Here is a 72,089-nt window from a genome sequence, read left to right as displayed (position 1 = left end):
GTTGCTTATTTGGCGCAATTTAACAAATTAATTGTGGAAACAAAGTGGCCGGAAGAAAAAAGAGCTGCAATTTTTTATAGAGGCCTAAAAGATAAGTTCAAAGATGGTTTGGCCCAGATTCCAAAAAGACCCACGGAAGTTTCAGAGTTAATTGAATTAGTCTTACAGATTGATCAACGCCAGTCAGAGAGAAGAAATGAAAGAAGAAAAGATACTAGGCCATTACCACCTAGATTTGATAGAGCAAAACCGGAAGTTGTAAAATCTAGCGATTCAGGTTCAACAGAAGAACCAATGCAGATCGGAACTGTTAGAGGTCCATTAACTAAAGAAGAGCGTGAGAAGAGAAGGAGTGGAAAATTATGTATGTATTGTGGCAATGCAGGGCATTTTGTAAAAGAATGTCCGAAGCGACCCAAGACCAGCAATTGGGTAAAAGACAGGCCCCATCAGTAGAAGGAGTTGCTCTGGTGGGTGCTCAGGGAGGGACAACTCTGAGCATACAACTATTAATTTATACACTACAATCTTCAGCTCCCCATTTGATAATTTCCACTTCCATCAACTTTAGTAATCACAAAGTCATGGGAGTTTCAGTTATGATTGATTCCGGGGCTACAGGAAACTTCTGTGATTAATAATTTGCTAAACCTCTAGGATTTAAGTTCAAGAAGGAAAGACCTGAACCAGTTTGTGCTGTTGTTGGTACCAATCTCTCCTCTGGACCAATAGCATTTGATACTGAAGAAAATGATACGTGCTACGGAATTACCAGAGATTCCAGAAGAATACCTTGATCTTTCTTCAGTATTTGATGAACAAGAGGCCATGAAGTTACCTCCTCATAGGGAGTACGATTGTCGAATTGAACTTGAACCTGGTGCATTGCTTCCATGTAGTAGAATTTATGCATTGTCTGAAGCAGAGAATTATCACCTGAAGGAATATTTGGACCAATATCTAGACAATGGTTTCATCCGTCCTTCACAGTCACCCGTTTCATCTCCTTTATTTTTTACTCTAAAGAAAGACGGAAATTTGATAACTTGCATCGATTATCGTGCCCTAAATAAAGTTACAAAGAAAAATCGTTATCCTCTACCCTTGATTTCAGAATTATTAGATCAAGTCAAGGGAGATCGTGTTTTACGAAGTAAGATTTGAGAGGGGGACATAATTTGGTAAGAATGGCAAAAGGAGATGAATGAAAAACAACATTTCGCACTAGATTTGGCTTATTTGAATATCAAGTCATGCCTTTCGGTCTGTGCAATGCTCCTGCTGCTTTTCAGTACTTTGTGAATTATATTTTACGAGAATTTTTGGATCGATTGGCTGCCGTTTATATTGATATTCTCATCTTTTCAGCAAATATACAAGAGCATGTTCAACATGTGCATTCTATTTTGAAAAGGTTGTTGGAAAATCAACTCTATGTCAAATTGGAGAAGTGTGTCTTTTCATGTCAGTCAGGTGGAATTTTTGGGTTTTGTTTTATCTTCTCAAGGCATTGAAATGGATGAATCCAAGGTGAGAGCAGTAAAAGATTGGCCATCTCCTCAAAATGTAAAAGATATTCAGAAATTTTTAGGATTTGCTAATTTTTATCTGCGTTTTATCTGCAATTTTTCAGGTCAGTCCTATCACTCGTCTTTTGAAGAAGAATGAAAAGTTTTTGTGGAATGAAGAGTTTGAAAAAGCATTCCAGCAATTAAAAGATGCTTTTACTACAGCTCCAGTTCTTTTACATCCGAATTTGGAGGAACCATTTTATGTGGAAGCTGATGCTTCAAATCTGTCCATTGGAGGGGTACTACCTCAAAGACATAAGGAGACCGGTCAGTTACATCCAGTGGCTTATCAATCTCGTAAACGGACTCCTGCTGAAGTAAATTATTCAATTGCAGATAAGGAATTATTAGCAGCCAAAGATGCCTTCCAAGAATGGAGGCATTATTTATTGGGAGCAAAACATGTAGTGACTGTCTTCACTGATCATAGGAATTTGCAATTTCTAAAGTCTGCACGAACCCTTACTCCCAGACAATTAAGATGGTGGCTTTTCTTTGCTGACTATAATTTTGTTTTAACTTACAAGCCAAGAGCCACTAATGGAAAGGCGTATGCTTTATCCAGATTGAATTTTGAAGAAGAGAGAGAGATATCTAAGAAAGAAGAATTTATAATCCCAGAAGAAAAGATAATTGGGACCATCCAGTATTCAGAGTTGGAAGAAAAACTACACGAAAGTTTATCGGAAGAAGAATTGTTAAATTGGGTTAAGAGTGGACCCAACAGGGAGGTCAAGGGTGCAAAACCATTTTTTATGGGAAAACTTTATATACCAAATTCAGACTTATGTGAGGAAATTATTCAATTATGTCATGATCATCCTTTAGCAGGACACAAAGGAGAAAAGAAAACTTTGGATTTAATCAAGAGAGAATTTTGGTGGCCTGGCATGGAAACTCAGGTGAGACAGTACGTAACTACTCGTGAGCAGTGTATTAAAGGAAAAGTTATAAGACAGGCTCCTCAATGTTTACTTATGCCGTTACCTGTGGCCCCATATCCTTGGCATGCTATTTCCATGGATTTTATTGTAGATGTGCCATCTGGACAAGGTTATACCACTATCTGGGTAGTTGTAGATCATTTTTCTAAAATGAGTCATTTTATTCCATTAAAAACTATTCCTAAAGCTTCCCAGTTTACATTATTTGCTCAGCACATAGTCAAATTTCATGGAATTCCAAAGGTGGTGATTTCAGATCGAGATACACAATTTGTTTCTCGTTTTTAGAGATCATTTTTGAAGAGATTAGGAGTAGATGTTCGTCTGTCTACTAGTTTCCATCCAGAGACAGACGGACAAACAGAAAGAGTAAATGAAGATTTAGCACAGTATTTACGATTGTACCTCATGGATCAAGAAGGAGATTGGCCCATGTTGCTTTGGGCTGCTGAGTTTGCTTATAATAACACCATACATTCATCCACAGGTTTTTCACCATTCTTTTTAAATTCACGTAGACATCCAAATATGTTAGTGGGAAAGTCTGAAAATGAGGTTCCTGCAGTTGAAGAGATAATACAAGAGTTGCAACAAGCTTATCAAACAGCTAATACAAATTTAAAAAGAGCGAAGGTTTCCTATAAGAAATATGCTGACAAGAAAAGGAGAAAGAATACAATTTTTGAACCTGGAGATTTAGTTTGGATTTCAACACGAAAGTTAAAACTAAAGGGGAATAGGAAATTTCAACCTCGTTATGTGGGGCCTTATCCAGTAGAAAAGATGGTAAATCCAGTTAGTGTGAAGATTAGACTCCCAAGTAAGTTTAAAATACATTCAGTGTTTCATGTTTCTTTGCTCAAAAGAAATCCAGTAGGGTTGAGAACAGTTACGCCTCCAGCTCCAGTTCAGATACATTCAGAAGAAGAATTTGAAGTCAAGAGAATATTAGATTCAATACAAATCTGGGAAGGTGTTTTACTTAGTTGATTGGAAAGGATTTGGTCCAGAAGAAAGATCATGGCAACCTAGTTCCAATGTTCATCCCCCGATATTAATAAAAGAATTTCATAAGACCTATCCTAATAAACCAAAAGAAGGAGGAGGGGGATTGTTGGTGGGGGAGCTGTCAGGATTGGCCATAGTTCCAGGCGATTAGGTCATTGTACTATCTTTGGAGGATTGAGCAAGAAGTTACAGTTGTCTTGGAGACAACGTGTAGCTAAGAAATTCATTTAGTTTCATTTTTCACGGCAGCAAGTTTCTCGCGGAATTTCTTTTTTTTTTTTTTTTTTTTTGAAAACCTTTATTGTGCACGAAAAGAAAACAATTACGGGCCTACAACCAGCAGGCCGGCCACGGGGATTATAAGCACAGGTGCGAGCAACGCGGTTACACAGCGGCATCAGGCAAGATAGCAGCAATTAGTAACAGTTACACTTAATGGATTCATGCCGCCAAGGAGAAGAAGCATTGAAGGTTAAATTTCTAAAGTTTCGATTGAAATATAAATCAATAAAGAATAGAGTCAAGGAGAACTGAGTCCGGACAGTAGTTACATAACAGGAGCAGGCGGCATCAATAAGAACAACAGTAGGAAGAACACCCCGTCAATATGGCAGTACCATACAAAACAACAGTAAATGCAGTCCACAGTTACGCACCACCCTTAGTGCCACCCACTTCCTACAAACCCCTATTGCAGACCCAGAACTGAAACCAGAACAAGAAAGCGCAGAAAGTAGAGAAATAAGGCCCATAGAAACTAAAAAGAGAAAAACTAAATCTACCCCCCCACCCTACAACAATCCGGAGGCTACGGCCTACCCCCCCCCGGCAAAGTGCCTGTCGCCCAGTAAAGAACCCGAAATATAGAATAAGAAGAGAAGAGAAAGAAGGAAAGATAAGAAAAGAAAGATATTCACACTTGAAATATCGGGAGGAAGAAAAGAACCAGCCATTCTACCACTCCCAAAAGAGAAAAGGAAACGGAAACGGGGGGAGGAGCCCTAACACTAACAAGACTCCCGGTCCCCCAGCCACGTAAAGCCGCTTTCACCGAATGAAACAATAATATCGAGAAGTACACACAACCAAAAGGAGAATTGAATCAGATACATCGGGGACCCCGAGCCAGTACTGGAATGACCACCCCGTCCATAAGGGCAATAGCAGGATACGCACAGACCCACCCCACATGCAAAAGTACCAGGATAAACATCAGTGCAGAACAAACGTGGGGAGCTACAATCATTACATACGCCAGAGAGGCGGCACAGTTCGAGATCGTACCAGCTAGTCTAACAAAAGTGAACCCCTGGAGACCCCCATCGCTAATCAGGTCGCGAAGCGACCACTACACCATGACGCCCAGCAGAAACCCGCCCCAGTCGGAACAAAGGGACAAAATGGCCGCCTTAATAAGAACGCAAACAAAGGAGAGCAAGATGGATGCCACCCTAAACAAATAGCCCCCCAGCCACAATAAACCGCCACGACCAGCAGGCAGGAACCAGAGAGAGCGTGGCGGAGCCGATTGCCCGCAAATTATCAGGGTAGCCAGTATATGGTGCCGACCGTGCCGTTGACAAAGGACACAATATCACGAATGACGCCATGATTGTAAAGCAGAACCACCACTAACAATAATAGAAACAGATGGGGGAAAACTATCCACACCATACATAGGATCCATGCAGCCAGTACGTACAACATTTCAACCCTAATCCCCACCTGGCAAGATACAACCAGGAACCCGTCTAACTCCGTCCCGATCTCAGGAGCCCCCCCGATCCCAGCCCACGATGAATGCCGCCCCTCCCCTCAGTAAAATAACCCATGATAGAAAGCCGGAGGAGGGCCCAGTACAGTCATTCCCGGTCAATCCCGCCATGCAGTCCATCCCCACCTCGTGAAATAGAGAAACAATAACAGTCTCATTTACGGTATGAAACGGGGCGAAACATCCCGGTTCGCACAATCCAACGCGTAGTTATAAGTGTTCCAATCCGAGTCTCCGCCAGCCTGTCAGTCCCGGTCATGAAACAGAGGTTTTTCAGCCCTGGCCAGTACGTGACAGTCCCCCTAAGCACAGTGTCCGAGGAGGGCCCGATCCAAACAAAACCGGGAAGTAAAATGGCCACCGTCGATGAAGAAGTGGGAGGTAGGGACAAAATGGAGGTCCAAAGGCATCAGCCGGGCCACAGGTAAGCAGGAGAAGTACAGTCAAACTCACAAGCCGACATACAATCCGTCGCTGGGAAGGAGGCACTTGGGAGGCAGCAATCTCAAGGGGATACAGTTGCAGCGTGAATGGAGGTTGGGGAAACAGCAACATCTCCACAAACAAAGTCGCGGACTCCGTTGATGGTTGCAACAATGTATCCCCGGTAATACTGTCAGACCGCCATTCACAGGAGTCGTGGCATCGAAAAATAATCCTCACTTCCCCGTCAGTGCTCGGCACCCCGACATCCCCTTCCGCATCTGACAAAGTCGATCCAGCACAGCGCCGAGAGTCGGCCGATCGGACCCCCTCCGACCGCCGCGCTGCATCGTCGCCCACCTTGCCGGAGAGTGCTCGCCATTCCGCCCTGAGCTCAACTAGCGCATCAAAGATATCCCGGCAGGTCGACTTTGTCTGCAAGCACTGCTGCTCCTCAGCGCGAGACAATGTGTACAGCGCGGCTCCCAATCCGATGTCGGGCAGGGGGTTGCTGGTACGAGGCAAGAGTACAGTCGCCGCTGTAGAGAGGTCAGCCGCCATTTCCAATGCCTCGGGAGGTGCACAACAGGAGGGGGGCGATTTCAGTCTCAAAGGGTTCGGGTCCGGGCAAGTATGTCACACAGTTCCGGAGCGTAGCAAGGGATAGCACACTGTCGCCGCGATGCAAGTCGGGGCAATCCAGGGGCGACCCACTCACACTGGACAGCGCAGGTCAGCCTCAGCCAGGGGGACGATCGCAACAAAGGAACACTTCACCACCGTGTGCCGGTTGCACAGGTCGGGGCGCCCAGGTGCATCGAAAGGGATCCGTCCGACTCCCCCAGCGACGGTGCCACAAAAGAATGGATCCACGCCTCCAGGGCTCAACGGACCGGAGCCGGTCTGGAGGTCCACGGTGGCAGGGAGCGACACTGGTCTCAGAGCCTGGATACGGAGACCGCCGCCCTTCACGACGATATCTCCGGAAATCTGGCAGGTAGGGACCCCGGTGGAACACTGGGAGTTTCAGTGCGGTCTTAGCTACGTTCCGATGTGGTGCGAGGCCGGATTTGCGGGCAGGATATAGGTGCGGAACGCACAAGCTTGCGGAGCCGGGAATCGAGCGTCCGTTCAGGTCGCCATCTTGGCTCCTCCCCCTTCTCGCGGAATTTCAAGTTGGCGGCTGCTATTATGAACTGCGGGTTAACGCTCTAGTGTCTGAGTGCATCTAAGGATTTTTCATTTCGCGCGCAAGCGTTTAAAGCTCAGCGCACTTCAACCGTCTACCCACAGGATTCAGTTGGGCTCTGTAGATGCTCCCCGTATCTGTTGGTATTTTTTTAAAGTAATTCAACTTGCAGTATGAATTATTCAGCGCGGTCTTGGCGAATCGAAAAATCAGAAGTAGTGGATCGTCATGGGAAGTCAGGTACTGATTTGTTGGGCTATTGAGAGAGGTTTTTCCGTGAATCTCTCTGTGGTTCATTTCTTCAAAGATATTTTGATTAAAGAGACTTGATTGTAGCTATCAGATGACAGATTTATATTTGACAAGACTTGACAAGACTTAAAGAGCCTATTAAGAAATCTCCTAATTTAAAAGAGGAGATTCAACAAGATTAAAATTATTTCTTCAGTGCAAGGAATTCTACTGAGGAAATTAATAAATTAAATGGAATTCCATATTGAAGGCATAAGAAAAGACTCCTAACAGTCTGTAGACAGAAAAGAATAGAGACATTGAATTTAATTAACAACAGAAATACAAAGAGAAAGCTATATGCATGTAGGTGGAAATATATATATATTTAAACTTACCGACAAATTCAACGAAGATCTACAGGATCTCACGAACAGCAACAGAAAAAGATTAGAAAAAACAAAGACATTAATGGATAGTGAAACAACAACAAATACAGTTTTTACAAGAAAATATATTTAAAGAGAGAAGCTAAGGCTACAGCAAAGACAGGTAATAATTAGGAAGAATATTTAAGGAAATAGTTTTGAGAATAATTAGAGTAATAGTAGTAAGTGTGAATTATAAATTGTGTTTTGTTGTTACAGGTGTAGGAAATCCTTCCAGAGGGCATTTCACATAAAGACACCGCAGTGGCAGTCTCTCTTTTACTCCCATTCCCCTTTCCCTTTCTCTACTGTTAGTTGTATATTATTCGGCTGCAGTGGAGTAGAGGAGTTGGGAAAAAATCTTCTGAAAACTCAAAGAAGTTTGAAAGTTTTTCTGACCCTGTGGAAAAAAAGATCCAGGTACTCAACTTTGACAAGTGTATCCACAGCATGAGGTACCATAACTGTTAGGTCAGTATCAAGGACGAGCACCGCCGGTTGTCTGATAGAGACCACCATGGCTGCGGCAGCTCTTAGACAGCTCAGGGGAGCTCTGGCGATGTTATCCAAAAAAGCAGAAAATAAGCACAAGCCCTCTGCTTACCACCCAAGGCCTGTGTTAATACAGAGAGCGTGCAGCAAGCCGTCTCGTGTACATAAAGTATGAACTACTTCTGGTAATCAGGTGTACCAAGCACAGGAGCAGAGTAAAGCGCAACCTTTAATTGCTCAAAAGCTTGCTGGCATACAGGTGTCCAAGGTAGGGGTTAATGCACATCTTTAGTGGTTAATTGGAGTAGGGGTTTTGTTAGTAGGGAATAATTAGGGATACATGGATGGCAGTACGAAGTAATACAAATAAACGCATGCACATCACGTTGGGGTTTAGCCTACAACCCTCCTTCGACAGTAGGTGACCTAAATAGGTGACCTGTCGACAATATTGGAATTTAGTAAGGGACAGATGGAGCAATAATGTAACCGTTGCATGTTTGCAGCCGTCCTCAGTGTCAGAGGCCACTAAGAGGTCGTCGACGTACTGCAATAAGACATTGCCAATAATCCAATTGTTTTTTATTTTTTTTATTTAAAGACTTTAATATAGCGCTGGCTGGACTCGGAGGTATCAGGTATCAGAGCGCTTACATAAGAAATATCGTTTCATAAGAACAGTGATACATAGTTACATGATTTACTAGAGAAAAACATAGAATAGATAAAAACAGTGTTACATAAGTACATCCGTTAATAGTGCAAATTAGATAACATAGAAAACAAGTCATAAGAGGCATAGATGGTAGAGGGGGAAAAGTACAAGGGTTTGAAAACAGATCAAGTCTGGGAGACCGGACATGGAGAAGAGAACTTCAGGGGGTGCCAGAAAAGTCTGATTGAATGAGTCAAACAAACCGGAGAGGGTCCAGGGTTAACAACAACCAGTGCCGGACTTCTTCACTGAGACGGCTAGCAAATTAGAAGTGGAAGGGGTGAGACGGAGGGAGTGAAAGGGTGCTTCACAGGGCCAAACAAGAAGAGAGGGGGGTAGCAGACTCAGAGGGTGTCGACATAGGGCAATGGTCACTTCGGCAGCAGAGGTCACTGACCCGCAGCATGAATCAATCAGGGGAACTGTAAAAAAAAAGCATGATGGAGGATCTGGGACAAGGACCCCGATAGCTTCATAAACAAGATCGCGGGAATTTCGGGAAAACAAAAATCCGAACGAAAAGCCAAGATTGAAACCTACCCCAGAAGCAGGGCGGAATGGATGCCAGGCAACAGTGAATTCAGTGTTTCAGTTTTTTTCCGGTCCTGAAGGCAGTAGCGAGAACCAAGAGAACGCTCTTTCCCCGACTCGAGAAGTAACAAGCCTTTGCAATGCAATAGGTCTCGCATTTATGCAAGTTTAAGCTATTGGCATTGTAAATAACAATGCCTTTTATTTATGTTTTAAAAACAGAAACAGAAATAAAAGGCATTGTCATTTGCAATGTCAATAGCTCAAACTCACATAAATGCGAGACCTATTGCATTGCAAAAGCATTTTATTTGTGTAGTTCTTTCAGCATACCCTAAACATCGGCCTTGATAAGTCCTGAAGATCTCCACCTATCACATTCTCTTCCTATGTGTGTTCTGCTGCATAGCAAGCCCTCTTCACATAGGCCTGACCACCATATTTGGTAAGAAATTTATGAGACACACTGTAAAACAAACATTTTCTTTTCTGATGAATGGCCGGTCCTCCTGTGTGTGAATACGTGCCAATATTTGCCAACAAAATACAGACAAGACGAGAAGAGACAGGCTCAGTCAGTACTGGCCGCTGTCTGAACAACACCTTCTCAAAGGCGCATGCACAATTGTTTGCACTTATTTTCGGACAAGGCGTTTTGGAAATAGGTTAGGAACACAAGATGGGACCTGCATTTTTGTTGGTTATAGTCCGTTTAACCTATTGTTGTCCTGTGCCATATATGCAGATGCTGAAGATTTGAACATCAGTGTCTGAAAAGGAAGGCTGTGTTTTGTTTTCCCTTGGAGGAGGGGCGGTACAGGAGGAGATCAGATGCAACATGAGAGGTTTACAGTGCTGCTTCTGTGGTGGTGACCTCCACCATGACGTGCAGCATTCTGCCTTCAGAAAGCAAAAAGGATCAAGTTAGTGCGAGTGAAGAAATGGTGGAGGAGGGAAAGTGAGGAGGCTTACTGGTGCTGTGGTTATGAGTGACATGTAGGTGAAAAGGAAGAGACCTCCATCTTTTCAGTAGCACTTCATGTATCATGAAAAATAATCCTTCTATTTGTTGTCATTGGTCACACATGATTTGTGCGATTGCTTCAAGCAGCAGGTTTTAGGTAAAATCCCTTTCTTAAGCAGCAAAAAATTAAAAAGTATGATTCATGCAAATGCCATTTAACCACTTTATCTGGCTAAAAATATTTCCTTTGTTTGCTACTCTCTGCAAACAAGTCCCAAAAGCTCTGAGCTTAAAAGCGCAGCTCATCCTGGTAAACAAAATGATTGGCCTTGAGCCATGTTCAGAGGCAGCTGAGCGAAGTACCAAGGAAAGAGATACAAGCCTGAAAGTGCACTTGGTTACAAACGCAGCACTCTGTGTCACGAGTGCAGCGGGGGCATTGAGCGCGCGAAAGTAAAAGCCGAGATCGAGCGTGCGAATACTGAGATCCCAGAGAATAAATGCTGGTTACAAACGCAGCACTCTGTCACGAGTGTAGCATTGAGCGCACGAAAGTGAAAGCTGAGATCGAGCACGCGAATGCTGAGATCCCAGAGAATAAACGCTGGTTACAAACGCAGCACTCTGTCACGAGTGTAGCATTGAGCGCACAAAAGTGAAAGCTGAGATCGATCACGCGAATGCTGAGATCCCAGAGAAGAGACACCATGCGCGTGCACATCTCCTGTCCCCCTTCGGCAGAAAATCAAAGACAATAGATCTCGCCAAGGCGAGCAGCGCATGCACTGCGTCGCTAGGCGAGACCTAAAAAACAAGCTCAGGGCAATTAGATCACAGTGCCACGGAACTCCTTCAGCTGCACCCATGCTGGGGGAAACAACACTCGCTTGTCCCAGTCGCTAATCTGGAATGCGAAGCAGGGGGTCAGGCCATTGCGGTTAAACCAGGGAAAGGCAGGAGGTGGCCGGAGGGTAGATCCCCAGCCAATGCCTCCATAGCCACCCAGGCATCTCTATCAGGCATCGGCAGCTTGGACTTACATCCGTTATTGGCAGATCCTCAGTGCGTCATTGGCAGGTGGGGGCAGAAGGAAATGGTAAGACGAAGGGAAGAGCGCCCAATGTCCAGCTGGGTAGGTTGCGGCAGAGAAGGTGATCCGCAGCCAGTCTCCCGTATAGCTACCTAGGTAGCTCCACCGGGCATCGTTCACAACGCTAGGTCTCCACAGTCAGCAGCACACACACGGTTCCTCAGAGGTTGCAGAGGCAGGTCTCGAAGTTAAAACCTGGGAAATAGGAGAATCTGAGGACCACAGTCACTAGAAGCCCAAGTGAGAGAAAAAGGTCCATGAAGGGGGAAGATTCCAGGGGATTTGAGCCAAAAAAAGGCAATCCCTAGTCAGGGAGCTCCCGGTCGGAGCTCCTCACCTGTGGGCCATCTTGGAAATAAAAAGAATTGTCCTTTTAAGGCTTGACTTTAAATACTAGGACTTTCAGTATAGCCTTGAGGAGTACGACAGAATTGAAAGCTCCTGCCAGCTATGGAAAATCCAAACAGATATCTGGATGGATGGGAATGCAAAATAAAGCATTTTTTAGGTTTAACTTTGTTTTTATTGACATTCTGCAACAATGAAACATCATACATATCTAGTAATTCCTCCCCGGGCCTCATCGTCACCTCTCTTTTTTGGTTGTACATATCAACATTCGGAAGCTGTGCGGGGGTGCCATTTAACGTGGCCGCGCCCATGCTTAGGAAGTATTTCTTAAAGTATCTGCATGCTTTGGCTTAATACGAATTCTCAATTATACAGCAATGTCAAAAAGGAAAAAAAAGAAAAAAAATCCCCTTCCCACCCACAAACTGGTGTGCTTGGGCCTATCTTGTTTTTAAACACTATATCAGGCAAGAGCGAGAGTATAGATCATGATGCCGTAGATGGCTAATTTGGGGCTGTGAGACGAAGGAGGCGCAGATATTCCGGGCATGTGATTTCATTTATTTGAGTGGCCAACAGAGATACTATGGACTGCCAGACATCCTTGAAACCCTCAGTGGAATTAGTGAGGGAAGCCTGTATCCGTTCCATCCCTAACATGTGCCACAACCTGTGTAACCACCCCGTATATGTCGGACGTATCAGTGTCCCCCAATGCAATAAGATGTTTTGGATTGCTGCCCCCAGGACCAGTCCAATCTGTTTCCCACTCCTTGACCTTAGAGGGTAAGTCAATGGGTTAGCCAGTCCCAGCACTACATAGGCCGGAAACCGTGATATTTGTGTCTTGGATTGCTGATCTACATCATCTAGAATCGTAGTCTAATATCCTGTTAGTTCCCTGCACTCCCAAAGCAGATGTAGTAGTGCCCTCCTCCCCGCCAACAAGTCAGGCTATGGTCCGGGTTTCCTTTGTTAAGGCGTACCGGCGTCAAGTACCAATACGTGGCTATCGTGACTGCAGTTTCCCTGCTGGTAGTTTTACGTGCAGTGTGGTTGGCCCTGTAATTGTTGTCTTTCCCATTCTTTTCTGTAAGGTCCTGACCCAGTTCCTTCGCCCAACGTTTCTGGTTGGCCGTGGGCGTTGTAGGAGCCTGAGGTTGCAACATAACGTACAGTTCAGAGATCATTTTCTTGTCTGTAGTCTTCGTCATCAGCCATCTCTCATAGTTTGTCAATTTTCTATTCACTTTTGGTTGCACTTCCGTTTGGAGGAGCCAATGGCGCCTCTGGAGGCAATGAAACCTCTCTGTTTCAGGGAGGCCATAGTCTAGTCTGAGGTCAGGAAATTAGATAATACCCTCTGGGTCAAAGAAGTGCCTTGCCGCTTTACATTCAGTGCCCCTCCATGTCACGAACGCCCTCACATCTAGCCCAGGTGGAAAGTCTTTGTTGTCCAGTAAAGGGGTCATGGGAGAGGGGAAGACGACAATCCTCGTTTAGTGGCGACCCTATCCCACACCCTCAGTAGTGTGTGCGTTATGGGTGGGCCCCGGAGATTTGAAGGCCTATCTGCATTCTTCAGAAAAGTGACTTTCCATAGGGAGAGTTTCCCTAGCGCCCTATCCTGAAACAGGCATCTCTTTTCAGATTCTGGTCAATTCCCCTCTAAGAGGTATCTGAGTTGTGCCGCTCTAAAGTATTCCAGCACGTTCGGGATCCCCAAGCCGCCCTCCTCCGGCCGCAAAAAGCCTATTTCCCTTTGCATCCTTGGATGTGCCCCTGCCCATGCAAACTGCTGTATCACCTGTTGCAAAGTGCCTAGTGGGGGCCATATCCGTATTGTCTAGAATAGGTACAATGCTTTAGGAAGAATAGACATTTTAATTGCTGCTACCCGACCCAGAAGCGACAGCTGGTGATGTTTACAGTGCAGTAACTCCCTACTGATCTGTGTGGTTAACTTGGAGTAGTTCAGCATGACCGTTTGCGACACGGACATGGCCAGTTCAATTCCAAGATATGGAATAGACTTCATTGTCTGAATCCCTGCATATGAGTCTCTACCCATCTCTGATGATATCCCTCGCTGGCCTAAGGGGAGAATCATCGACTTCCCGACATTGACCCGGAATCCCGAGACCTGCCAAAGGATTCTAGTTCCTGCACGAATGCCGGAACCGATTGCTCTGGAGATGCAAGAGAATCGATGATATTGTCTGCATAGAGGCTTATTGAAAGTCTCTATCCGCCGAAGGGAATGCCCAGGATATCTGGGTTATCCTTTATCTTCTATGCCAGTGGCTCGATATATAGAGCGAAGAGGAGGGGTGACAATGTGCACCCCTGACGTGTCCCCCTTTGGATCTCGAAGGGTTTAGATAATATCCCATTTACTCTGATTGTCGCAGTGGGCACGCGATAACAGCTCGTCATCCAAGCCCTGAACCGGTCCCCAGGTCGAAGTGTACCAGGGTCCTGTCTAAAAAGTCCCAGTCCACCCGGTCAAATGCCTTCTCGGCGTCCACTGACAATAGAAGAGCGTCCATGGTGTTACTGTGGGCTTTGTCAACGAGATGTAGAATGCAATTCGTGTTATCACTACTCTGTCTATTGTGGATGAAGCCGGATTGGTAGGGTTCAATGATGCCTGGCATGAGAGGGCCCAACCTGGCCGCTAGCACCCCGGTGAACAGTTTCAAGTCTACATTAAGTAGCGACACCGGGCGATAGGAGCCCCAAAGGGTTTTGTCTTTCCCGGGTTTTGGCAGCACCACTATGGAAGCCGCTAGCATGTCAGGGGGGATCGTCCCATGTCCAGTAAAGGAATTAAAAAGTCGCGTCAGAAGTGGAGCTAAGATCTGGCAAAAGGATTTATAGAACCCTGCCGAGAAGCCATCAGGCCCCAGTGATTTCATAAGCTTGAGGCGTGAGATCGCCCCTATCACTTCCTTCACCCTTATCGGTGCCTCCAATGCTTCTGCCTGTACTGGAGCTAGTGCAGTCATGTTCGCGCCCTGTAGGTATGTGGCAATGCGGGAGCTTGAAGGGGTGTCCCTGTAGTAAAGATCAGAGTAGAATGCCGGGAAGACGTTAGCGATCTCTTTGTCCCCTTTTATTACTTCCCCTGTACTCTTCTTGAGGGACTGGACCTTCTTCTGATGGGTGTGGGCTCTAAGCTTGCTCGCCAACAGACGCCCCGTCTTAACACCCCCAATGTAGTAGGAATGCTTGAGTCTGAGTGCTGCATACTCAGCTCTGTCTAGATCGAGCCCCGCCATTTGGGCCCGTGCCGCTTTCAGCTGGCGCCAAACTCTAGGCGCCCCGGTCCTGCTATGTACCCTCTCTAGCTCCAGCACTTGCGCCATGATCTGTTCTATCGTGGTTTTGCGTTCTCTATTTTCAGCCGCGGATATGGCTATCAATTCTCCATGCACCACTGCTTTGAGGGCCCCCAATGAGGTGGTCAGGTGAATTTCAGGAGAATAGTTCAGTTCCAGATCGTCTGTTATGCATTTGTGAATCTGTTTGTTACCAAAAAAGTGTTTTTTAAATCAATCACAGAAAAGAATTTTGCTGAGGGAGGAATCATCGTTAACAATGTAGTGAGGTCAGGAACTACAGGATATTGAGGGACCACAATCTTGTTTATCCAGCGCAGATCAATAACAAAACGGTAAACATCAGGGTGAGCATCAGAGAGTGCCTTTTAAGGATGGGAAGAATAGGGCTATTGTAGACATTTGCTAATGTTTCCTCATCCACCCCTGTCCGTATTAAGTCCTTAATTATTTGCAGAAGGGCTTTCTCTCTTGCCTGTGGTATCTTATACTGGGGAATACGCAGTAATACAGCATTATCTTTAATCTTGATAGACTGGTGAGATCCCTAACAACCCCACATCTGTGTCCCCGGTAGCCCATAAAGTACGCAGCACATCGTTGAACTCGGCAGGGAGGGAAGTATCTTTAGTAAAACACTGTTTTGTACTAACCTTCGTCGGGCTAATTGTAATGTAAACACCATCTGGTGAACAGAATATGGTTGCATGTAGCTTCTTCAACAAATCTAGTCCCATCAAATTCGCCCCGCAATTTGTGGTCAACAAAAACGGGGAGTCAACCGTAAAAGGGCCATAGTCAAAGCAATGGGTTTGGAAATGGGGCTAACAACCGGCACGCCAGAGAAACTTACCAAACATTATTTTGGCCAGACAGAGCTGCCTCTAAGACCAGCAAACGAGAAACAGAGCTATTCATAGCACCCGTATCAATTAGGAATGTCTTAGGCGTGCCATGTATAGCCGCAGTGACATAAGGTTCACGCTGGTCTACAGGCACTGAAACTGGTCCCTCATCCTGTCCTTGGCAATCCTAGCTGTAGGACATTCCTGTCACCGCATTCATATCATAATCATCATAGTAATATTGTCCTCTTCGAGCATCATCGAAATAGTTTGTATTCTGGCGACCAAACGACGAATCCTTCTTCTGCGTCTCATCACGGCCACCTCCATCACGACCACGTCCTCTATAAGCCCGATCTCATGGAGCCCCAACTTATGTAACAGCCCCGGACACTTACTTCGCCAATGCCCATCCTTCCTACAATACGCACATTGGTTCAGTCCAACAGGTGTACCTGCTGTGCTATTCCTATTCAACCGAGGCAACTACTGGCCCAGACCGGAACCACCTCTCCCCCAGCCATTGTCCCTTGTCACCTGCTGCATCAACACTTTCGTCTTTAGGTCCTTAGTCTTTTTCTCCGGTTTCTTCTTCTCCTCATTTTCTCTATGCTCATAATACTGTGCCATACTCAATATTACTGATATGGGGGGGGGGGGGGGTAGTTCAAGTACTCTCTGAAGCCTGTCGCTGAATCGTGTTTTCAGGAAGCAGGTTCGTAACAAATCCATTAACAAAGAATCGGACACCACTCTCAACCGACAAATCTTGGCCACTAAAATCCAAGAATACACCTTCAAACCGAGCAAATAAATCTGACACACTTTCATCCTTCTTCTGATGACATGCCGTTAATTTATCCCAATCCACTCATCTCGGTGGGATAAGGGAGTGCATATAAGTAATAATATGCAAAGCTAATAATTCTGCGCTCGGCTTCTCGCCAGGATTCCGGTCCTTATGTCATGACCGTATCTCATTCCATGTGCCCCCTAACTCCACAGCATGGTCCTGCGTATGCACCTGTCGCCATATATCCACTGGTACCAATGATCCGAAAAACAGCTCAATATCAGCTAGTGTCAATACCGTGGAGGAAGAAGCCTTTGTCAATTCCTTATAGTACGCAGTTGGATTCTTCCTAGGGTCTGGCAACTGGCTCTTAAGGGATAGCACCTCACTCCTCTTCCAAGGAGTATAGACCCACTGTTCCTGAAAATGAGCCTCCACCCTTTGCTGAATCACAGCGTTCGCTGCATTACGCTGCTCTAGGATCTCAGGATGGCAAATGGGATGTACTTCCCTCATAGGGAACTGTGCACCTAAAGTTGGGGTCTTCTTATGCAATCTACTACAACAACCAATCAGAGTTGTGACATTTCTAAAACCTTCATTGGGAGCCAAATCAGTAACGTACACCCGATCCCGAATATCATATATGATCTGCGGTCCAACACCATTGAAACACTGGTCCCACAATCCTATTAGCATAGCTGACATGTGCTTAAGAGCATGCTGTGCACAAACGGCTCATAGTCTTTCATCACACTCAACAAATCTTCCACCCTGTAAATTGGGTTCCAGGCCCACTGTGCAGCCTGGTCAGCCACCATTCTTTTCTCCTCATTTCCAACGTCGGATCGCATCAATGCCCTCCCCATTTGCACTGCTGCCCAATTCCCCTCAACCTCCCCATGCACAGGTGTCCCAGGACTCAGCAGCACTGCAGTCAACACATTTGGAGGGAGCAGAACAGACGAAGAAGTGGATATCAGCGTTAATGATTGCAAGGAAGGGGTGAAAGAGGGGAGACAACGGGTGTAGGAACATCAGATCGAACAGGAGAGCTAGCGGCCCCCCACACCTGTAGCTGACACAGAGAGGAAGCAGGCGGGGCTGAAGCCGGAGCAGTCAAACCAGAGACAGGATGACCAACAGTAGCATGTGCAGGGTCTGGAGGCTGGGATCCCGGAACAATAGGGTACACCCTCTGTGGGGCATAAGGAGGCGGGGAGTCAGGTATCTAATGGCTCTTCCATGAAAACAGACCTTCTCGAGCAACATAACATTTACCACTCTGTAAACAGAATTTCTCTCTATCATAAGCCATGGCTGTCTGTGTCACTGTCTGCACCTTCACCTCCGGGCCTCCTTCTCTGCCCTTAATATAAGACACGTTCACCGTCCACACTGAACAGATATCATCCCACACAACCCAAAGCAAGACGGTCCGAAAACCGTACCAGTCAGTCCGCAGACTGCACCAGACAGTCTGAAGAGTGTACCAAGTCAAGAGGATAGGCTCTCGCCCCAGGCCTTTTTAAGAGCAGACCGAATTTCCAGGTGGCCTGGCAGAGCGCTTGCAAACACTCTGTACCTCAAGGGTCCGCAGACCCACCAAGTTCGAACAAACTAAAATTCAACATTTAAAAATGCCGCCATATCCATCACAAGACAAGATAAACTCACCTGGTGCACACAGGTCAAGTAAAGTAATTCGCCACTGCCGACTCTTCAGACCAAACAGTCAACTTCAAGGGTTTTGCCTTCTCAGGACCCCAGCCCGGGTGACCACTAGATGAGGAGCCACATGATCAGACAGGCGGGTAGCTGCGAGTGCAAAGCTCTATTGTGCAGGGTACCCTGATCCGCCCATCCGACCAGACGTAACCCTGTCCTCCTTACTCCCGATTACGGACGAGGATGGGACACCCGATGGAGGAGTCCCTGTTCGGGCACCAACTGAAGGTAGTGACCCGATTAGGGCCACCTGGGTTACTTACGACCACCTCATAGTCTAGTGACGAGTTGGTCAGACAGTAGAGAATACAAGCAATCATTTATTAGTAAAATACACTGCAGCTGAGCCCAATCTGTCCAACACCCGGAGATGGCTGTTGAGGGGACTGGCTCCCCAACACTTGGTAACGCATAATCATTCTTCCACAAACCCCAACCGCGCCCCCATTGGAAAGTTACGACCTGCGAGAAGGGTACACACTATCACTATCTCAAGGTTGCCCTGCTAGTGCTCGGCTCCTCCAAAGTGGGAGCAGAGCTACGAACAAAGACAGGCATGCATGGCAGAACAGTCTATACATTCGTAAGTCGAAATCCAACCTTGAACACGATAGCAAAAAATTGCTGAATACAGTCTTCTGCTGAGGCAAGCAAAACAGATAAATGGAGCTTAATTCAGTCGCAGTATAATATGGCTCTCGAAATACAAAATGGAGCCGTAAATGTTAACTTAAGCATGCACGTTTTAGGGACTGCTCAGTGCGTTACAGTAAATATGGCAGATACTACTAACTTAGCCTTATAATGCCTACCGTAACATAGCACAGAACAAGCTGAAAAGGCAAAGGTATTTTATCAAATCTAAGAACATAGGCCCTGCATCCCCTAGGGATCTCTAAGAGGTGTGAAGTACTGTTTTTAGGCAGCTCCATCATTTTAGAGCAGTGTAAATATTTGCCTGCCTTACAATGCTCTCTTAACTAGGGTGAAATGGAACTCTGCGGAATTCCAGAGTTTTATGCAACTCAGTGAAATTACTAGTAGTGCACTCTGCGAGCTCCGTCCACCCCTAATTGTCTCAGTATGTGTGTTTCATTTAAAGAGCTCCAACACCCATGTAAAGAAATAAGGACCCCTGAAGAAAAGATTGCGGTCCAAAGGGCAGGGAACAATAGAACAATGCAAAGAAAACGCCCTTGGCAACCAAAGAATATTATAAAATTACACAATAACGGCAATGTGTGAACAAATTATTTGTGGGATTCATGGTTATTTTTTTGTAGATAAATATTTGTTTTATTTATTATTATTATCACATAGGACAGAAAACATTATTACAAAATGTATCCCATATAGGGTTAAAGGCAATTAAATATTTTTATCAACAAAAGAGAAAAGAAGAATAAAACAACATATCACAGATAACAGATAAATTCGCAACAATCTCATAAAGCTGAAAAATCTACTTTACAACAAGAACAATAAACATACGAATAGATGCATGCAATCCATGACCATTCAAATGCAAACACATATCATATAATGCATATAAAAATATATATATACTAATTGAAATTGTGATATGTAATAACTCAATTATTTTTTTTCTTTCTAATAGTCGCAATTCATCTGTTGCATAGTGCATCAAAAACTGTATATCACTCTTCTATGGGCATTTTGGCGTGAACCCATATCTTCTTCAGGAAGAGCCACAGGTGAAGATGGTATAAGAAAAACCTGTAAATATACCACATATTCAGACATGGCCATACTCAGATATTATGATATATAATCACTGAAAAAATACTTGCTGAAAAGTAGATAATAAAGGTTATGGCTGTGAGGGAACATTATAGGGTAAAATAAAAAGCCTAAATAGGCCAAGCTCTAATAGGATATAGGTTTACGTTTGTACCCAAAGGGATAAATACTTTAAAAAAATTAGAATAACATAAATACAGATAGATCGTCATGCTGTAGCTATTGAGAAAAAAAATAATATTGTGTATAGTCCAAAAGAGGAGTGAAGAGATGAGAGATAGCTCATGTAAAGTTGACGCGAGAAGTAGATTTAATTTTGTAGAACCCTCTATGTCACCTCAGATGATCAAAAAATCAGCTAATTTACCCATACAACTCTGACTACAAGTAATTGTTATCTAATTAAATATAAAAAAAACAAATAGCAGAAGATGTGCAGTGAGTAAAATTTGTGAGAAATATATGAACATTTTGTAGGTCTTAGAGACCTGTAATGAACCATCATGGATTAGATATATAATATACTACCTCTATATCTATATGTCTGGTATACTAGGATGGAGTGTCGGACTTGAAATCATTTAAAGGATCCCGGAAGACTCACAAGGGAGTTCAGAAAAGTTCCTGATGATTATGCTAAAATCTAGACAGAAAGTAATGATTCATGTTAGAGTGGAGGCTCTAATGTTGAGAACACTGATAATTAATAGTCAAACGAACACTTGCTATGACACCCCAGCGTAAATAGGCACAGTGGGAAAGGAAAATGCTACCAAGAGGGCTTAATTTAAAAAAAGTCAAAGGTTAAAATAAGGGTAAAATGTAACTTAAAAGACAATGAATTTCGTCTTGTGTTGTATGCATAATGAATATGATGTGAAGCACATTTGCAATCGATAGTACCTCTCCTACTATTCAAGGTTCCTTCAAGATTTACGGCCAAACCACCATTTTGCTTTTATTTACCCTTTCACTCCCGCTTTCCTTCCGTAGCTCGAATCACGTCTATTATGGTTAAGACCAGAGTTGAACAAATGCCCGCATCTGCGCATCCTGAATATAAAGTTCAACAAAACACCTTCTAAAGAAAGCCTTGAGACAAACACAGTTGACAATCTTAACTTGTAACAAGCATTTACAATGCAACGGTCTCGCCTTTGCAAAAGTTAGAGATATTGGCATTGTAAATGACAACATTTTTATTTATGTGTTGATTTTGAAAACAGATAAATGGCATTGTCATTTACAATGCCAATAGCTTAATCTCTCGCAAATGCGAGACCTATTGCATTTGCACCCACACACACAGATAGCCACACACACACACACACACACACACACACAGAGCCACACACACACACAGAGCCACACACACAGAGCAACAGACACACACACAGAGCCACACACACACACTCAAAGTATTTGTTATTATAAAGTGCCTGCATTACATATGTTACAGCTGAGCTGTATCGCTATTAACTGTTTTTAGGTCGAGGGACCTATAAGCTGCGAAGCAGCTTCCGGTCCGGAGATCTTATGTTGTATAGTAGGGCAGTTTAGACCCGCCTCTCAGCTCCGTTCGCTTCCATTGGCTGGCTTCCTAAACGGAGGCCAGCCATTGGAAGAGAAGGGAGTCACTCCAAACAAGCCCCGTCTTTTTCGGATTCGGGGGCGTAAGTTTTGCTGTTCTTTAGCTCGTGATGTCGTCCATCACTCAGCAAAGCAAAACACGCCCCCAAATCCAAAAATTTCGTAAGCTTTGTGGCCGCCATTGTTGCCCAGCCGGCGCCGAGTACGGTGATGCTGCTGCTTTCCACCCACACTAGAGCCGCTTCCTCTGCTCTGACGCGGACACGGGCAGTCAGGTAAGTTTTCTTTTTTTTAAAAAAATGTATTTTTTAACCCCCCGTGCCAGTCCCGTCCCCCCGCGCCAGTCCCGTCCCCCCGCGCCAGTCCCGTCCCCCGTGCCAGTCCCGTCCCCCGTGCGAGTTGTAAGGAGAGAGGATCCACCGGCGGAGCCGCGTCCACGCAGACTGTGCAGGGGACTGGCACTGCCCCTGAAACACAAGGGTGTTGCCAGGCAGCGGAACCGCTCCTTTGGTGCCGCAATGAGGCTAATAGCCACGTGGCGCTTTCAGTCGCAATAAAACCTTTCCACGTGCGAGACACAATCCCACTGTGCACCGAAAGTAAATGCAATATGTGAGAGGGGCATGGGGTGCAGCTGAGAAATTAAGTAAAACCCCCAGTCCAACTGCGCCCTTGGGCTGGACAGTCTACGCCCCGGTCAGATGCCCCCAGTGTCATCATAAAACGAGTGCACCAGGGCAGGGGGGTAGGCAGCTGTTTCACCAGGCCGAAGGGGCAGTAGAGGACTTATGGGTAAAATAGAGCAGGCAGCTCCCTTCTGCCGCCCTCTACGTCCCCAACAAATGCCCATGTGCGAGAGATACGGTGGGGGGCTGGGGGGGGGCAGAGAGGGATGGGAGAGTGAGAGCGGGGCAGGGTAAACTGAAGGCTGTATTGATGCACCGAGGATGGTGGGTGCCTAGTTTTTTTAATTACAGAAAATCAAAGGTTTAATGCAGAGGAAGGAGTGTGTAGTGAGCTTAAGTGTGAGGAGCAGGCAGAGTGAAGGCTCGGAGGGTGCAGTGAGGGTCGGGAGGGACAGAGAGGGCTGAAGTGAGTGCGCCAGTGCAGAGGGGAGTGCTGGACGGTGAATGGGTTGCAGTGAGGGTTGTAGTGAGTTCTGGAGTGGAAGTCTGATTCTGTGAGGGATTTAGTGAGTGCTGGGGGTGAGGGTTGTAGTGAGTTCTGGAGTGGGAGTGTGTTCCAGTAAGGTATTAAGTGAGTGTTGGAGGGTGAGTGTTTTGCAGTGAGGGTTGTAGTGAGTTCTGGAGTGGAAGTCTGATTCTGTGAGGGATTTAGTGAGTGCTGGGGGCGAGGGTTGTAGTGAGTTCTGGAGTGGAAGTCTGATTCTGTGAGGGATTTAGTGAGTGCTGGGGCGAGGGTTGTAGTGAGTTCTGGAGTGGAAGGCTGATTCTGTGAGGGATTTAGTGAGTGCTGGGGGCGAGGGTTGTAGTGAGTTCTGGAGTGGAAGTAAGATTCTGTGAGGGATTTAGTGAGTGCTGGGGGCGAGGGTTGCAGTGAGTTCTGGAGTGGAAGTCTGATTCTGTGAGGGATTTAGCGAGTGCTGGGGGCGAGGGTTGTAGTGAGTTCTGGAGTGGAAGTCTGATTCTGTGAGGGATTTAGTGAGTGCTGGGGGCGAGGGTTGTAGTGAGTTCTGGAGTGGAAGTCTGATTCTGTGAGGGATTTAGTGAGTGCTGGGGGCGAGGGTTGTAGTGAGTTCTGGAGTGGAAGTCGGATTCTGTGAGGGTCTTTGTGAGTGCTGGGGGTGATGGTTGTAGTGAGTTCTGGAGTGGGAGTGTGTTCCAGTGAGGTATTTAGTGAGAGCTGGGGGTGAGGGTTGTAGTGAGTTCTGGAGTGGAATTCTGTGAGGGTTTTAGTGAGTGCTGGGGGTGATGGTTGTAGTGAGTGCAATAGGTCATGCATATGCGAGGGATTAAGCTATTGGCATTGTAAATGACAAAGCCATTTATTTAACGATTAAGCTATTGGCAATGTAAATGACAATGCTATTTATTTATGATATAAAAATAAAAATAAAAAACATTTTGTCATAAACAATGCCAATAGCTCTACCTTTAATAATGCCGAGACCATTGCATTGTAAATGCTTGTTTTTTAATGAGTTAGTGATATATAAACACGCCGCATGCTTGTGTCTTTGTGCGCCTTCGGCTGTTTGATGTCTATGATCTTGGAAGAAATGTCTTTTTTTACATTTCATTTATCACCTCCACCCTCTTTCGGAAAGGTCCTGCAGTAGTGCTGTTTGGCAGAGGGAGAGGGTGTTAAACATAACAATGTGATTTACAAAGTTTTGTTTACATGAGTTAACTCCTAATTACAAAGGGCTCTTTTTTACTTGGAAAACACGACAAAAAACAAATCTCTTCCTGGGGTCCTGGTGTGTGGTTCTTTCTTTTTTTCAGTTCATCTGGCATATGTTCTAGCCCATTATAACTTTGCACTATGTACTCGTCTCCTTTGTCAGACAGTGTAGAGCCCGGAGATGTGATGGGGGAAAGGGTCAGACTGCCATGCCTGATCCCCGAATCTGTGGGCGGTGCAGAGCCTAGTGGTGAGGTGGGGAAGGGGTCAGAGTGCCATACCTCATTCATGAACGGTGCAGCGCCCAGATGTAAGATGTTGCAGAGGTCAACCTGTCATGCCAGTTGCCCCAATCTATCGGTGGTGCAGAGCCCAGAGGTGAGGAGGCGGAAGGGGTGAGACTGCCATGCCTCCTCCCCATATCTATGGACGGTGGGGATCCCAGAGGTGAGGTGGGTCAGACCCAGACCCCCATACCTCATCCCCCAATCTGTGGAGGGTGAGAAGCTAAGGGTTGAGGAGTGTGAGCCCAGGGGTGAGGTGGGTGTGAGGGTCAGACTGTGATGGTGTGGTGGAGCCAGACAGCAGATGGGAAGGAGCCCATGGCAGCCACTCTAAAGGGGACAGTCACACAGTCTCACTTACTGCAGTCCCGGCAGGCTGGTAACAAAGGCAGGAGAAGGCCGCTCCCGGGGCCGCTCAGATCGGCCTGAGCCCTGTAAACACAAGGGGCACTCTCCTGCGGCGGCGGCACAGGGTGGAGCTTGAGCCCAGGAAGGGACTGCGGCGCTCCGGAGCAACAGGGGGAGAAGGAGGCACGGACTCAGCCCAAGGAAGGTGACGCTGCTCGTTCCGCACGTACTGACCAAGTGGCTCTCGGCAGAGATTGGCGTTGCACAGACTGGTGGTGTGCAGGTCACTCTGGTCCCACCTCGTGGGAAGAGGCGACGCACAAACATTATGGGTCCGAGCGGCCCGGCGGGATAATTATAGAAAACGGGGCTTATGAAAGAAGCATTTCTAAATTCCTAGCCCATCAAACAACTGGTTTTTTTTCCGCTGGCCTCTGTAATGGGGAGCAGGGTCTGCAGTCAGAAATCAAACGAGGCAGCGGAATCTGTTGATATCGTTTTTTTCAGCATTTTCAGTAGATAAAAAAAACAGAGAGGCATTGTCAACACAAAGTTCTTGTCCTCGAGAGGCAGCTCTGGTTCTATTTGCAGGAAGAGACACAAAATCATTGTTGAAAATGTTTGATGTCCAGGGGAAACTAATGTCACATAAAGTCTTTGCCGCGGCGCAAAGCGGTGCCAAAGTTTATTAGGGTGACCAGATTCCCACAACTTAAAACAAGCCTTTAAGTACTTTGCATGCAATGTTTTGCACACAGACTTTTGTCTGTAAGCCCCGTCCTTTTCAGACTGGGGGGCGTGTTTTTGACTGTTGTTTACATCCTTTGATGTTTTTAGGTCTTTGCCAGCTCTTTCGTAGGCGGAGACCTAAAAACATCAAAGAATGTAAGAAAGAAAGTAAAAAACACGCACCACAGTCTGAAAAGGACGGGGCTTAGACAGAAAGAAGAACGTCACTAGGACCTCTTCTCCAATGGCTGGCCACCGTTAAGGAGGCCAGCCAATGGAGAAGAGAGGCGGGGCTTAACCTCGCTAGTGATGTTCTCTCTACTCCATTAAGTCTCGCCAGCGAGACTGCGCATGTGCGCAGTCTTTCGCAGGCGGAGACCTAAAAACGGAATCGGTTCTTGTATGTATGAGGGCCTAAAACAGACTACATGATAGGTACGCAGTTAAAAATCTAAAAACACACATTGTGTCTCTCTAATGCCAAGCATCTATGAATATCTGCGGGGCCTCTGTAGTCATGTAAGTGGTTAAAACAAGCGTCCCACCGCTGAACTATAATGAGAACTGATGGGACATACCCGATAAGCAAAAGCAGCAGGATGGCGCATGCGGCTCGGTTAGAATAATCTAGCGTGGTATGGACCCCAATAAGACCTGAGATACCACATAACATTCTCTAATGGACTGTAAATGTCAATGGTAATTCACAGCTATATCTAATTAGTTCAGTGAGATCAGGCGACCGGTAAAGAACCTGGCTATGATGAGTAAGAAATCAGTGAACCGGGGATCGCATGCTCAACTCTTCCCAGACTTTAGATGTTCTCGTACTATTTTCATGCAGTCGCTTCGGGAGACTGAATCTCCGAATTCGGAAATTCACAAACGGGAAACTCAGTGGCGTTCGGCTTTTATAGAAACCAGGTAAGGAGCAGCTGGAATGTGGGTGTACGTGATACTCAAAAACGTAATATCATGTGGGTCCAACAACTAGACTGAAACTCTTCAGCAGTGGACTAATCTGCCAGGGCCTATTAGACCATATATGTCAACTGGATGTATATGCGGATCACCAACAAAAAATGAGAACTTCTGGGTAACCTTACCAATAGGTCAAATAAATTAAATTAATGAAAGGGGACTCATATGGAGATATGGTTAGAAGTGGGGACCTCTGGGTCACCTTGCCAATAGGTCATATGATCAAGAACTGATCAAAAAGGACTCGTATCAAAATATAGATGTAAGGAAAGTTCTCCAAATGAAATAAATTGATGAATAAAGGATCGAATTTCTATTTGTTGAATATATTTCAAGGAAACAAAATCCAAAGATTGGTGAATGCCATCACGTAAAAGTGGCAGTTTGTGGGGAATTCAAGTAGGGATGTATTAACTACAATAAACTAGATAACCTCATAATGAACACTGCATCTAACAATGAACAAAATACGACAGTCCAGAAGACAGTATAAGACACCAGCGGAACACATCAAAACAGTAACAATGTCACGATCAGGAAAAAACGCCCAATCATACAATCTATGTTAGTTACTATTGTAACAAATAGAGTTTTCTAATGGGATATCCCGATTGAGACCTCGTTTAAAGGTGTCCTGAGTGAATATGAATGAATGAATGACACAAATGTGTTATAGTGCTACAGCTACTCAAAAGAGTGTCCCATTGCTGACAGAAACGGTAGGAGGGAGCTAGAATACGGTGCAAGTTTTAAAAAGCCACGCTTACAGGTGTTTCTTGAAGACTGAAATATCAGCGATGGCTCGTTGAGTTGCAGAGAGTTTGTTCTAAGCCTGTGCCCCCAGTAAACCAAATGATCTGCCACCCATCCAGGCCAAGCGTGCTTTGGGAGTATGGGCAAGGTCAGAGGAGGAGGATCTTAGAGACCATGCTGGGCTGTAGCGGTTAACTCGTTTGCTAAGGTAGCCTGCTCCTTTTCCATGAAGGGCCTTAATAAAGACAACAAGGGCTTTGAATTTGATCCTTTCTTTCAATCGCAGACAATGGAGGGATTTTAGGGGGGGGGGACATATGAGACTTTGGTTTAGGTCTGAGGATCGCCCTGGCTGTGGCGTTTTGTTCTAATTGCAGATGCTGTACAAGGCAGCTGGGAAGACCCAAATATAAAACATTTGCGTAGTCCAGTCTTGACTTCACCAAGGCCTGGACCACTATTTTCCTGGTCGCTATTGTCATATTCAATAAACTTCTCTTTCTTATCTCGGTACTTGTGGGTTCCTCTGAAATACCAATATTTTCTAGTTTCACCCATTTAAAATCCTGCATGTTGAAAGTCTAAGAAATGTTTTACCATTGGGGCTATTACTTTTGATGTTTTAATGGCTGAACGATGTTCCATAAGGCGCGTGGACATGGAACGGGAAGTCTCGCCCATGTATCCCAATCCACACGGGCATAATAGCAGATAGATGACATTTTCGTTAGACATTTCCGTTGCCTTCACTGTGCGTCAGTTATGTGTTATACTGTCTGATTGTATTGCATGATCGCATGTTTTGCATTGAGTGCATCTGTACGTGACGACAACCAGAACATCCCCGTCTATGGTTTTTTGAAAGAGAACCAGAATTTTTGAAGCAAGAACATACTACCAAATTTTTTATGTTCGATTACGGCGATGTGCAAACATTAGTTTAGGTAGTTGAGAGTTACTGTCTGCTTCACTGTTTAGAATGTGCCACTTAGAGCAAATAATCTGCATAATCTTTACATTAATCGGAGACTTGCACGTGACACAGACCAAATAAGATTGACTTGGTTGTTTAGATTTTTTAAGAAGATGATCTCTGTCAAAAGGAAATCGTGCTCTGTTGAAAGCTTCCCTACCTAGTCATCTGAGGGATCCTCTCGAGAAATTTCTCCTCCATAGCAACCGACTGAAGATCATAATCCGAGAGATTAGTACAATTCCTGCATACACGCAAAAATTGTCCAAAAGGAATGCTCTGCTTTTGAGTTCTTGAATGATAGCTTTTCAAAACGCAACAGAGTGTTTCTTGCAGTAGGTTTGACATAGATATCTACTTCTAGATAGCCTGTATTATACCTAATATACATATCAAGAAACTTGACTCGGTCACGACTGATGTGGCTAGTAAACCTCATATAAGAATCACATAAGTTTAGCCAAGATAAAAATTCCTGTAGAGATTCTTCAGAATCTATCCAAATGAAACAAATATTGTCAATGTAACTGGACCGGCTTATGATGGATTCGAAAAAAGGGGCTATTTGATTGTAGCTTTTCCGGTACGGAGGATATTCTACACTCTTATGTACTTTGGGAATCCTGAATATGCTTGCCATATGAGGATTCCACCTCCTTTGTCACAGTTCATGATAGTTAATGATGTGTCATTTTGAAGTTTTAGAAGAGCATACTGTTGTACCTGATGGAGGTTGAATTTAGGACAGGGAACATATTTTGTTCTGATGCAACCGTTTTAGAACAGAATGTTAAAAAACCGAGACTTCTATGGAGGCGCCAACCTGACTTGGGCACGCCGCAGAGTATGGCGGTCGTACCGGTCCCCAGGTTGGGGGCGGGCGTCGTGCATGTGTGACCTGGTCGGCGTCCGGCCTGGCCTCTCCCTGATCGGGGCAACCCGGAGGCACTTAAGCGCTTCCCGGTCGCATGTCGAAAACACAGACAGGAAGCTGGATTCAGCCGGTTTCCTGCAGATTAGGATAAACGGGGATGTAGAGTGGCGAACGTCCTTTTCGCGTTGGTGCTCCACAGCCAGAACACCAAGGAAACGGTCTCCAGGATGGAGACCGCATCATGTTTTTCTTTCTTTCCTTTCCTGCAGGTGGTCGGCAGCATTGTTTGCGGAGCCGAGTCAGCTGAGAGCACAGAGTCGCATCAGCTGGAAGGGCCTTGCAAATTTGGAGCGTCGGCGATAGGAGCTGGTCCCCCATCCGGGGACCAGACCAACTAACTTTTGTTGTTTTTCTCCTTGTCTAGGTCGATCAGGACAGGGCAAAGGCGTTTTCAGAAAAACAGCTTCTGATGGTCGCGTCTGTGGGAACCGAGCGAGATGCTCAGATTCGTCGGTGGGCCTGTGATAGCAGCAGGCTGTTAGGCTGGGAGCCGCGCGGGTTAGAGTTATACTCACCCGACCCGCAATGTATCACACTCGGGAGCGGCTCCAGCTCGTAGGGCCCAGGTGAGAGGGGCACGTGTGTTGAGGAGATTTGGTGAGCTTGTTTGACTGATAAACCACTAGTCTACATGCCCACTTTTTGAAGAGTCAACAAGGCCTCAATCCGTTGGGGGCGGGTTGGCAGGGGTAAAGAAGGGTGGCCATTGTATTTGCGTGCCACATGAATGAGATGTTCATGCAAGTTTAACAGCAATGGTTTGCCATGTTTGGACACACGGCCAGGGGGCGAGAACCGCCCGTTCCTCATGTTTGCACAAACCCCGTGTCACTGGCACGCCAGAGATGGAGGGTGCAAGAAGGCAAAAGCTTGGGAGGGATTATAGGGGCCACATCAGTGCTGCTCCACTGTGGTAAAACGAGGCTGCCAGCCCCAGCTGTTGTCACCAGATACAACGACTCGCTCACTGCATCACCATTCTGCGTGTCGCAGCGCCCGTTAGGCTTCCTCTCCAGTCTGGTGGCATAGTGTGCATGACCCCCTTTACAGGCAGTGGGAATTAGTCCCTAACTGTTTGCTGAGCAGCTAGAGCCAGCTGTAAGCAGGGTTCCATGGGACTCTCTTACAACAGTGCAGTGCAGAGTAATCAGTGCAGAGTCAGATGTGAGTCACGCGCTATATCCACGTTTGGTTGACATTCCTCGCTGGGATGCAGTGTCTCGCCTTTAAGTGGAGGGCTGTCCCCTCATTTCGACACGGATAGATCCATTCACGTGATCGTGTAGCCATTGAGAGGTGACCCAGGACATCGTAGACTTGTGCATGTCAAGTGTGGTGTTATGTATTGTAGAGCTGCAGGCGTGCAATCGTACTGGCATGTATTGGGCGAGTGGATGCGTACATTTTCTAAAAAGTGGTTCCAAGCTAGTTTGTATACAATTTGCAGTGGTTCTATCTGGTGGGAGGGCTGCCAAGTTTGGATGGAGCACTGAAATGCTATTGTGTAAATGGAACTTTTAAGAGTAGATTTGTGTTTGTGATAAGAGTGTTTGTTGTTCTCAGCTGCAGCAGTGATGCCCTCTTGAGGCGCAGGCAACTGGTGTCTATCTGAGTCTCCTCTAGGCCACTGGTGTCTATCTGAGTCTCCTCTGTCCTCATGTTGGTTTTCGTTGCTTTATTTGTCGCATGGACCTAGGACAAAGCCCAAGTGCACCGAAGTGGTATGAGGGGGAGGTGGTGCCTCTACCACAAATAGAACGCATACGTGAATTTCAGATTGTAGTCAGAGGTATTTAAGATGTTAAAATATTCAATGAATTCATCTTTGCTCCCATCCCAAACTAGTAGCAGGTCATCTATATAGCGCAACCAAGTTATGGTCTTGCTTTGGAATCTTTCATTTTCACTATTCCATGCCCACTCTTGTTCCCAAAAGCCCATGGTCAGACAGGCATACGACGGACTAAAATGGGTTTTTCTTTTAGTCCGTCGTATGCCTGTCTGGCATGTCTGCAATAGCGATATATATATATATAAAACAATATGTGAGATATAGAGGCCATGGGCTGCATCAAGCGAGAAATTTTAAACCACAGATACCAGAATTCATAGCGGTTTTCACAGGAAATGACACGAATTAGTTAATTTCCTGCTTGCACTTTTTTATTTTTTCACTTGTTTATTTACACACTAAAATGGACAAATAATTGTAACACAGTCTCGGGAAGAAGCGGCGTGGGCCGAGAAACTTTTCAAGCAGTGTCGCTGAAGAAAGCTGTTATGAATAAATAACAGAAACCATTTTGCAGTATTGGTCGTTAATTGGTAACAAGAGCTGAGAGTGCGCGAGTAACTTTGCCTGTGCAAAAACGGAATTCATTTACTAGCAGCGAGGCTCTGCTGCACTCGGAACGCACCGCCAAAAGAGCGCTTGGCAGTCCCTGTTTGGGCCACAACCTTGGATCATATATATATATATATATATATATATATATATATATATATATATATATATATATATATATATTCAGGAGCTGCAGCCTGTACAGAGTTCATTTTCGACCACTGAAAAGCAGGGCAGCCACAGCGCAGAGTACAGTGCTTCAACCCACTGGGGAATTTATTTCATTTTGTGAACTAAAAGGATTGAATTGCGCACCCACATGGGTTCTAAACTACAAACACCAAGAGGCAGTGGGAGCGCCACGCCCACCAGGGCAGGTGTTTATAATCAAAACTGTGAAGCGCAAATTTTCATTCCTGAAAGCAGCCACTGAAGAAAGGATTGTTTATCCTGAAACGCGTCTGGCAGTGTCTTTTAAACTGGAAGCCCATTACTTTGTTCGTGACTGCTGGCAAGTGCTCGTGATTTATTAAAGAACCAAATTAAGCTTCCTGTGGCCTCCCTCATTGTGCTTTCCTGTTGTTGGATATATATATATATATATATACTTTAGCAAAAACCTTCGGTTAAGAAGACGCCACACACCACTTCAAAGATTTTCCTTAGTTATTTATTTTCCTGTAGGTTCCCCACCTACGCGTTTCGGACATGAACTGTCCCTGATCACGGTTAACAAACAATTGTCCATCATTTATGTTTGTTATTTATACTAATGACACCATTTAGCTAATTAAGATGCATTATGGGCTTAGTAGTGTGTTGCTTCATTAGAAGCTTATCTTAGTGTTAAGGAAAGCCGGTGTTCGGCAGTCTGCGAGACAATGGGGAGATCATTGAGCGCCTGTACCATATTACAGGCGTATGTTGTGCAAAGGGTCAAGGCGATCCAACAATTGATCGTTCTTGTCGCAATAGTTGCGAAATGCATGACCAAGCGCAATTTATGACTGAGTGTCTATGAGTGAATCTTCGCTAAGTGCCTTGATTCGATTCTGTTCCCATTGTGTCGTTTGTGCCGTCCTCTCAGTCTTCCAACACTCGGATAACAAATAAACATTAAAAACATTATCTAAATCACATGTTTATTACTATTCCAAGCTAGACTACATTTTTAAATTTCAAGTATATATCAGAAAAGAAGTAATACTTTGAAAAAAAAAAAGAAGAAGTAATAAAGTTCATTCGGAAATTTAAATGTTAGTGTTCACAATAGTCATTTGTTTGAATCCAACCAGAATCTCAGAGATGCACGTGCATTTCCTCATCCCCGTTCAGTCCCCACGGGCTTCTGGTTTTGAATCGTATTATCAATTTAGATTCCAGACATCTTAACTTTCTGGTGCGGTCTCCCTCTCTTTCATTTTCCTTAACCATTGCAATTCCTGCATACTTGATGTCTTTCCAGGTCTTGCCTGGATGAATTTTCAAGTGTTTGGCGATTGCATAGCTATAATCGTTGTTTTGGATTGCTCATGTATGCTCCAATATTCTCTTTTTCAGAGGACAAATCGATGAGCCAATGTATTTCTTACCACAGAAACATTGTATTTGATAAACCACAAATTGAGATTCACAAGTTATTTTGTCCTTTATAACAAAGTTTCTACCTTTAGAATCCTTGATAAACTTTAGGTATTGACCAACTTTACACGCCTTGCACGATGGACATTTGGTAAAGCCTTGCTGTCGCTTGTCTAGCCATGTGGCTGGTTTGTCCTTTTTGAAATGGCTATTAACTAAAGTGTCTTGAATTGAAGGGGCTTTACGAAAAGATATCAGTGGCCTTTCTCCTATCAGTGGACCAATTTCTGTATCCTTTTTCAATACATTCCAGTATTTGGTTAGAATGTGTCGTATCTTGAAGCTTTTCCTTGAATAGGTAAGAATCAATCGAGGTTTGTCATCATCTAGTTTGTTTTCTTTTTTATTCTTGGGTATTAATGTTTCTGCTCTTGTCATAGTTCTTGCTCTCTGTTCTCTTCATATGATGTCAGCGTGTTTATAACCACGTTTTGAAAAGCGGGCTTTTGTTTCCTCAAATTTGCTTTCCATTTCTGTTTCTTCAGAGCAGTTGCGTTTCATACGCAAAAATTCGCCATATGGAATGCTTTGTTTTAACGAAGTAGGATGGAAACTCGTGCCATGTAACACGCTGTTTGTAGATGTTTTCTTCCTGAAGACTGTAGTTCCCAGTTTGTTGTTTTTTTACATAGATTTTTGTGTCTAAAAAATCTATTTCTTTTTTCTGGATGTTAAAAGTGAACTTTAATCCCACTTCATTTTCATTCAAGATTTTTATATACTTGATCAATTTTTGTTTGGGACCCTTCCACAGGAGGAAGAGGTCATCAATGAACCGGAGCCATAACACCACGTCCGTGGTGTATTGTTCATTCTCTTCTCTCCAAGCTATGTTTTTCTCCCACCATCCTATGGTGAGATTGGCATAGCTTGGAGAGAAGGAAACGCCCATGGCACAACCGCATATTTGTACATACATGTTTTTATTAAAAAGGAACACATTATTCATTAAGCAGAAGGTTATCATGTCCAACAACATGTTTGTATGTCGTAGCTCCGATAGTGGCCTTTGTTTCAGAAAGTATTTAATTTCTGTTAGTCCTATATCATGTTGTATTGACGTGTAAAGTGACACCACGTCTATTGTGACTAACCAATACTCAGGTTGCCACTCCGTTTCCATGATATTTCTGAGAAAGTCACCAGTGTCTTTGATGAATGAGCTAAGTGTTGGAACAATTGGGGCCAAAAAATAGTCAACGTATGATGCAACGTTTTCACACAAAGATCCACAACTGGATATTATTGGACGAGCAGGTGGTTTGTGCAAAGTTTTGTGAATTTTTGGCAGAAAATATATTGTTGGGATAATTGGATGTGATACAGTCAAATAGTTTTTCTCCTCATTGCTGATTAATCCCTTTTCATGCCAAATACCAAATAATTTATGTAAAGCATTCGTCATTTCAACAGTTGGGTTTTATCGTAACAGTTCGTAATTTGTTGCGTCATTTAGCTGGCGATTTGCTTCTTCCACATAGTCTGTTTTATTTTGGATGACAATATTGCCCCCTTTGTCTGCCGGTTTTATTTCTATTGCAGAGTTTGTTTGGAGGGCCTTTAATGCTAGGGGTTCCTTTTTAGTCAAATTTTCTTTGCCATTTGTGGTATTTCCCATGACTTCTAGTTCTGCCACAACTAGATCATGGAAAGTGTCTATGCGGTTGCCCGGGTATAGAACAGGACAACATTTGGACTTATTTTTCAAGTTTGTTTTGGGATGTGAGCCTATTGGAAATCCCATTTTGGAAATTATTTGAGTATTGGTTTGCTCAGTTTCTTCTACTTGATGTGTCAATTCATAGGTAACTTGCAGACTTGTTGCATCCGCAACTACAAAGTCTTCTTTTTCTATACTTGGAATGGAATCAGTTGATGTTGTATCTTCCATTTCTCTACTTCTATTTCTTGTAAAGAACTTTTTAAGTTTCAGTTTGCATATGTATTTGTATACATCTATTCTTGTTTCTACCTCGTCTTGGTGTTTATGCGGGCAGAAAGTTAGTCCTTTTCTTAGGAACGTACCCTCAGTTGCTGTTAATTTGTAATCAGATAAATTGACAATCAAGTTTGGATCTGATTTGATAGGCTCTTTTTTTTCATTTTTTCAATGTTGTCCTGTTGCGTAGGGGATATCTTTGATTTCCTACTTCTCCTAGTTTTTCTCCTTGGTTTGGGTTCACCACTTGTCCCCTTCCTCCTCCTCTCATTCTCGGGTTTCCCGTCCTCTTCCCCTTGTTTTTGGAGTTTGTTGATCTTTGTATAGAATTTGCATTTCGTCTAAAAAAAGACAACTTCTTTAACCCTAAGTTTGTTTGTTCGCCAACACTTACTTCTGATTCTGTCTCACTTGGTAGTGTGTCGTTATGAAGATTTTGTGGATTCGCATGTTGTTGCTGTTTTAGGACTTCAAAACGTTTAGCAAAGGTAAATATTGTGCCATTTTCAAAGTCAGACTCATCCCGTCTGAATTTGCGCTGTTTCCTTTCTTGGATTTCAGTATCGTTTTTATCCAAGTTGCCATCCATATTTTGGCGCAGATTTTTAGTTATATCATCACTTTCTCCTAGAGCCAATATTTGTTCCTCAAGGTCCTTGATTTTTATATGGAGGTCTTCAACATTTTTCTTTGCATATTTGATAATGATTAAGATCATTCTCCGTGAACAGTCCATTTTATTCTGCCCCCATTCTTCCAGCATTTCTGGACTTGTGTCCGGATGGTTAGGCAGCGTGAAGATGCGTAAGCCTCTTGGAACTAGACCCAGTTCAGTATATTTCTCTAGAGTTATTATCTCCCAACTTCGTGAGATCTCTTTACGCAGTAATTTCTCTAGTTGTTGAAATAGTTGTTTAATAGTTGGGTTTGAACTTTTAATTGTGCTTACTTTAATGGCTGTCTAGTTAGAACCTGGTACGTTTTTGGTAAATATACTTTCTGCCCTTTCCAGACGTTTAGCAGCTCTTTTTTCCATTATACAAGTGAGGAATAGGGTGGTTGAAGATACCTTAATTTAAATAGCCTTGCTTGTTAGTTACTGGACATGCGCTTGTTTTTAATCGGTGTGACAATTTTATTACTTGTGGGGAAAATCACAGTTCCAATTTTGAAAGGAGTCACTGCTCACTTTTCAGGAAAAAAGGTGATTCGAAGTGAGTGTTTGACTGGTTCACATTAGAATATATATATATGAAACATTAGTTACATATCTTTAGATGGCATTACACAGTGTTTGCATAAAATGCATATGTTGTCACAGTGATACATCCTCATGAGAACATTATTATATCAGCAGGCTGTTGTGATACCGGCAGTAAGTGTCCAACAAATATTTTTCTCTGTGCAATGCACAATGCTACAGTGTCATTTTAGTCACTCAGTGGCCGGGCACTTTCACCAAGTGTCAGTAATTTAAAGGCACGCCGTGAGCGGTCATCTGCTTCTCCTCCTGGGACCGCAGTCGTCTTGTTCAGGGGCGGTTTCACAGACCTGCCCTGCGTTGTCCTCTTCAGTCTATTTTTTTGTGCAGGTGCAGACCATCACCTTTCTTTGAGACTGCGTTGTGTACTTCACTCAACAGCATCAGTAGATGTTGTGTCCCTCTGACACTTTATGATGGACCCTCATGGATCGTAGAAATAGTCTGGTCTGTCCTCTTCTTGACTGCTGTGTTGCTCAGGTCCTCTGGTGACAGATGTTCATCAATTTCTGGTACCATCCTCTCAGGCGTTGGGGCGCTGCCTTGCATCTTCTCCCCTTAATCCATTCATGGCATTGGTTCACAGTCTGGTCAATCCCACCTAGAACTAAAAGAAACAGCTTTTATTTTTCTTGCTATGACCATGTATCCATAATGGCTTTAGAAGTCTTTGCCACATTGCAGGCAGTACCAAAGTCAGAGCAGCAGGCCATTTCAGGCCTGTTCCATCAGTTGGTTTTACTAATAATCTATTTATTATTTTTATTTTGGCGCTCATTTACTCCTCCTGGCCTCAAGTTGGAGGGTGGTATGGGGTATGCATGTTATACTTTATTCCCAAAAACAACCTCTTTAGCATAAATGTAGTCACTAAGTGATCTCCTTCTATCGCTATTTATGCCCTGGTGGGTCCCTAGCCTTGGAGAGATGGATTTCCTGAAGTACTGCGCCCCAGTTTCTGCACCATTCTTCCCTGTTGAATACACTTCCATTCATTTTTAAAAACATATCCACCCACACCAGCAAATATTTAAATCCATTCACTGGGAAGCAACATGCATCTGCGCATTCATCCTCCCTTGTGCAATATTAGATGGTTCCTGCTCCAGTCTTGTAAGGGAAAGGAACATACTGCTTGCGGACACATGCATCTCATCCTGGTAGGCCCATACTCTCTTAATTATTCGTCTCACATCCATCATCAATCCTCCATGTTCATCTGGTGTTGCAGACCATTGTGCTTCCTTTACATTATCTTGTAACAATTGTTTCTGAATGAGCTGTATTTTTGGAATGCTTTGTTCATTAGTCCCATCTGCACTGACTGTAACATGCTTTCATTTAATGCTGTGTCAGCAATGGCATCACCTTTGGCTAACTTAAATGTAGCTCCTGTGTAGGCTTCACATTTTATTACCGCTATCCTGGTATATAACAGTATTGCTTTTAACAAGAGCCTTACTAAAGGACCATTTTTAATAAGGTGCCCTGCTTCTGTTATGAACTCGTGATACTTCCACAGCTGGCCACAAATAAGAACTGCAATGCATAATGTGAATCAGTGTGAATGTTAACAGTTTTACACTTGACTAGTATTCATGCTTTTGTTACAGCATACAGCTCATCCTATTGGGTAGATGTTCCTAGTGGCAGAGCTTCACTTCAGCTATTACTATAGCATACCCTGCTCTGTAATCAGTGTCTATCAGTCTGCTGGAGGAACCATCAGTGTACCACGCCTATAGTCTGTCTTTTTTAATGGTGTCTAATCTTGGTGTGGTGCTGTTTTCTACAATCTCAACACCAACTCACTTAGGGGTCTTATCTGTTTCTAAGAGAATGGATCTCATCAGAATAACCTATTGCAGGTAATACTTTTGCCAAATTAACAGGTGGGCATCTTATTATGACATTAAAATTAGACAACATGGTGCCATTATAACCTGTGTGCCTGCCAGCAGAAAAATGTTGTGTCGATCCAGACAACAACCATACCAAATGTGGCACCTAGACAATACAAGTATGGTCCAACACAATGAGAGCCGTCCTCTCCACCATCCCAACTGCTGACCCCTAATCACTGCAGAAAGCAAAGTCACATAGTTGTGTCCCATGGGCCTTTCTTTTCCAGCTGTGTCAGCACACCATTGGCAGCATCCCTTCATTTGCAATGTTATTTTGCTCTGAAACAGAGAGGGAACGGCAGTTTGTAGTCAGGCAGTCCCCATGATGGTGCAGTACACAATGTCTCTTTCAATTTCTTGAAACAGTTTGCAAGTTCATTAGTCAACATCTGCATTGATGGACCCATTGATGGCAGCAGTTCATTATCCCCAGGAAGGACTTCATTCTTTTCTTGGTAGGCAGGAGCTGAATGCCCTGAAACAATGTAATTCTGTCAGGTGGCATGCGGCGTGTACCTTGGAATAGCACAAAACCCAGTTAAGTCACCTCTTTTTGGCAGCACTGGTATTTTGACAATGGGGTTTCTCTTCTGGAGGTAGTTCAGCAGAGCTACTGTGTCTTTTTCACAAGCTTTCACGGGCCTCAAGTAATGGAGATGTCACAAAGACGTCATCAGCCTACTGCAAGACAATGCTACCACCTTCCAGGCATAGGTGGCCAAGTTTCTCTTTACTGCCTGCGCATTGACATTGGGACTCACAGTGAACGAAGTGTACTGGGTATCCCAGCACGAAGGCAAAGAGGCTTTCACTCTGTAGATGGACTTTAATGCTAAAACCCACTGAGGAGAGAAACATACTCTGACTCTACAGGTATAAATAATAATATAGTACTGGTGTCAGGCACAACAGGCTCTAAAGCAGAGGTCTTCAAACTGTTTGATGCCGAGACCCCCTTGTAAAACCTTTTTAGGCATAAGGACCCTCTTCCGAAAAACGTTTCTGGAAACTGGTACTCCTCATCATCAACTTTTGACAACCATAAATGCGCCTGTTAGACCTCATCACATCCATCCTTCATCCTTCCACCCTTTCATCCTACCATCCATACATCCATCCTCCATCCTCCATCCATATATCCATCCATCTATCCACACACCCTTTCATCCATCCATCCACCCATCATTCATCCCCCACCTTTTTACACATCCATCCATGCATCATTCATCCATGCAACCTTTTATCCATCCATACATCCATCCACCCTTTCATCCTTCCATCCATCCATCCTTCATCCGTCCACCTTTCATCCTTCCATCCATACATCTATCCTTCATCCATCCACCCTTTCATCCATCCATTCACCCATCATTCATCCACCCATCTTTTCACACATCCATCCATCCATCATTCATCCATGCAACCTTTTATCCGTCCATACATCCATCCTTCATCCATCTACCCTTCCATCCATCCTTCATCCAGACCCTTTCATCCATCCATCCACCCTTTCATCCATCTACTCATCATTCATCCACCCACCTTTTCACACATCCATCCATCCTTCATCCTTACATCCATCCATCATCAGTCCACCCTTTCATCCATCCATCCACCCATCATTCATCCACCCACCTTTTCTGTGCCTCTCTCATGGGGGGTCAGTATCTCTCTGCGTCTTCTTCCTTCTTCTTTCCCGCTCATGGTAGGGCATCTCTGTGCCTCCCTGCTGGGGGCGGGAGAGGGGGGGTGGAGGGGACAGATAGTCTGTAACAACATCTCACCATGAAGAACAGACTCTCAGGCACATTTCTCCCGCACAGGCGCCAGGTATGAGGGCTATTGGGACCTGAACCAATGATTTATGGGACGTGTCACAGGACCCACAGCTCCAGGTGCGCAATGTCCATTGAACTCAAAGGGCTACACTACAGCCTCCTCCCCCGGCCCCCCCCCCTCCCCAGCTCGTATATGTGAGCCCGGCTGAAACAGCTTCCCAGGCACACACACAGCCACACCCGAGTACTTCACAGGTCTTTAAAATAACTTTTACTTGTTAATGAGGCTTTGATGTTTTTCACCCCTCGGTGTGAATTAGGCCTCCGCCGTGAGCACCCTCAATCTGCCCAATGTCAGGAACTGCATGCTCTGACAGAATCTGCGACCCCCTTCCAAGGACTCCACGACCCCCCTGGGGGACGCGCCCCACAGATTGAAGACCTCTGCTCTAAAGGAACCACAAGTTCATAAGGGTGTGGAAAAGTAAATTTTGCCATGTTCTGTGTCCCTACGTGTTCCCCATCCTATGTTATGTGTGCATGATTAATATGCATATGTATTCCCCATGTTCGATTAAAGACGCAATTACAGTTGTGTCCATCTCTAGTATGCCAGTTTCCAGTTCTCGTGAATACTATGAATATCAGGCCTATGTAAAGTTACGTTGCCACGTTTCTCAGTGTGCACGTTATTTCATTGAAAAGTCCCCGTTTCTAGGCCTCAAAAGGGCCTGGACACCAGATTCAGCTCCTGTCTCCTGAACCCTCGCTGAGGAGCGATACAGCCCCCACCTGTATCCTCGACCCTTCACTTACTTCCTGCCTCACAGTGCCCGGCTCGGCCTGGCTCTGCCTACGAGTCTGCCAAGAGTATGTTATGATTCTAGTTATCAGTCCAGCCCTCCTTCTCTGCATTCCTAAGCTACTGAATCGCATCAATAGTTTCCGTCATTGTCTAGCCCTTACGTCTCCATGCAAGAGAAATACTGTATTAATGGTCATTTAATATTCTTCATCACGCACTACATGTAGAATAATGCATGCTCCAGTCTTAGAGTCTGTTAGCCTCTCCCCTCCTGACTCTTAGTTTATATCAACATGTTCTCTAAACATCAGATACTAGATAGGGTTTAGGTACATGTCGCCCTGACTCTCCAGACTTCAGTCTCTGCTCCTAGCGCAGAGTTCATAGCCCCCAGCTTCTCCTAGTAATACGTCATTGTCAGTTTGCGCGCACCATTAGGTTAGAGGTCCCGGCTCCTTAGGTAGCCCCCTCCATGTTTCCACCCCATTTATGACATATTCTGTTACGTTTACATCACATGTCTATGTACACGCCTCTTGTTACACCCACTTTCACCCTTATCTTTCGCGACTGCTATTGACCACACCCACTGCTCCGCCTACTGTATTCATTGTAATGCAACTGTTTTAGTATATATGCTTGTGTACTGTTATTAAATGTTAGCGCGCTCATCCCAGATCCAGCCCCGGAAGCTGTCGGGCCTTGCCAGCTCATTCCCTGTCCCCCCTGCAGGGCCCTGCCATCCTATTCCTATGCAGGTTGTTCTGTTCCTGTCCTTATGCTGTATTAAACCTGCAAACTCCTACTACCTCGAATCTTGACTCTTATTTATTGAGCTATCTGTTATTACTATGTCCAGTAAAACCTAGATCCGGTATTATTTATTTATATACCACATAATGGCGCCAGAATAGGGACTTGCCCTTTCCCCACGCGCCGGTGAAGCCACGCCGGCCCCCTGACCCTCTGCAGCCGTGACGGAACCATACCGTGCACGTGCAGATATTTCTGCTTCAAGTATCCCTCAGGCCCACGGAGGAGACGGAGGTGGCGGTCCAGCATCCAGACGAGGCGGTGGAGGAACGCGGCGAGTCCCGACCAGAGCCCAAGCCGAGAGTCCAAGGTCCGAGGTATCCGGAGGCCCACCCGTAACTGAAGTCCGAAGTTCGTCCGTCCGGCGTCGAAGCAGTCCAGTCCAGTCCGAGGCCTTCCGTTCTTGCTGCCCGGTGAGTACCGTTGCTGGGGTAGTATCTAGACAGGGTCAATCTAATTGTCTCTGGTCCGTGGGGTTTGGTGGTACACAGATCCCAAAACGAAGTGTCCACTTCGGTGGATGCGGGTCCTGACGTGTCTCTTTATGAGACCGGTAAGTTTCGTACTGTTTCAGCAGTGCATCTAGTCTCTGTTCTAGTCAGTTCTGTTCTCGAGAAATTCATGTATTCTGTTTTCAGTATTCCAGGTGGTATTCTGTTCGAACTGTTATTTTAAATGTTCTTCATGTATTTTAATGTCGTGGTATGAGAGTGGTGTAATTATCGTGTTCATTGTGTATTGTAATTGTGTCCAGATTACAGTTCAGTCATGCCCTTATTTTCTAAACTACGTCAGTTAAAAACCAGAAAAGGTCTGCTAGAAGCAGCAGTTCCTGTCCCGCCTAGGGACAGTCCAGGTCACTTTATGTATCAGAAGCATGGCATAAGTGCCATATTGTATCTAGATTTATGGGTAGAGTACACCAAAGAGTTAGAAGAAAAGTATAGATGGCCCGTATCGGGTACATGGGATGCCGAGTGCATCATGCGAGTAGAAGAAGCATTATGGAAAAAGAAAGCCAGACAGTCACAGAAGGATGCCATCGAGTTATGGCGCAAAGAATCTCATAAAAGAACCGAAAAAGAAATCAGAAGGTCAGAATTAAGTAGAGAATCCTTAGAACGAGCCCACGAAAGGGAATTAATCGAGATAGGTGAACGAGTCAAAACCGAACAGTCAGATAGACAGAGGCATGCCCTCATTAAGGGTATGTATCCTCTCCTTGCCGAGGGCTTGCCAAAAGCAACCCCGGAGGCATCCAGTAATTTTCCGCCACCATTAGTTCCGACCAAGCTACGTCACAAACCGACCGCAGCTGATATTTTTATTTCGTCCTACTTGGACGACACGGTTCCAGAATATGCAAATCCTGTTCCGCCAGCTCCTGTAAATAATGTAAATCCTGCTCCTCCAGACACCGGAGTACCTGCCACGGTACCCCCGGTCCAGCCTACATTACAATTTCCCACTCTGCCAGCACGAAGAGTATCAGTCGACGATTCCAGTATAGGGGCCGCAGGAGGAGGTCCTCCTGGTACCCCGCCACCACACCAACGTTTAACATTAGTCGAGTTACATGAATGTGCGTTACAGCGTACGCCCAAATATAAGTCCATTGCAGATATCCGACGAGCCCTTACTGAATGCCGCTATGATCCAGTTGCAGGTGATGATAGTACAGTTATATATTCCATCCGTGTAAGACGGGTGACCGGGTATTTGGACACCCTACCGAATATGAAAGAAGATCTAGACAGAATATATCGTTTCATCCGTACAGGGGATGATCCAGAAAGTATTGGCGAAGCCATGTCTCAAAGGAAAGCTGAGATCCAGCTCATGTTATTAAAGTTTCTGATTAATTGTTTAATAAGGGAACAAGATTATCCGACCAAAGATCCAGCCCCGGCAGCTGTCGGGCCTTGCCAGCTCATTCCCTGTCCCCCCTGCAGGGCCCTGTCATCCTGTTCCCGTGCAGGTTGTCCTGTTCCTATCCTTATGCTGTATTAAACCTGCAAACTCCTACTACCTCGAATCTTGACTCTTATTTATTGAGCTATCTGTTATTGCTATGTCCAGTAAAACCTAGATCCGGTATTATTTATTTATATACCACATAATGGCGCCCGAATAGGGATCCGGCCGAAATGAGAATCCTGACAAGGTGGAGTGATAATATAGCCGAGGGTAAACACAGAACTATCAGTAGTATAGAGAGTATGTACAAGAGAATTCGTAAGGAAATAATAAAGTTACACGAACAACGTAAAGCAGCACAAGTAAGCGAGAAAGAAAATGACTCTTCTACTGAAGAGGTAGAGGACGAGAATCCCGCCAGAATAGCGTATCTAGGAAAATCTAGATTTCCAGACCGCCACTTACGCCTAGAACACAAGTCAGTTTTTCATCACCCAGCACCAGAACAAGGTTCTCTAGAACAAGTATTTCAAGCTACCGATCACATTCTGAAATCACGAATCGGTTATAGTGAGTTGAGTACTATGCATGAACAAGAACTAGTCCGATCAGCAGTCCGATGGATTACTGATTCTACCACTTTTCCAGATGAAATAGTGGCACAAATGTTTCTGAAATTGCCCCCAGCCGAGCAACGACTGGTGGGTATGTATATGATCCAACACCTCATTATTCTGTATGAAGGTCAACATTCTGATCCAGGTCCGTTACACGATGTCCTGAACGAGTTACTCCAATATAGATGGAAAGGTTTAGGTACCGATTTAATTAGTGTCATTCTAGAACAGCGCCACAAATATAGAACGTTCCTGAACCCGCATTTTGTTCATGTCTCACCCCCAGAAAGTAAACCCTTTTACATAGATAGACAGAATCCGTTACGAGAAGTACACCCAGTCAGGACAACAGATGGTGAAATGCAACGAGTGTTTGTTTACACTCCGATTACCAAGATGGAACTCTTAGAGATGAAGAAATTAATTCCCTGTCACGACAAAGATCCAGCAGGGTTCCACCGAGAATTAAAGGACATGCTCCGTATGGGAGAATACACGTATCCAGATATTATTAAAATGCTAAAAGTCCTATTGCCCGCAGGCATATATGAAAAACTCAAGGAAAAAGAATGGGAGGTGGGAGAGAAAAAGATCGATTGGGCAGTTCTAGAAGCTGAAGATAAGATACGAGTACCAGGTACCGGTCTTGGAGAGAAATGTAAAGAATTACCTGAATTGTTAATACAAGTTTTGCCAAGATTATTAGCAACTAAAAAGGAAGACTGGGATGCAATCTCAGCCTGTAAACAGAAACAAGATGAAGACACTAGTGATTTTTATTCTAGATTTGAGAAATGTTTTATTATAAACAGTGGCTTGAAGACGAGTAGCGAGTCATACCCTCATCTTTTTGTTACTAAATTAGTCGAGAATTCTAGTCCACAAGTTAAGAATCGAGTTTTGAAAGTCGAAAGTACATGGCAAGCTAGTACCCCGTCCCAGATGTTACAGATGCTTCAGTATCACCAGAATAGAATCAGAGAAGAACAAGATCATGAAAGAAAACGTATGAAAGACACGAAAATGAAAGTACTAGTTGCACAATCTGTTCCTCAAGACAGTCAGAAGAGGGGTACGAATCAAGCCAGTCATCCTGCAGCTCCCGTTAAAGGGACATGCAATTATTGTAAACAGCCAGGTCATTTTATAAACGAGTGTGCAGTTCTGAAACATAACATAGCTACTGGTAAAACTAAAGAAAGACCACGTCCGCCTAGACAAGAACAAGTTTCACAGACCTCTCAGCCACAGAATGCACAACAGACAGTTACAGCACCGCAGCCTATTGCTGCAACACAGCATGTTACACAGCAGATGTATCAGTATGCACAGTCCGAGTATCCAGAGTATCAGCCATATTCATGAAACAGCCTAGAGAGGGAGGTAGGCTTGCCTCTCATCGAGATTCCTGTAGATCAAGAAGGTCCCTATGTTCATAGTCAAGTACTAGGGAAGGACAGAAAGTTTCTGATTGATACAGGGGCAAGTAGGACGACCATCAGTCACGCCGAAGTTCCAGGGGCTCCGCTCTCAGGCTCTAGAAATGTTTCCCTTGGATTTTCAGGAAAGCCTATTGTAAACGAGATATCTAAGCCAGTTACTCTAGAAGTAGGTCCATTGTCCCGTACTACTGATCTGTTACTTACGAAGACGTGTCCAGAAAATCTGTTAGGTATTAAGACACTGAAAGAATTAGGTGCAGTCATATGTTGTTCCCCAGAGGGAATACGCCTGTTTCTACGTGACTTCAAGGGTCACTATGTATTACGAGATTTTGATCCGAGATTGTCTAATGTTCCGCAGCATCTATGGGCGCAAGGTCCAACTGATGTAGGTTATATGCAAATCACACCCCATCGTGTGACTCTCAAACCAGGTGTAGTGTTACCACGAATCAGACAGTACAGATTGCCACCTGAGGCTGTAGCAGCCTTATCCAAAATTATTGACGAGCTCATGGCTCAAGGAGTAGTTGTAGAAACTGACTCCAATATATGTAATTCTCCGATCATTCCAGTCATGAAACGTACTGATCCAAATGCACCCCCAGTATATCGATTAGTGATTGATCTTCGAGAACTCAATAAATGTATTATTCCCCAGTATCCAGTTGTCCCAGATATCTCTTCCCTATTGACAGCCATTGATTCCGAAGCCTCATTTTTTACAGTCATAGACCTCAAGAACGCGTTTTTCAGTGTCCCCATTCATCCAGACAGCCAGTTTCTTTTCGGATTTTGTTTAAATGGAAGGAGCTATATGTTCACACGAGCTCCTCAAGGTTTCACAGAAAGTCCTAGTATTTACAGTCAAGCGCTTAAGAGACAACTAGATAACATTCACATGCCAACTGACACTGCCCTGCTCCAGTATGTCGATGATCTACTGATCACAGCCCGTTCTGAACGTGCTTGCGAGCGAGCATCACTTACAGTCCTGTATTTCCTTGCCGAGATGGGGCACAAGGTGTCCCCTTCGAAGCTTCAATTCTGTGTCCAGCAAGTGATCTATTTAGGCCACTTACTGTCCAAGTGGGGTAGGCAGTTGACACCTGACCGTATCCAGTTAATAGCGAGTCTTCAGCCCAAGACACAGAAGGAGGTACGTGCTTTTATCGGCCTCACTTCTTACTGCAGACAATGGATTCCTCAGTATGCATTTCTAGCTAAACCACTGATACAGTTAACGACACAGGAGGCAGCCGTATCGACTGTCCTCCCTTGGTCATCTGAACATACACTTAGTTTTAATGAGTTAAAGAAAGCTTTATGCCAAGCTCCAGTTCTAGCTACACCGAACTACAGTAAGCCTTTTACACTTTTCGTCACAGAACGCGAAGGTACAGCATTATCTGTTCTCACACAAGATCAAGCAGGACAATACAAGCCCTGTGCTTATTTTTCGAGCACATTAGATCCTGTAGCCCAGGCTCTGCCTGCGTGCCTCAAGTCAGTTGCAGCCACAGCACTAGCTATCAGACAAAGTGATTCCATAGTATTAGGACATTCCTTGACAGTACAAGTTCCACACTCCGTGGAAGTTCTTTTAAACCGAACACAACACTTGACAATTGCACGTTTAACAGGTTATGAATTGACACTGTTCCAGCCACACATAGAAATCAGACGCTGCAACGTTCTAAATCCTGCTACACTGTTACCGTCAGTTAATTCAAATCCTGCCACACACGACTGTGTGGAAGTAGTTAACATTATGACAAAGCCAAGACAAGATCTGACAGATATTCCATTACCAGATCCCGACCTGACACTTTATGTGGATGGTTCATGTATGAGAACGAGTACAGGAGAACTAGTAGCCGCGTATGCAGTGACTACTGACACTGACGTTATAGAAACACACCGTATTGACACCCTGTCTGCTCAAGCAGCAGAGCTAGTTGCTCTGACCCAAGCCTGCATATATGCTAAGAACTTGAAAGTTAATGTTTACACAGATTCACGCTACGCATTTGGAGTCGTACACGACTTTGGAGTGCTCTGGCAGGAGAGAGGTTTCATGACCTCTCATGGAACCAAGATTCAGCATGGTCTCCTTATTCAAGCTCTGTTAGATGCCATACACTTACCGACATCTATTGCTATCATGAAGTGCAAAGCACATACGAAAGTTACTGACATTATTTCTCAAGGTAACGATCTAGCAGATCGCACAGCCAAGCTTACAGCACAGACTCCAGACATGTTAGTTAATCCGACACAGACACATACTCCAGATCCGACTACCTGTATGACAGTTAAGGACCCTACTCAAGATGTCATAGATATCCAGTTACATGCTACTCCCGATGAAATTAAGAAATGGTCCGAACAAGGAGGGGTCCAGACAGATCAGGGATGGGTAACGAAGGGTAGAGCCACATGGTTTCTCCCCGACTCTATGGTTCAAGTCATTATCAATACCGCACATAGTCCAGCACATTTAGGAGAAAAAGCTATGTTAGACAGTATCCAGAACATTTGGTTCAACAAGCATTTACGAGCTGCAGCCAAGCAGAAAGTCCGTACCTGTATATGTTGCCAGTTTAATCCAGGTAAAAGTGTCCCGGTGGAACAAGGTGGATTCCAGCCCCCTGACCACCCTTTTGAAGTCCTCCAGATGGATTATATTCAAATGGAGCGATGTCGAGGTTTCAAGTATGTCCTTGTAGTTGTATGCGCTTTGTCCAGGTGGACAGAGGCATATCCAGTCCCAGATTACACAGCCGCGACCACTGCCAAGCAGCTGGTTCGTGAGTTCTTCCCCCGTTATGGACTCCCTAGAGTCGTATATTCTGACAACGGCCAGCCATTCTCATCTGAGCTTATGAAACATGTTTCCCTGTTGTTAGGGTACCAGTGGAAGTTCCATTGTGTACGCCATCCAGAAGCAGCCGGTCTCGTAGAGAGACATAATCAGACCCTGAAAATCCGCATCGCCAAAGTATGTCAAGAAAAAGGTGTGGACTGGCTAGTAGCTCTGCCAGTCGCTCTGTTTTACATGCGCATGGTCGCACATTCCAGATCAGGTCTGTCCCCGTATGAGGTCGTATTCGGCCGCCCCCCTAATATGTGGGGTACACCTAGACCTCGAAGTATTACCGATGTTTCAAGTAATATGCTGACAGATTACCTAGCTTCCTTGATGTCTGCCCTACACTCTTGTCGTTCACAGGTTGCTGCCGCATTTCCAGACAATACCGAGGTGGCACCGCATGAAATTGTTCCCGGATGCATGGTTCTTGTCAGGAACTTTGATCGTTCAAGTCCGCTGGAGCCTCGCCGGAAGGAACCCCGACAGGTCCTCCTGGCCACCCGTACTGCCGTCAAGCTGGAAGGTAGGAAGGGCTGGGTCCATTTGTCTCATGTGAAGAAATTTTACGGACTAAAGCCTGTTTCAAAGAACATTTCCGAGGATTTTAAGGACTGCCAAAGTACTATTCTCAAGGACTGTCCCGCAAAAGACAATGATACTGAACCCTCCCTGTTAGAGAAAACTCCGCAACAGGAGTATAAGAAAAAACTAAGGTCTAGAAAAATAAGTCAGCCAGTTTGATTGTCTAAGTCCTCCCCTAGGTGAAACGGTTAGACCGGTTTCTGACATGTATAAAATAGACCCCCATAGTGAGAGAGTTAGTCAAAACTCAATCCGATGTATCGTTTTTCTAAGTTTCATATTGTTTTTCAGCCTTATGACTACCTGCACAAGTTATGCTTTTTATTTGTATTTTCCAGTTTCTCATGTAAATAAGTCTTCTATTGCTACAGTAGAGCACACGTTTAGTGATCTGCCTCCTCATGAACTCTCTTATCGTCTTGCTATGCGTAATAATTCCTTTATCCGCATGTTACATTATTCACACCAGACCAGCAATGCCACTAATTGTTGGGTGTGTGGTCGACTCCCCCCTTTCCAGACACTGAAGGGAGTTCTGCCACTCTTTCCTTATCCATTTTCACATAATGGTTCGTGTGGAGCATGGTCCACGTTAACGTCATCCTCAACAGATATGTCTTTTCTTAACAGTACATGTTTTCCAGACAAGCAAGGTCTTCCCCACAGAACAGGGTTAGATCTAGAAAATGAAGTTTATAATCTAGGTAATTATTCTTCGAATTTCATGGTCCTGAATGTTCAGTCTGATACTACTCCAGACTTACCTGCTATGTCAGTATTACCAGTCAAAGGTGAATTATGTGTCCGAAAGAATGGTTCCGTACATGTAGGACATAGTGAGTGTACTACTATCGTCAAGTATAGTGACAGTGGGAAATCTATTTTCAAAGCTTCACGTCATTCTTATTTTGTTTGTGGCCAGACCGCATATGTTCGTCTGCCCCTCGATTGGGAGGGAACCTGTTACATTGCATTCCTACTGCCACCAGTTTTTCTAGCCCCACCTGACTATCATAGGAATTCCCACCTAGTACATACTAGACACAAGAGAAACCTCCCGATTGTCGATTATACTGAAACTGCTCTAGAACAATACATAGATATCAATAAAGGTGTCTTTCCTTATTTAGGTACTGTTGTGAATAGTAAACTGATACGTAGATTAACCAGAACCCTTGAAGCAGTAGTGATTGAGACTACTTCTGCTCTAAGTAACTTAACCGAAGAGCAATCCTTTATGAGAATTGTCATGCTCCAGAATCGTCTCGTCCTTGACGTCATACTGGCCGATAGGGGCGGGGCATGTAGAGTCATCGGATCTAGTTGCTGCATTTTCATTCCTAATAACGCACCGTCTGTTTATTCAGCTATAACCAGACTCCATAAAATTGCCCATATGTTACACCAAGATCCAGGCACCTGGACATGGTCCGGTTGGTTCTGGAATATAATTTCCGCCTGGGGATGGAAAGTATTGTCTTTTCTAGGTATTGCAGTAGCGATCATATTCAGTTGCTGCCTCTGTATACAATGTGGCCCTGCGATTTGTGGCATTTGTGCTACCTCTTGTATTCCTAGTCCCAAGTCCCGTTCTAAATCCCGTTCCAAGAAAATTCGAGACGAGCAAATGATACTGTATGAAATGATAGATGGTATCATGAATATTGATGTTTCCTGATGGAAACGTAGTGACAAGGAGGGAATGTGGAAAAGTAAATTTTGCCATGTTCTGTGTCCCTACGTGTTCCCCATCCTATGTTATGTGTGCATGATTAATATGCATATGTATTCCCCATGTTCGATTAAAGACGCAATTACAGTTGTGTCCATCTCTAGTATGCCAGTTTCCAGTTCTCGTGAATACTATGAATATCAGGCCTATGTAAAGTTACGTTGCCACGTTTCTCAGTGTGCACGTTATTTCATTGAAAAGTCCCCGTTTCTAGGCCTCAAAAGGGCCTGGACACCAGATTCAGCTCCTGTCTCCTGAACCCTCGCTGAGGAGCGATACAGCCCCCACCTGTATCCTCGACCCTTCACTTACTTCCTGCCTCACAGTGCCCGGCTCGGCCTGGCTCTGCCTACGAGTCTGCCAAGAGTATGTTATGATTCTAGTTATCAGTCCAGCCCTCCTTCTCTGCATTCCTAAGCTACTGAATCGCATCAATAGTTTCCGTCATTGTCTAGCCCTTACGTCTCCATGCAAGAGAAATACTGTATTAATGGTCATTTAATATTCTTCATCACGCACTACATGTAGAATAATGCATGCTCCAGTCTTAGAGTCTGTTAGCCTCTCCCCTCCTGACTCTTAGTTTATATCAACATGTTCTCTAAACATCAGATACTAGATAGGGTTTAGGTACATGTCGCCCTGACTCTCCAGACTTCAGTCTCTGCTCCTAGCGCAGAGTTCATAGCCCCCAGCTTCTCCTAGTAATACGTCATTGTCAGTTTGCGCGCACCATTAGGTTAGAGGTCCCGGCTCCTTAGGTAGCCCCCTCCATGTTTCCACCCCATTTATGACATATTCTGTTACGTTTACATCACATGTCTATGTACACGCCTCTTGTTACACCCACTTTCACCCTTATCTTTCGCGACTGCTATTGACCACACCCACTGCTCCGCCTACTGTATTCATTGTAATGCAACTGTTTTAGTATATATGCTTGTGTACTGTTATTAAATGTTAGCGCGCTCATCCCAGATCCAGCCCCGGAAGCTGTCGGGCCTTGCCAGCTCATTCCCTGTCCCCCCTGCAGGGCCCTGCCATCCTATTCCTATGCAGGTTGTTCTGTTCCTGTCCTTATGCTGTATTAAACCTGCAAACTCCTACTACCTCGAATCTTGACTCTTATTTATTGAGCTATCTGTTATTACTATGTCCAGTAAAACCTAGATCCGGTATTATTTATTTATATACCACAAGGGAATCACTTTATGGGGACAGCAAGTTCATAAGATTATCACTTTATGGTGAGGGCATTTTTCCAAACCTCTCCGTTCCCTAGATCTATAACCTTATTGTTAGTTATGTGTACATCCATTTATTTCCTTTTCATATGTAACAAACTGAATCTAACAGCATTATTCATCATCTCTCAACACATCCACATATGCTCTGCAGGGGTGCGTACAACAGAGAATCCTTACTGAAGCTGCAAGCAGTAAGTGCCCTGTTCTAACCTATCCTTAGGTATTTGTGAGTAAATTAAATGTATTAAAAAAAAATATATATATATATATATATATATATATATATATATATATATATATATATATTGCTGCAAATAATTATATTTATTTATATAAAAATTGTGAAATGTATCCCTTTATCGCCCACGTTACTGGAAACATCTTCCACTTTAGTGGAAACATGATATTCTCCTTGGCCATGTCTGATATCTTCATCCTGAAACACTGGGCACAATAGCACTGATACCATACTCTTATCTACTCTCTGGTATCTATGCTGCACCCCTTGATAATGTTATTCAGTGGGATAAACCCCACTCTGCATTTCTCCTACAAAGGTATTATTTCTCAAGTAAACAGTGATGTAACCATCTGCTCCTAACAGAATATGCAATATTTCCTTTAGCTAATGGTACCTAAAACAGATCTGTGGTGTCCAATCTAGTTCCAGGAAGGCATAATCAAGGTAATAATTTCATTGTAACAACTAGGTAAATTCTTCAATTTATTAAATGTAGTTAAATTACTAATGCCGATATCCTGAATATTGTTAACATGAATTGAGGATTCATTTATCCCTAATTTTCCTAGGCACATGATAGCCTCAGACATCATCAGAGTCAAGTTTATTTTAACATTCTCATAAATTAGCACATTTCAAACATGTTATGATCTTATTTGTAAATTACCTGTAGTGTTTAACCCTATAATGTTAGAATCAGGAAATGTAATTAACACAAAGGAATTTAAGTTGTTTAAACTACTCTTCAACATTACAAGCAGTTAATATATCTATGTGTTTCTAATCTGAAAGAAACAGGTTAGTATTAGATTCCTTACCTTAGAATATCCCCAGGCGTCAGACTGGAACCGGAAATTTTCGAGCTGCAGTACCCATGCGCGTCGGTAGGCGTCGTCCGCGTCTCCGCGTCCGTCATCGGCGTCGTGGGCGCCGTGATGACGTCGTCGGAGTACTTAGACGCCGCCTCCGCTCGCTGGCGTCAGTTCTTCTTTTTTCCGCACCAGCAAGCGCAGATCCGGAAAAAGTTGTACCCTAGTCAATTTTTGACTAACTTTTTATGATACTTTTTGATCTACTTTCGAAGTCTCTCGACTCTGACGGTGCCGGTAGGGATGCCCGGGTTCAAGCCCTGCGCCGACTGCAACCGACTGACGTCGGTTACCGACCCCCATCGCCGGGGCACTGTCTAGGCCCGGGCCACGACGACAAGTCGTGCTCCGACTGCCGGGCCCTGACGTCTAAAGCTAGACGGGAGCGGTCCCGTAAGCGACTCGAGCTTCGGCAGTCCGCCCCGCGCCGCTCGAGGGACCGGTCGCGGGGCTGGAGTCACGACAGTTCCGGGAGTCGTCATCAGTCTTCGGGCTCGAAGTCCTCAGGTAAGAGGCACAAGAAGACGAAGAGGCACCATCGCTCTTCTGACTACCCCCAACACTCGCACGATGCGGCCGGGGGTCCAGGCGCCGCCCACGTGGCTCCGCAGGTGTCGCGGCCTGCTCCATACCCGCCGGTCCCTAGGCAGAACGCGACGCCTGGGGGAGATTGATGACTTCCTCGTGGCCATGAGGTCGCTCGCTCCTTCGGGCCAAGCGGTCCCGACTGGGTCCCCACGCGGGCCGGGTGCTTCAGCCCCGGCACCGCCGGGTGCTTCGGCCCCGGCGCCGTCGGCGACTTCGGTCCCGACGCTGCAGGGCCCCACTGGATCCGGCTCCGGATCTGGGTCGCCGCCGGTCGACCTCACGACCTCTCCGGCGCTGGCCCCAAGGGTGTCGCCCCTGGCGCCGTCCCAGGACGACGCGGTCTCTGTTCCTGCCCTCGATTCGGGACCGGCGTCGGAGCGGCGCCGATGGGAGATTTTTACTTCTACGACCCGGCCCCATCCTTTGAGCCTGAGTACCAGGCGATGGGTGACGAGGGGGATTGGGAGGGGTCTGAGGACCCTCTGGCACGTGAGTGTCAGTCTTCTGCGGACTGGACAGGAGAGCTTGGGGATGCCAGTGGTCTGGACACTTTGCCAGACACTGGTTTTGTCTCCCCTCCTAGCGTGGCTACAGAGGAGGGGGCTGCCTATAGCGTGGTGCTGATGAGGGCGGCCAAGGCCTTGGGCCTTGAGCTCCCCGTCGCGGCCGTGAGGACTAACCTCCTCACTGAGGTCCTTAAACCGCAGGCAAGCTCGGCCGAGCCTCTGCTGCCGTTCAATGAGGCCTTATCAGACATTCTTCTGGGCACTTGGTCCAAGCCCGCTACAGGTCAGCCTGTGGATAGGAACCTGGCCAGGCGCCACCGCCCGGCTCCGGGCGACCCTTGCTTTCTGTCTACCCACCCCACCCCCGAGAGCCTGGTCATCCAGGCCTCTAATTCCCAGACCGCATTCCCGTTGGCTCCCCCCGACCGGGAATCCAAGAGGTACGAGCAATACGGAAAGAAAGTATTCTCCTCCCTGAGTTTAGGATTGCGGTCAGTCAACACCGCATGCCTCTTGGGCCGCTACACCCACTCTATGTGGGATACGGTCGCGGACGTGCTGCCAGAATGCCCGGTGGAGGTCCGGGCTAAACTCGGCCAAGCCCTTGTGGAGGGTCGAGATGCGGCGCGTTATTCCATCCAGTGTGGGCTGGACACTACTGACTCACTAGGCAGAGCGATGGCAACGACGGTGGCGATTCGTCGCCACGCCCGGTTGAGGTCTGCCAATTTCTCGGTTGATGTCCAAAACACACTTATGGACATGCCGTTTGATGGCCGTCGCCTCTTCGGCGACAAAGCTGACCATGCTTTTCGCCCCTTTCGTGGCCAAGGAAGGGGCGCCCCCACACGTCCTGCCAGCCACAGGCCGCAGACTACCATCCAGCGCGGTGGCGGACGTGGAAACCGCCGTGGCGGCGGTCCGGGACAACGGCGAGGCCAGTCCACACCTACCCCTGCAGCATCCTCCTCAAAGCCCTCCTAGTCCGTGCTTTCAGGCCCATGTGATGCCAGTGGGGGGCAGGGTTCGCCATCACCACCTCCACTGGCACACTGTCACATCGGACAGGTGGGTGCTGCAAATCGTCCGAAGGGGCTACTCCCTCCCCTTCGAGGCGACCCCTCCAGCCATGCCACCGCAGTACCACCGCGTGTCAGGGGATCACTTGCAACTTCTGCAAGAGGAAGTTACGGCCCTCTTGGCCAAGGGGGCCATCGGGCGCGTTCCTGGGCCAGAAGTAGGGTGTGGTTGTTACTCCCACTACTTTCTGGTACCCAAGAAAGGCAAAGGGGGCCTACGCCCTATCTTGGATCTAAGGAACATTAACAGCATCCTCCGGAAGGAGAAGTTCAAGATGCTGACACTGGCTCAGGTCTTAGCTGCCCTGGACCCAGGAGACTGGATGGTAGCGTTGGACTTGCAGGACGCTTATTTTCATATCCCCGTCCTGCCGGCCCACCGGCGCTACCTGCGGTTCACGGTAGGCCACGAGCACTTTCAGTTTACCGTGCTCCCCTTCGGCCTTACCAGCGCCCCACGGGTGTTCACGAAAGTGATGGCGGTGGTCGCAGCTCATCTGCGCTGGTTAGGGGTTCCAGTCTTCCCCTACCTCGACGACTGGTTGTTGAAGGCGGGCTCGCCCCAGACAGTTGTCAGCCACCTCCAGACTACGGCGGACCTCCTGCATCTGCTGGGGTTCTCCATCAATGTGCCGAAGTCACACCTGTGCCCCTCTCAGAAGCTCCTCTTCATCGGAGCGGTTCTGGACTCGGCGCAGTTTCGGGTTTATCATCCCGAGCAGCGGGTTCGGGATATTCAGGCACGGATTCCGATCTTTCAGCCTTTATCCCGAGTCTCGGTCAGGTTGAAGCTGCGGCTTCTGGGGCTGATGGCCTCCTGCATCCTTCTGGTGCATCACGCCCAGTGGCGGATGCGGGCTCTGCAGTGGGACCTGAAGTTTCAGTGGGCCCAGCATCAGGGCAACCTGTCCGACCACGTCCTGATCTCGGAAGGCACTGTGAGACAGTTGCAGTGGTGGCTCACGGACCGCGATTGGGTCAGCGGCAGATCCTTCTCCCTACCCCAACAGGAGCACGTAGTTGTGACGGACGCGTCCCTCCAGGGCTGAGGGGGCCACATGGGAGAGGCGGAGATCAGAGGCCTCTGGTCTCCGGCAGAATCCCGGCTCCACATCAACCTTCTGGAGCTGCGGGCGATCCGGCTTGCACTGAAGGCATTCCTCCCCTCTGTCCGGGGGAATGTAGTGCAGGTGTTCACGGACAACACCACCGCCATGTGGTACTGCAACAAACAGGGCGGGTGGGGTCGTGGACCCTATGCCAGGAGGCTCTGCGCCTCTGGCAGTGGCTGGAACATCAGGGCGTGACCCTGGTGGTTCAACACCTGGCAGGTTCTCTGAACGCCAGGGCGGACAAACTCAGCCGTCGGTGCATGATGGATCATGAATGGCGTCTGAACTAGGACGTGGCGCAAGGCCTCTTTCAGCAGTGGGGAGAGCCTTGGTTAGATCTATTCGCCACAGAAGAGAACGCGCAATGTCATCAGTTCTGCGCATTGGAATTTCCAAGGCGGCACTCGCTCGGAGACGCTTTTCGTCGCGAGTGGAGTTGCGGTCTGTTGTACGCCTTTCCGCCTATACCACTTCCACCTATACCACTTCTGCCCAGAGTGCTGAAGAAGATCAAGCGCGACCGGGCCCAAGTCATCCTTGTGGCTCCGGACTGGGCACGAAGATACTGGTATCCCGAGCTACTCAGCATGTCAGTTGATTCCCCGATTCGTCTGCCTCTTCAGGAGGACCTTCTGTCGCAGCAGCAGGGGACGGTCCTCCACCCGAACCTGTCCAGTCTCCACCTCCATGCTTGGAGATTGAGCTGCGACAGTTGAGGCCATTTGACTTGCCTCCTGAAGTCTGTGACGTAATTCTGGCAGCCAGGCGTCCCTCCACAACATCGATATACGCCTGCAGGTGGAACAAATTTGTGGCATGGTGCACAGCAAAGGCTGTGGATCCTCTTTCTGCCCCTCTTTCAGAGGTTCTCCTCTTCCTTCTTTCTCTTGCCCAGCAGGGCTCTGCTCTGGCACTATCAAGGGCTACCTTTCTGCCCTTTCCGCTTTCTTGAGGCTACCTGATCAGCCTTCTTTGTTCAAGTTTCCAATTGTTAACAGATTTTTGAAGGGCATCACTCATATGTTTCCCCCTGTTCCTTTCGTGATGCCCCAGTGGGACTTGAATCGGGTTTTCACTTACCTGATGTGCGCTCCCTTTGAGCCACTTCATAACTGTCCTCTTCGCCTTCTTACTCTGAAGACTGCTTTCCTGGTTGCCATCACCTCTGCCAGGAGAGTGAGTGAGCTCCAGGCCCTTTCCTCTAAACCTCCTTTCCTTTCTGTCCATCCGGACAAGGTTGTGTTGCGGACAAGACCCTCTTTCCTGCCCAAAGTAGTCACAGCCTTCCACATCGGGCCTTCCATCACCTTGCCCACCTTCTTTCCGCCTCCGCATCCCTCTAAAGAGGAAGAGCGGCTCCATCGTCTGGACCCAAAACGTGCGCGGTCATTCTATCTAGACCGCACACGCCAGGTCCGGGTGGATGACCAACTCTTTGTTGGTTACGTGGGCGCTAAGAAGGGGCGGGCGGTGCACAAACGGACCATCTCTCGTGGGTCGTGTTGTGCATCAAGGCATGCTACTCTTTGGCTAAAAAGGAGCCTCCTGTTGGGCTGAGGGCCCATTCCACTCGGGCCACTGCGGCTACTACTGCCCTGGGCCGGGGAGTACCCTTGCAGGACATGTGTCAGGCAGCTACGTGGGCCTCGCTGCACAGGTTTGCAAAACACTACTGCCTGGACAGCCAAGTCCGGAGGGATGGCTTCTTTGGCCGTTCCGTCCTCCAGGACTTTCTGGTGTGATCATTGGTTCGCAGACCCACCACCGGGGTTGGTATTGCTGGGGTATCTATTCCAAGGTAAGGAATCTAATACTGACCTGTTTCTTTCAGATGCACAAGTTACTTACCTTCGGGAACGATATATCTGTAAGAAACAGTAGTTAGTATTAGATTCCTTACCGCCCCACCCATCCTCCCCGTTCTGCGAACCGATATCTAGGGTTGAGTTCACCCCCTTTCAGGGCCCTAGTTTCATGGCACCAGTGTCGGTTTTTATCATGGCTCTGCGTTTCTGGCGCGGAAAAGCTGTGTATAAGAACTGACGTCAGCGCGCGGAGGCGGCGTCTAAGTACTCCGACGACGTCATCACGGCGCCGACGACGGACGCGGAGCCGCGGACGACGCCTACCTTGGGTACTGCTACGCAAAAATTTCCAGATCCAGTCTGACGCCTGGGGATATTCTAAGGTAAGGAATCTAATACTAACTACTGTTTCTTACAGATATATCGCTACCGAAGGTAAGTAACTTGTGCTTTAGAATAAGTTGCACTGGAGTTTGCATTTGCTTAACACGTGTTATTTGCTGTAGGCCAAAATAGAAGCAAATCTGCTGAAAAGGAATATGTTGCCCGTTCAATCAAACACAGCCCTGTACACACACATAGTGGCTAACCTCAGATCAAAAATGCGACGTTACCCCATGTGACTTATTTGTTCAAAGAAACTTCTCCAGAAGGCTGTGTGCCTCCGTGGTGATATTTTAAAAGGTACGATCATATTTGAAAGTATCTCTCGAGACGCATGACTGAAAAGCATTTCCTTCTCCGTGCCTGTCCTGATATTTGAAAGGTAGGATCTAACTTCTCCTGTTTTTTTTATACTTATTTTTATTTGTGTGCAGTGTGCTTCCTAGCACCTAAAGAATTGGCATAATGCGCCCAGAACTATTGTGCATTAAGGCGTGCAATGTAATTCAGGTCTCTAGAGCTACTATTTGCATTACTTTTGATAGCCTTTGTATTTGACACTGCAGCCATTCGGCCACACTACATTTTAAGTTTGTCACTAAGAGACAGTAATATTGGTGTTGTTAAATAAACTAATATTCACACTTTTTATGTGGTGCAACAACATATTTTAACCAGTTAGAGATAAATCTTAGTATCATGTATCTAAGGAGAGTCAAATCTACTCCACATCAATGATAAATTCAGCTTACACTACTGTCATTTTGAGTTTTCTTGAAATGTCATAATAAAGTGCATATGCCACAAGAGTGCTGCAACATTTTGGATCTATTTTTAATATTTGTTATGTCCTAGTTTTATAAAAACACACAAATTCGTTTTTCTCTGTGAGGCCTACTTTTTTCTATTTAGTGCCTTTTTCTACGGAAAGTCACTGAGCTAACCAGGTCTGTCTCAGACAAAACTGCTTGCTCTGTGCTCCTAAAATCACCCTTTACAAATCTATTCCAGCCTGACCCTAGGACCTTTTCTGCCCTCTTTGACACGTCCTGGTTAACAGCTGCTGCCAAAAGCCTCCGATTCTTAAATGTTGTAAGCTCTGACTGCACTACTGATGGTGGTTCCAGTATAAATTTGTACACACAAAGTTTAGTAATATGAGGCTATGTATAATGCTCCCAGAATGTTCTCTTATTATATGCAAATATTTGCAGATGCTTGAAAGCAAGTGTGATTATTCTTTGCTTTCAAAATAAAACGTTTACAAAATGCAAGAAAGAAAAAAAACATTTTGCTAAACTACTGTAATATTTTAGGAATCATATCTTTGCAGCATTATTTAGTAACATATTGATGTATGCTAGTATTTCCCAAAAATATTCATAATGGAAAATCAGTTTAACCTGTTTAAATACATTTAAGAAAAATAAACAAGCATTGCCAAAGCCAGTAGGTCTGAAATTGGAGGTCAGTCTTTTTTTTAATTTATTTTTTTAGGCATGGTTTTTGTGAAACCCATGTCAGTGTTGGAGCTGCTGGGCCCTCGCCATTCTAACAAGCATTGGCGAAAGCAAAAATCGTTTTTGGTCTCAAAAAGTACACATTGCCACAGGAGTTCTGGGCACTGTACAAAACTACTTTGTGTGTCAATAAGCTCCTTGTGAAAGAGCAGAATAATGTCACTCACAGTGATGCCAGCTGATAGAGAGAGAGAGTGACAGGCATCATTTTAATATACACAAAAGGTCATGGATAACACTAGGCCTAATTGGAGGCCCAATTATTAAAGAAAGTCTCAAAAGTGCATGCATGGCATATATCCTTGCATATACATGGTTTCATTGAATTCAGAAGAATTTACAGAAGTAGGCCAAGAAATAGTACTCCTAGAAAATATTTGTGAACTGCATTTTTCCATGAGCAAATTTACATGTGTAGATTTGCTCATGTGAAAATCTTAATGTTTCCAAGTTCACTTTTCCTCCAACCACTTTTTTCCTAACCCTGAAAGATGTTTTACGACTGCCACTGTCAAGAGTAAATTTCCAAACTTTCTCATTATGAGTGCAGCCACTTAACATATTTTATGTCATTCATATTCTTACCGTCATTTGAATTTTTCTCTCCTGACATTTTTTTCAACAGCTTTCTAGTGAGCTTAACATGATTTTCATCTGAGATCCTGTCTTGTGACATTTTGAATTTTTACTCATAATGTGCGCTTACAGCCAGAAAGATAAATTCAAAAGGTCTCCTACATGGGAAAAGTTGTTAGGTAGTGGAGAGAATGAGTTAATAAGAGGGAAATCAACAGTAATGGACCAGCCAGAGACATCACATATAAAACCAATTTCCTTCTCTCATGCACTAATGCGCTCCATTTTTTATATCAATCAAGGAAAGATAGAGGTCCAGTACTGAAGATCAATACCCTTCCAATGCAGTGATTCATCCATGACATAACTACGCATATTTCAAAATGATTCCCTGTGTTCCGGTGCAACCAGCAAATCAGAAGCTCCACTCAATATATTCTGGGAGGGTTTCTTTTTGTGGGTAAAATCAATACCCCCTACTAGCATAGGGTCTCCTGAAAATTGATTGTAAAAAAAACCCTAAGGGTCTAGCCATTTGTCAATATTTATTGACATAAAGTAACTTAGTTACTTATTAGTCACCTGCTTCACTCTACTTCTTATATGTGTAGGTACACATAAATTATCCTCTAACCCAGGCTCTCCTGCAGTGTATGCCACATATCAATTAGTGTATTGATACAGGGAATATTTTTTTTTACAAATTCTCTACAGTCCCCTGTCTTTTTTAAATGCCACTCAATGCACATTTTATTAATACTATGTGTTAAATACACATTTGAAAGACTGAAAGGTCTCTTGCAGCAAGGCAAGTTAGTTATTTAGCGTACATCTCACTTACCAACTAGTGACATCACAGTCCTCCAATGTTCCCACTCTCTGACACCATTTTGATGGGGACATACTGGCACCATTCCAGGAGCAAATGAATGAAACTCACCAGACATAGCAGGTTTGCTCAAAAACAGAGTGAAATTTATTTATTGGTATCAAAAGCATTCATCATTGCTAATAGAACGGAGGGGAGGTGAGAAATGGGATGCATGTGCTATTGTGGCAGACATTTTATGAGACGGGCTCCTGCTTGTTGTGCAGGCCTAGTTTTTGACAACTGTGATGATACAGGCAGGAAGTGTGGGCCTGCCATCCTTTCATTTGTAGGCAATTGTGATGTGTTTTGTGTCCAGTCGGCCCCTCTGAGACAGTTGGGCGAGGTGCCACTTTGGCTGCTGCGCTGGAGATATCTCTGCTCCCGTCTGTAGAGAGTATGAGCTGTGGCTGATGAGGACTGTGTTAATTGTCAAGCTAGCCTGCTTCTTTGTTTTGTGGATGTGCACCTGAGCGGCTCTTCTTCCATCCAGAGCTGCCTATAGAGGAGTAGTGTTTTGGAAGGGCAGGGATGCGATGTTCCATAATTCTTAAGAGGATCATGACAGTCGCTCCGTTTATCAGTTCATTTCAAAATCAACAGTATTCAGGATATGAGTGGGTGCACTCTAGGTATATAGCAGACTGAATCGCATGGTAGAATGTGAACACTGAAGGAATTGGCAGGGTGCTATGCATGGTCCATGGTATTGGCTAAGTTTAAGGTACCAATATATTTATGTGGGCGGCACCCAGTTGAGGCACTATGGATGGGAGGGGGGGGTGGGTCGTTTTCCTTACTTTGCTAATGGTATGCTCCTGTCTTGTGTCTTTTTCGTTAGCAGTACTGTTTTGTTGGCCTGCACCTCTATAAAATGATACTGATAATGCCTTGTAGCATTGACACTCCGTATATCCTGGGACTACTATGATAAGAGTCTCAGCCTCTGCTAATGCATGTGCTAACCCTGTGCCACAGGTACCCACACTAATAATTAATTCTTTGCAAATTACTGAGAAGATGAGCTTGTATGTGAGCGAAGTAAGCGGGAATTGGTCTAGCAGGTATTCAGTTAACTCAAACTCCTTAGGTATGGGTAGCATTTTCATGGTAGGCTGAGCCTATTGTTGCCAGAGTATTAAATGCGTAGATGGATCATGGCAGTGCCCCTGTCATCCGCATCTTTGGCAAGGAACGTTCAGCAGGATTCAAAGGCCGCATGATGCAGCAGTACGGGCATGATTCGCTGAGGTTGTGCATTTTTGCGTAGCTCAGCAAAGCCTACATTGACTCTACATGTTACACTCCCACGTGAGGCATTGACAAGGTGTAGCGTCCAAGGAGTTTCTTGGACAGCAACTGGATCCTTTGTCACTTTCCTGTGGGCGCAGAAGGAGTTACAGAGATGCAGGTGCAGGACTGTTGACCTCACACACACCAGCCCATGCGTAGTGGGCGCAAGCTAAGCACAGGCCCTTGGTAGGAGGAAGATGGGTGTATGGGAGTGCCTGAGGGAGGTATCCTAGCGGGCAGACGGGCCCCTGCACAAGCCCTCCTGATATGGCTGGTGGGGGAGGGGTGCATCAGGGGTAAAAGGTTTTTGCTGCAGGATGGAGTGCATCTCTCCAAAATTAGAAATGAAATGTATCTGGAAAACCTATTAGCTTGGTTAGAGGGACCTTGGAGATGCAAGGGGGGTGTGCAGATAGTCGGTCAACTATGCTGGCCTGTGGCAGTAAGGTTATGATTGGTGGGCATATTTTTTCGGTCCTTAGTAGGCATCACCATTGTCAGATGAGGATGCCTGTGGGAGGGGACAGTTGGTCTTTCTTGGTACTCCAGGGGGCAGTTACAGCTAGTAGGCTGGAAGGGTGCGGGATGGGGACATTCCGCTTCCGGTAGGTATTTTGGGCCAACCCCCGCACAAGGCGCAGTGGCGCAGGAAACTTGGCATGACAGCACAGCCCCTTGGAAATAATATTGAGGGCATAGGGGGTGCCTGGGGAGGTAACCTCTGGCAACTGGGCCCACTGCGCAAGACACTCCGGTAGGAGGGTGGGCCCTCGTACATCTTGGACTAGTCATTCACCTTGCCATAGGCTCAAACAGGGATACCAAGAAAATGGATTGATTGTTGAACATTTAGCTTAACCCCTTGCATGCTGCGCACATTTTTGGGCTGTGCAGGTGATTTAAATAGTAGGCGGGATTCGGACGGCCCCCGGCCGTCCTCCGCACACGTCCACCACGACGTCGGACGGCATGCAAGGGGTTAAGACAGGAATGGTTATGTATTAGAAACATGTTAAGGATAGCCAACTGGAATACTCTATATATCAATGTAATACTGTACATATCAATGTAATGGACTGGACTTTTCTGCATATTATAAATATAAAAATGAATGTTTTGTTATTTTAATAATAAAATACGGCCTGGTTTTACGACCCCCTAACCCAAGCCACTGTGTGTTGCTTTTCCATTGTGGATGCCTTGGGGGGTGGGAAGTGGAGGGTATGTGGTTCCCTAAGGTCAACAAGTGAGCAGGTAAAAGGTATGTCCAGGAGTGGGGGGACTAGGCAATACCTCGCCATATGGTTCTAACTGATCTAGAGATGGAGTCAAGATGGAAGGTGGAAACAGTCTGATAAGTTAGAATAATTATCAGATGATTACGCTGTTCCTGCAAAATACTTATTCAAATGTAGTTTGCGAAAAAAAGTCTAGAATGTCTTTGTGCAATTCAAATATGTTGATTTTAGAGTGATGTACAAAGGATAACCCTTTATATAGCAAGGAATTAATAGAAGGATCAATTTTGGTATGAGATAAATCGAAAATAGGTATTAATTTCCCTGTCTTCAGTATTGGGCATTTCAGGTCTCTAACATTTGAAAGTTGTTTGGTAGGTAATGGATCTGTTGGTAGTTGCCCCTGTAGTTGGTCTGGTACCGAAATTTTTGACGGATCCTCCCTGTCCCTTGCCTGGCTAAAAAAGGATGTGCTTCTGACTGGTTAATGTCAAATGGATATTGTCTTCCTGCTTGATCGAATTCGTGTGAACCTCCCTCATTATCGGAATCTGAAAAAGTCAGTACTTTCTTATGTTGGTTATTAGGCGAAAATGATCTGTCGTTAAACTGGTCCTGATTATAATATTGTTGTGCCAGGATATGCATAGGTTCTCTCGAGTGGTATACCTGATGTCTTTTTTCAACTTATCTGTTTTCCTCTTTGTGAGGTAATCTGTAAACAATGCTAATTCACTATCTACTTTCTCCAGTTTTTTCTTCGCATCTTCTAATGCATTTTTCTTTTTGATCTTATCTTCTAATTCTGATAATTCACTCGTCAATATTTAGATGAATTATTTGGCTGTTTCTACTAGTCACAGGTCTCGAGAACAGTAGTTCGCTGTCATGGACCACTTTTCAAAAAATTGGCGGATATTGACAATTAGGCCTGGAATATTTATTACTCTCTGGGCCTTGAGGAATAACTCTGGCTCTTAAGTATTCCAACATAAATTATTTATGTGCTTCTATCCTCTCAATTTTCTTTTTTTTATAAATCAATGTATTGAAATCTTCATTATTGGATGGGTTCCTTTTACTCAGATTATCAAATTGTGTGTGCGTACCTACCAGTTTGACATAATCTTCATCTGTAAATCCAAATTTTTTAAGGCTCTCCGTGTTAAGTGCTCCGACTCCCTTTACTGATATGAGAGGTGCTATAAAGCAAATAAAATACATATGAGAGAGGGACTACGGAGAGATGAGAGGCACAGTTGGAAAGTGATAGTGGGGGGATCTTTGAAGAACCCTGACAAAGATTGTCATATCCTGGTGCATATTAGGGTCATCACATAATTTACTATGCTTTAAAAGCTAATACAATTGAATATATTTAATGAAAATGTGTTTTAGGATGCACCATTTCCCACAATTGTTTTATGGGGAGACCCCTTTCCCACAACCCTCTTTGTAGTGTTCAGGCTAGCGCATGCACTCGCTGTGCACCATACGGGGCTCGTCTGACAAAATTTGCCAGGGCTGCTTTGGGTTCCCAGTCCAACCCTGGAAACTAGTGAGTCTGAGATTGATTCTTTATACTTTTAACTTGATTGGATCACTTTGGGGGAACTATGTATAAGTGTAGAAAATATTAGAATAGTGTGCATTAAGCTGCAGCAAAGAAGGTTATAGTTTAAAACTCTTTTAGAACGCTTACTGAGCAGAGCAGAGTAGGAGATTTAAAGTACTAGCTTTACGGGAGTACTTATGGGTTTTTTTTAAAAACATTTTATTGGTCTTTTACAGTTTTAATATTCACAATCAACATGAATTATAACTGTAGAGTACTTATGTTCTTAATGTTTCCCCTTGAGGTGATTTTATATTTCTACCATTTGTTTATATGACTTTTATTGATTTGAACTTCATATTTACTAATGTATTCATGTATCGATTGACATTAATTGGATGATTTCCAATCAGTAAATAGTTTAACCTTTTAATAAACCTTTAAGGTTTGAAACTTATCAGTTACCTGCCTTTCTTGTGAAGTCTAATGTGCTTTTTGTTATTTAAATGTACTGATCTAATGACTAGCTTTAGTTGTGCACTTCGATTCATTAGATAGTGTTTTATGGGCACAGAGAAAAGCGCAAACAACATTTTTTTTCCAGCTCCCCAAGATTGATTGCAGAAGTTAAAGAGAAGCTTCAAGATAGACAGAAAGAGAGGTAGGGAGAAGGTAGATAGAGAAAGCGATCAGAGAGGGAGAAGAGAATAGAGATGGGGAAGAGAAGAGAGAGAATGAATCAATGGAAAGCGAGAGATTGTGCGGAGATATAAAGGGAGTGGGACTGATTTTAGCGGTTTCGCCAGGGCTGAATTGTTTCCCCATCTCATGTGATGTATTTTATCAAGATGTCCTGATTCTTGGGAAATATTAAGCTCCCTCTCTTCATACTGGCAATGCCACCGTCCCCCGATTTTATTGCAGAAAATCACCCTCTTCCTGTTTTTAAAATGCAATAAGATAGTAACCCACCGAGGTTTTTCGATCCCTCAAGCTTCCGAGTAGCGTTTTTGTTTGAACTGTTTTCTTTTCCACCGCCGACCTGCTGAGGGCGTGGTGACCCGGAAGCGTGCTCTCTCCCAGGTTCACTTCCATGTCGGATGTGCTGCTCGTCGGGCGAGGGCGTGAAGCCCTTCCGCTGCTACCTACAGGGGCGTTTCTGCGCCCACCTCACCCTCCTTCTGCCTTGAATGTCTCTGCCGGTGCCCTACAGCTCCTTTGTGCCTCGGCGACCTGCGCCAGGCTGTGAAAGTACAGTGCGAAGTCTGCTGCGCCCAGACCCCGCACGAGGACTTAGACATTAGCTGACCATCTCAGGGGCCATATGTCGGCTGAAACGACGTTCTATAGGGTAAGGGGTGGGTTAAAATATGTATTCTGTAAAAGAGGGCTTCCAGTGAGTTTACATTCCGGCGTGACGAGGCAAACGCACTAGCCAAATGCAGAAAATCTGTGGACATGCCTAATGCGGGAATCCCAGTGTAAGTAAAAGAATAGACAATCATAGATGTTAATACGCCGGCAATGGGCACCGAAAAGGCACATGCATTCCTCCTTTGGTGTGAAACCTTGAGGTAACTCGGACTCCGGCTTGGAACTGTCATGTCATTGTCTTCTCTTAAAGTGTACCTAGCGGTGTAACAGCTTGGGTTGTTATAGGTGGTTAGTAAGCCCCATAGCGATGCCGTGCTACACTAATTGCAGAAGGCGCTGCGCAATTTGTGTTAACACAACACAGACCCACGCTGCCAAGTTTTTCAATCGAGCTCTATAAATTGTTGCTGGATGGTGTCAACCCCGATTCTTCCACTAGGAGTCCCTGTAACTGAGCTCTGGCCACAGACCTGTCAACAGACAAAAGGAATCTTAGAGAGCCCATATTCCTCGCGCGCCCACACAAGTAAAACACTTCGGTCTGTAATGCGGCATTAAAACACATAAGCGCGCCAGGAAATTGTCCGTGAGCACATGAAGTGGCCACCCATGGAAACTGGTCACTGCATTCGAAAGTTGTGCTTTTCAGAACAGCACAAATGCTGGAACTATTCTGCCTTGTCCGTATATGCTGTTCTTTATCAACAGAAAGGGTAAAAAGACAGCGCTCAGAGACGGGGACTGTGCATTCCTGGTGCATAGGCCTTTCCTGTGCACATAGATGTACAGGTGCTCTGTTGTGCTGCCTTGGGGTAGAAATTAACCACTTCGAAATAATAGACTATTTACAGTGTTTTTTGTAAAGCGCTCTTCGCCTATATGCATTAAAGAGCTGTTAATTATACCATTAATTGCATACTGAATACGAGAATAGGTGTGACATAGAATGCTAACCAGAGAGTTGTTAGGGGTAATGAGAGTGTGAGAGATTAGGTTTAACACACATCAGTAAAATTATTGAGTACTTAACATACATAATATTAATGGTCAGAACCTTTACCTTTAATTCGTTCTGAGGCTGCAGCGCATACCTTGTAACTATGCATTTACAGAATTTTCCCCATAGTCAATTTGCAAAAAATTTATTTAGCTCAAATGGATTAAATTAATCCTGCCCGAGAACGTGCTGCATACTTTCGATAACCGTTTCAGATTTAGATACATTTGCCACATAATTCTAGTAGCCCTGGCAATGGTTAAGCTGCACAGAGTGGTTTGTAGGGCTGTCGTTATTCTGATGAACCCGTATTTTATCTTCCCTTTAATCATCCATATAGATGAATCTATCCATTTCAAAACATTACACTAAAAGCCGGAGATCTCGAGAGCACAATTAAACCACAACTAACCCATACAAAAAAATAAAAGCGCATATTACAAATTGTGCTATCTGTTTAACTCTAACCGTACATTCCAGAGTAGCCGCCTTCTTGCTGCACAGTTCTGCAACGCTTCATCAAGGGTAGTAAGCACTACATAAATTCAGTTTACAGTTCCACATATTTTTCATATTTCACAGCTCTTTGTAAAATGTGGTTTTCACTACCACTTTAATTTTGTGCAGCCAAGCATAATATGTATATTCTATAAAATTGCACACTTGCGTTTGTGTGTACCATGCACACAGAAGAGACGTGTGGTGTGTGTACATACTTTTGCAGTTCATTTAAATGTACTACAAGATGTTTTTCAGCCCGTAAATGGATCCTTTCTCAAGTAAGCCTAGCAACAAAACGTGATTGAGGCCTCTTTAAATGGGCAGTTCTGGTATTCGTAGGAGGCTCTTAAAAGGGAAGGCTTTCTTTCACTGCATAGTGCAGGGTAGACGGGGCAGAAGGCCGGCTGTCTTGTGTGTCTGTCTACCTCCTCCCAGCAACCAACCCCCAGCCCCCACCCCCCACCCCCACAAGATCCATGGCAAAAGGCAAGTTCTCTGTGAAGGCCAAGATCACAGGATTGTCCGGCGCCCCTGGGGGTCTTGCATACGGGAAGCGCAACATGTGCGGGGGGGCGGGGGTTGGGGTGGAGAAGAATTCCAGGATTGCACCGAGCAGCGCCGCCTGCCAGCGCGTTCCTCAACTGCCAAAGGCAGGCATTTTTCACTTATCTCGGGAAACAACGTAACAAAAACCCACATCTGAAGAATGCTGAGCTGTTCACACGTTTGTATGTCCAGGAGCAACGGAGAATTTCAAACAAACCAAGGCATGTCCCATGAACAGTAATGTACATGAATATTTTAGATCAGCGACCGAGCCACAGCGGCTAGCCAAGGGGCTCTTTTTAAAGTTAACATTACCGGGGAGGGCTTTCCGCCATCGGACGGCCATAGCCTAACGTGGGCATTGGGGGCCCTGTCAAGAAATGGCGTGGTGTGCTACGGCTACCAGCTTCGGCAGGAGTCCGAGGATTCCGTGGATGGATTGTAGAGCACTATTGTTGCCAACAGTGTTACACACATTTGAAATGCAGTGGTACTGTCGCGACATCCAGTAAGGAATGTGCCTAAAATCATGCACACGCCTTGATGCTGGTATCCGTGAGCGCTGCCTGTGTGGACGTGTTGGTGTGCGTGTTAACCCAGACACAAGATATGTCACTTACACATATGTACACGAGGTCTCGTATGCATTACTGAACAGTCAGCGAAGCTAAGTCTGCAGTTATGGAGTCACGGCTGAAATCAATAGCCAATAGGAAACGACCCCCTTAATTACTTGCAGATACCCAACACCAGGGACACTGAAATTGTGAGGCAATGGAGGCCCAAATTATGTGGCAGGGTTGACATTATTTAGCGAGGACGTATATTATACGCCACAATCTGTAGCAGTGGTTATTTCGTTTATTTGTGCTATTTTAGCAATGATGAATTCAGTCGGCGGTACATTGCTCAATATTAGTGTCAGTTTAGCATCTGAATACAGCAAGTGAAAGGTGATTAGTTAAACTTTGCAGAGGCCTGCCCCTACACAGACTGGAATGGCATGGTGAGCAAAAAAACGATGGATTTAGGCCCGGATCTCTGTTCGGGGGTGAATGTACGACATTGTTCTGCATTCTGGCCATCAATTGTTCTTTTTGCATTTGCCCCTACACAGAAGCACAGCCGGCGCTTTCTCTTCATCAACTTTTGATCTATTTGAGAAATAAACGTTTTAGTAAAATCTACAAGATGTTTAGCAAGTGGTGGATTGTATTTCACATTAATAATTGTGTGGGGGGGGGAACAAGGGCCACAAAATCTCATATGTGCTGTCCCCCATCCCAACACACATTAACACATGCATTCATGGGCCTAGTAAACAATTGATGAGAACATTTTTTTACCCGGACATCTCACTCTTTGTGTGTTCCTCCCAGGTGCACAAACATGTAATTAGGCTGACAAACACATTTATTTACAAGCTTTCAAGACGACCCTCACTTCTGTGGTCGAGCTCAAAATTCAATCTTTAAGAGCTGCAGCAGAAAATATATGCACTTAGCGTCTGCTTCACATTGATTTGCGGGATGTAACAGCATCTGGGGCGAGTACAGAGGTAGACTGTTGTACAGAGAAACTGTTTAGGTTCGCAGTTGTTGAGTGAGATACATAGCAGCTTGGATTGACACATAGTTAGTGTTGTGGACAGTATGGGTGGGTGGATAGAGAAATAGGGCCCGGATCCCCCAGGTTGTTCCCGTCCCTGCCCCCCATTGGAACCCACAAATCAAGAACTGATTACAAGAGCTATGGGTAAAAGCGGCCATGTTTATTACACAAACACCACACATAAACATGACAATCTGAATAATAAGATTCCCATTCCATAAGATATATATTTATCAAATTCGATCACTAAATTCATATTTACATTTTATTTAAACATCATCATTAATCGTCATCAGAAATGATATACTTAATTCCTATACCAAGAATGTTCTCTATCGCTCCAGCACTAAGGAGCCCTCAGGCTCGCGTCCCCCAACTGAGAACCACGCAAGGTGCAACCCACCGGCGTCCTTTAGAGGTGAGCCCCTGCCATCGAGTCCTTGTCTGCAACCCTAGGGATCCACCCTCCATCACCAAGCTACCCAAGGGGGCTTGTAGGGTATAACCAGGGGCCGCACCCCCATGCCATAGCTTGTAACCTGTTGCCCTTGCCCCCAGCTGGCTTCTCCATTCTCTCTGGGGGTGAACTTACCATCTCTCCCCCTCAGTGCTGGCCTAGGCAGTATGCAGGAGGACTCCCCTTCACAATGTAAGGCAATTTGTGTGGCCTCCTTACCGTCACTCACAGTACGACTTCCTACACCTTCCCAAGCTCTAAATCAAACGGATGGGTGGGTGGGAGATTCGAAGGAGTCCACTGTAACCGGAGTCGGCGCTGGAGGAGAGGATGAAGGTCTGGGCAAGTTGCCCTAAATAGGCCCCCTCCAATTCCCCCCCCCCCCCCCTTCCCTATTGCCGGTCCTGGCCGGAAGTGACGTCACGTCTTTGCCCCGAAAGGGATACCTGCTAGTCCGCTGTCCAATCCCAATGCCCGGTGTCACGAGGGCATGTCCGGGATCCCGGGGTTCTGTTCCCTAATGGCGTGTTTTTCTAAAGTATGCACTTTTCCAGAGTGTATTTACATACATAAATTGTTTAACATAAATGCTGGGTTGGGTACACAGGGTGGGTGATAGGCACAGTAACTGGTGCGGTTGTTCAGAGTAGGAATATGGTACATAGCAGCTGGGATTGTTTTTAGACTTTTTAGGGAAACAAGGGGGACTCAAAAGGTAACTGAGGACCATGGGTATTAGTCAATTAAGAGAACAAAGGTCCTGAGTACATTCAAAGATATAAGTAGATGATATATAGAACACAATAGGCTACTATATATTTTTCCATGTCCAGCCGGACAAGGAATTTATTTTCAATTGGAATCACAAGTATTAAGTCTGAATACAAAAGCAACAATTCTTAAAGTAGGGCACAGTCCTGTACCGTACTAGTGAAAGAGG

At 45.3% G+C, this 72,089-nt stretch overlaps 1 long non-coding RNA gene across 1 annotated transcript; it reads right to left on the bottom strand.

Moving 5' to 3' along the window:
- Positions 1–32,131: 32,131 nt before the first annotated feature.
- On the bottom strand, positions 32,132–66,703 carry LOC144773711 (uncharacterized). Its single transcript, XR_013600054.1, has 2 exons — positions 66,636–66,703; positions 32,132–36,927 (listed from the first exon to the last, which is right to left on the bottom strand). It is a non-coding gene; the product is annotated as an uncharacterized LOC144773711 (long non-coding RNA).
- Positions 66,704–72,089: the final 5,386 nt, after the last annotated feature.

Source organism: Lissotriton helveticus, chromosome 1_1, assembly GCF_964261635.1.
Source record: "Lissotriton helveticus chromosome 1_1, aLisHel1.1, whole genome shotgun sequence".
In the NCBI taxonomy this organism is placed as follows: Eukaryota; Metazoa; Chordata; class Amphibia; order Caudata; family Salamandridae; genus Lissotriton; species Lissotriton helveticus.
Note: the sequence above shows the minus strand (reverse complement) of the source record. Positions and strands in the feature narration are given on the sequence as shown.